This window comes from Schistocerca nitens, chromosome 2 (assembly GCF_023898315.1).
Source record: "Schistocerca nitens isolate TAMUIC-IGC-003100 chromosome 2, iqSchNite1.1, whole genome shotgun sequence".
Lineage (NCBI taxonomy): Eukaryota > Metazoa > Arthropoda > Insecta > Orthoptera > Acrididae > Schistocerca > Schistocerca nitens.
Genome location: NC_064615.1, coordinates 469,971,704 through 470,043,792, shown reverse-complemented (window position 1 = coordinate 470,043,792; position 72,089 = coordinate 469,971,704).

The window sequence follows — 72,089 nt, the reverse complement described above, 5'->3', positions numbered from 1 at the left end:
AACCCAACACTGGTATGACTCGATGTTGATGCAATCTTTGCCAGGTCACACTCTATGCTGTATCCCGGATCTCTATCAATACTGTTGCCCGGCCCACCCACAATAACCACGGAATCTTCCTTAGTAAAGCCTCTACATAGTGAACCTAAATACTCTGTAACCTGCCTCACTCCAGCACTAGGTTTGAAAAAACTTGTGACCTGGTATTCTGACCTTAATTCATCCTGCAGAAGTTGGCCCACACCCCTAGCATGCGAACTACCTAGCAACAAGACTTTCTTTCTCTTTGCAGACTTCCCTACATTCTTATTCAATTTGCTGCTGAAAGCTTGTTGAGCCCTGTTTACATCTACATATGTGAGAGGCTCATCAATGCATTCACATCAGTCTGTCGTACTGCGACGACACCACAGAACGGAGTTCGGCGAAGTTCCAGCAACTGTGATTCCCACTCGGCGATGGTATGCGCAGTTTAAAGCTTCAGGATGGGTCTGGAGGGGTAATTAATGGGTGTCGGCCTACAGCGAGCGGAGAAACGGATGAGCGCGTGCGGGCGAGTTTCGCACGTAGCCCACAGAAGTCAACGAAAAGAGCAAACAGAGTGCTGAACATACCACAACCGATCGTTTGGAAGATCTTAAGTAAACAATTGAACCTGAAGCCTTGCAGCCTGCAATTCCACAAATCCTGACTCCTCATGACAAAATCAGACGATTTGAATTTTCGGGAGAGGCAGAGGATGGGTTTTGCCACAAACTCATCTTCAGCGATCAAACTACATTTTTCGTGAATGGCATAGTCAGTAGACACAACTTGCGAATCAGAGGGACAGAAAATCCCAGTACTATAATGCAGCACATTCATGTTTCACCAAAAGTTAATGTGTTCTGCGCAGTCTTGCAGTTTAAGGAGACCGATAGTGTGAAATTCATCTACCAACAAGGTGGCGCACAACCGCACTTCAGCCATGATGTTTGTGAATTCTTAAACAGGAAATCGAGGACACAATCGATCGGTCTTGGTGGGGTTGATGGTCAGCAGTACATGTCCGGGCCTCCGCGCAATCTCGGCCTCACCCCAAGCGATTTTTTCTTCAGGTTATGTGTAATAGTCAGTGTTTACGCCCCTCTACCAAGAAACCTACCCGAACTGGGAGCTCGCATCGACAGTGCTTTTGAACAGACTGACAGGGACATGTTGCGCCGAACATGAGAAGAACTTAATCGTCGACTTCATATCTGCAAAATCAGTTGGGAGGGAGGGGCACATACTGAGAACTTGTAATATGCCAAAAAAGAAAGAAAACTTTTGAGTTTATCTGTGTATGTAAAAAGCCTTCTGACAATATGTAAAATACTATAGCTACAGCAAATCTGTGAATTCTCTTTAATCTTTCATAACAACGTTTCAGTTATAGTCCACGTTTATCGTTACAGACTGTCTAAAAACAGAGTTATTTAGATTTATAAACTTTTTAAGGCTTTGGCGGCCAATTGACGTATTGCCTGTTGGCTTTTGTGCAGGAGCTTCAGTCGACGTTTGTTTAATGATCGTTGTGACGTTTAGGGTTGTTCCATGAAACTGCGGGCGGACGGCTGAATGTCTGTAACTTGCTGCCATTATATTTTGTCACACTGTTCTGACCCTCTCGCAGTTTTTACGACCGAAAAAACACACATGTCCGTCGCCGACGCATGGGTTGTTGCATTTCACTTAGCACAGCAAGAAACCTTGCATATTTTGTGGGTGCTCGGTTTTCTGGCATCTCAGTTAGACGTTAATATGTTTTGCAGACCCGCATCTGTGATAAACAGTCTCTTCTTGGTTCTTTTAAGGTCCAATGTAAACCTAATTTAATAAAATCACGCGCTTCTTAGCCTCGTAGCTCAGAAATTGTTCAAAGTAAAATTGTCAAATAAAATTCAAAATGTATAGCTTGAGGTGGTATTTATGCGGTACTTTTATAACTTAAATTTAATGTAATTTCCGTCATGTTTCATATTTTTCTGGATAATGCAAGTTCAAATAGAATAATAATTATGCCATGTTGTTCAGCATATCATTTAAAAACAATCTTAGTAAACTTTTTATGACATATTCAATGGGCAGTTGTAGAAAAAAATAAAAAGTAAATAGAAACAGCGGCGACACTCATGAATCGTGACAAAGCCATTGTCGGTGGCCTCGTGCTTATGACTTACGGCTCCCTATCGCAATGTGAATACACTCTGAGCTTAAATTTTCATTATTTAATTTCTTTGCATCTTTCAGACAAGAGGCTATATTAAACCTAAAACTGCAATCAATTTGTAGCAAGAATAGGTTGAAGCCTATCTTTAATCTTAATGTGTCTTTATGAAAATTGTGTTTATGATTTACATGTACATTAAAGGTTAACTGCTTTGTTATTGTTATACACCTCCATCGACAACGGACATTCAGATTAAAAATGAATCGTAGTTTACCGAAATTCGATATAAGATTCTTGAGTTAGACGGCAGACAAATTGTTGCGTTCGGAAAGTAACGCAAACTTTATCGAAGTTTTAACTCGAAAACTAGCAAATTTTAAGAGATAACTTTTGAAACGTCCCCTTAGAAAAATTAATGAATTACTGTGCTGATAAACCTCTTACATTATTTGATTTTCAAACAGCTGAGCAGAACTGAACGTACTCAGACATTTCGCTCTTTACCTATTCTGATCAACACTAAACTGACAGTCAATATTTTTTGCGCAACGCAATCTGGCTTTCAATAATCCCTACAAGAGAATGGCCCTGACTAACATTAACCTATACGTTTCACAAATCACTTACCTCACAAAAATCTTAGTTACTCGAACTACTGCAATACAGCGAGCGCCACTACTGCTAGCTAAATAAAAGATTCAAACTACTGAAGGCACTAACTACTGATAGGCATAGTTAGCAAATGAAAGATTTTGATAGAGAACAAACAATGTATTTACTTTAATAGTGTTCAAAAGTCATTTTATATATATATATATATATATATATATATATATATATATATATATATCAGTCCATGACATCCAGTCTTACAAATTTATTGTCAGATGGACACACGTCCAGATCATCCGCTCTCAAAACTCCGCCATTTCTCTCCCCACATCCACCACTGCTGGCGGCTCACCTCCAACTGCGCAACGCTACGCGCTGTTAACAGCCAACTGCCCAACACTACAATAGCAAACAACAATGAAAACCAGCCACAGACTGCACACAGCACAGCCAGTGAGTTTCGTACAGAGCGCTACGTGGCGTTACCAACACAAAAACCTAAACAGCCTACTTTTTCATTTAGAGCGCTACATGGCGTTACCAACATAAGAACCTAAACAGTCTACTTCTTCATATAGAGCGCTACATGGCGTTAGCAACATAAAAACCTAAACAGCCTACTTACACTTTTTGTTTTAAAGTTATTGAGACTAGTAAAAGTTATTACTAATTTTAAAAAATACGAGGTCATTTTTCTCATTTTTCGTCAGACTTGAAATTAAATAGCCGGCATACATGATGCTGTATCCGGTTGTCACTGAGCACGCGTTGCTTACTAGTCAGTGCGCTACTCCCGAGTGCCTTCCATGGCGATAATTGGCTCCATCGATATCAGAACAATCGTCTTCACACTGTAAAATCGCACAAAATTTTCTTGTGAAAGATTCCATGCAGAATCTACTTGGTGTACGCCTGGTGTTGGCAGTAAGTTGCAAACATTCGTCGGTTCGCCCCAAAATGTGTGGAACAATCTATTGATCGAAAAGGCTTAAAATTTCACAAAGTTATTCAGTGACACATCGTCTGTAGGGCTGCCTTCACGAAGTACGGTGAAAACCCGTCAACCGCCAGACGTGGACCTCGCGAGCTAACGAGCTCGTTCATAATTAGGCCTTCTTCGCAGCTGTGCGTGACCGGGCCTTCGCCCACTTCTGCGGACAGCCTGCTGCCTGTTCATGCGGAAAATTCAAACCGGAGTGTCTGGCTGTCCCCAGTGCTGCTACACACTTGCAATTAGGCGCCCTGCAGGTCTCCGGCAATGTATTATTTTCCAAACTTTCGTCACAGTTGTATCAAGGAATTACTGTCTGCTACAATGCAACGAGACATTTATTAATCAGAAGCAAGAAATAAAAATATTGCGATAAGCAGTATTATGGACTCAGAATTCAGGACTTCCTATGAGGTAATCTTCAATGTGTTAATGTTAACGGTGTAAAAAGTAACTTCTGGATTTCCCAACGGAGAGGATTGAGGATAACGTGGGAAGCTATGTGAAGAACGCCGCAACGACGAGACATTATGGGGGGGAGGGGGGGAAGCAGCAGAGGTTTGATGGTTACGCTTGGTGCATAGACTGGGGGTTGGCCCACAACATGAAAGACTGTAGCTTACTGTAAATCAGTAGGCGGAAAACCCTATGTTAATTGATTATAATTTTGGTAATTATGTGATCAATCGCTGGAAACAGTAACCACTGTAATGGCTAAGAACCCGCATATACAGTGGTTTAAAGCGAAATGACCGTAAAAAGCTTCCTGCGAGCCTGAGAATCATCCCGAAAAGCCAGAAATGGAATCCACTGTTTAATGAAGTAGCTTACAAAACACGCGATCGACCACTAACGATAGCTTGTCAGGCTGGTACCCATACTGGGTATGCTCAGCAGAGGAAACAAAAGAGGCGCGGGACGTTCCGTCACGGTTTCGTCCAGCAAGCGCGAAAGTGCCGCACAGGAGCTCAAAAAGAAAATATATAAATAAATAAATAAAAATAGCTCTGAGCACTATGGGACTTAACATCTGAGGTCATCAGTCCCCTAAACTTAGAACTACTTAAACCTAACTAACCTAATGATATCACTCATATCCATGCTCGAGGCAGGATTCGAACCTGCGACTGTAGCGGTCGCGCGGTTCCAGACTGGAGCGCCTAGAACCGCTCGGCCACACCTGCTAGCTTTTAAAATCAACTAAGTTTTTATAATTAATTTTCACACAGATGAGAATGGTGACCTAACACAGTATATTCGATGATTCAAATAAAACGATTAAATAATTAGTACTTTCTGTAGTCACGTAGTGCAAGCAGGGTGTTTAATACGAAAACGCGTCCGAGCAAAGTTCGTTTAAACCGCACAGCGACTGACGAAGAATCAACAGAAACATTCAAAGTCTGAACGTTCAGTCTCCTCTTTCAGTCGTAACGAAAAACGTACTTCGTTATACTGAATATTAACACGAAAGTGCATTCTGCAATATAAAGACAAGACATTGTTTAACGTTGTTCCCAAAAATCTCGAAATGTTGTTGACCGATTTACTTCGAATTTTTTTGTGTTACTCTACTAAACATTAGGCCGTGCATGGCATATATGTGGTTCACACACACACACACACACACACACACACACACATATATATATATATATATATATATATATATATATATATATATATATATATATACTACTGGAAATGGTAAAAAGAACACATTGACACCGGTGTGTCAGACCCACCATACTTGCTCCGGACACTGCGAGAGGGCTGTACAAGCAATGATCACACGCACGGCACAGCGGACACACCAGGAACCGCGGTGTTGGCCGTCGAATGGCGCTAGCTGCGCAGCATTTGTGCACCGCCGCCGTCAGTGTCAGCCAGTTTGCCGTGGCATACGGAGCTCCATCGCAGTCTGTAACACTGGTAGCATGCCGCGACAGCGTGGACGTGAACCGTATGTGCAGTTGACGGACTTTGAGCGAGGGCGTATAGTGGGCATGCGGGAGGCCGGGTGGACGTACCGCCGAATTGCTCAACACGTGGGGCGTGAGGTCTCCACAGTACATCGATGTTGTCGCCAGTGGTCGGCGGAAGGTGCACGTGCCCGTCGACCTGGGACCGGACCGCAGCGACGCACGGATGCACGCCAAGACTGTAGGATCCTACGCAGTGCCGTAGGGGACCGCACCGCCACTTCCCAGCAAATTAGGGACACTGTTGCTCCTGGGGTATCGGCGAGGACCATTCGCAACCGTCTCCATGAAGCTGGGCTACGGTCCCGCACACCGTTAGGCCGTCTTCCGCTCACGCCCCAACATCGTGCAGCCCGCCTCCAGTGGTGTCGCGACAGGCGTGAATGGAGGGACGAATGGAGACGTGTCGTCTTCAGCGATGAGAGTCGCTTCTGCCTTGGTGCCAATGATGGTCGTATGCGTGTTTGGCGCCGTGCAGGTGAGTGCCACAATCAGGACTGCATACGACCGAGGCACACAGGGCCAACACCTGTCATCATGGTGTGGGGAGCGATCTCCTACACTGGCCGTACACCACTGGTGATCGTCGAGGGGACACTGAATAGTGCACAGTACATCCAAACCGTCATCGAACCCATCGTTCTACCATTCCTAGACCGGCAAGGGAACTTGCTGTTCCAACAGGACAATGCACGTCCGCATGTATCCCGTGCCACCCAACGTGCTCTAGAAGGTGTAAGTCAACTACCCTGGCCAGCAAGATCTCCGGATCTGTCCCCCATTGAGCATGTTTGGGACTGGATGAAGCGTCTGCACGTCCAGCACGAACGCTGGTCCAACTGAGGCGCCAGGTGGAAATGGCATGGCAAGCCGTTCCACAGGACTACATCCAGCATCTCTACGATCGTCTCCATGGGAGAATAGCAGCCTGCATTGCTGCGAAAGGTGGATGTACACTGTACTAGTGCCGACATTGTGCATGCTCTGTTGCCTGTGTCTATGTGCCTGTGGTTCTGTCAGTGTGATCATGTGATGTATCTGACCCCAGGAATGTGTCAATAAAGTTTCCCCTTCCTGGGACAATGAATTCACGGTGTTCTTATTTCAATTTCCAGGAGTATATATATATATATATATATATATATATATATATATATATATATATATATATATATATGTGTGTGTGTGTGTGTGTGTGTGTGTGTGTGTGTGTGTGTGAACCACAGCGTGATCCAGAAGGCCTCTATTGCAGCGTCTGGCACTTCAATTGGTTGATCATCTCCGTGATCCTTTCGTACTTATTAAATCATCTTTGGACCTTCTTTGATTCCTCTACCAATCCTCTCTGGTACTGAATCCAGGCTGAAGTGCAATTCTCAAGTACTGGTCGATCGAGGGTTTTGTAAGCTACCTCTTTTGTTAGCAGACTACATTTCCTGAGGGACCGTCCAATGAATCTCAATCTGGCATCTGTCTTTCCTGAAATTAGTTTTATGTGGTCGTTCCGCTTTAAATCTCTCCGTAAGTTTAGCCCGAGATATTTTATGGAAGTAGCTGCTTCCAGTGATTGCTCTGCAACCTGCGTAGTCTCCTCCGGCTATAACGTAAGTGAATTGAGAGAAACAACGGATAACCTCAATCAGGAGATCCACAAGAGTTCCACTTCTCTATAAAACGAATTCCTTGTCTCAAACGTGTTACCACCCAATTCGCTGTGAATGAAACTTGGCTAATCAACTTCACAATAAACCGGGAACGAATACTTTAAGAAGGTCCCGGCAGAAGAATGCCTGCTCTTGCCGTAGTGTGAGCTCAGTTCTCTGGACGAATATAGCACCACCGCAAAAATTCATTCCCACGAGAATTTCACATAAGAATATTCTGGTTATATCTCCTCGTCTGCGGATTATGCATGGCCTGTAGATGTTCTTTTCGAGCTGTATTAAATGAATTTTCGTACCAGAGACCATACTTTCATCGATGTCGCGAGTAATACCGTACATCGCTTGCTGGACCATTACCCTGACTACACTGTTCTTTATTACACTCCTCTGTACGAGTCTGAGAAAATAATGAAAACTTGCAGCCGTGTTTCGATCTCAGTACAACGAGAAAACCTATTACAGCGTCTCTCCAGTGACAATGGAAGCTACCAAGTTAACAACTAGGAAAAATGTGCAATTATAATTGATAGAAATTAACGTAGTGCTATATGACAGTCTTTGTGTTAGCTCGCTCAATGGTAAGGCACTGGCCTTGCATCCCGGAGTATTGTGATTCGGTACTCCTGCTGGGATGGTTCCTTTGAAAATGATACAGCGGACTTCTTTTCCCGGGTGAGTATTGGTTTCGCACGAAAAAGTTTACTGTTTGCCCAACTGCACAAGAGCAGTTTCAGCATTGCCTCAGCAAACAGGTCGACCGCGCGCGATGAGGTATGGTTTTACAAGTAGACTGCGCGCGAGTGTTTTATTTGCTACTTGGTAGTGTTTGCACCGAACTGTTGGTGGCACTGTTATCATTAATCACTTTCTCTGAGTGCTGTGCTGTGTGTGCCAGTTCCTACTCTTCGTATGTGACTAGTAAGTGAGAAACTTATTGTAACGGTCATGTGCAGCATATGACAAGTGAAAAGGCCATAGGGTGTTGATCGTTGTTGGAATAAATAAATAACATTGATATTGGTGTGACTGGTTTGGTTTTTCTGCCTCCCGATCAAGTTTGAAGTGGTTCTGTTGAAGATTTAATGAGCATTAAACTCGAAAGTGAAAATGTTATCCTACATGTTTTGCCGATTACTTGAGTCAGAACTTCTTAGACTTGAAATGTTCGCTTCCACCCGATATTTGGGCTTCCTGTACTATGAATTCTAAAAGAAGAATCAATGCTTGTAAGGCATTTCACAGTGATTTCGGCCCTAATTTTCAGAATGCACATCCACAAGTCATTTTCTAGACGCTATTGTTCAAACACAGATAACCATCTACATTAAAATGAATAATACAGATAGGCCTCACCGATCTAAAAGAAACGTGACAGATATGTGGAATATATACAGAAGTTTATTTTTAAATCCAGAAATATAACTACAACACATTTGAATTTTTTTAAAAATCGTGTGTTGTAAATACCTTTACGAGTGCCCACAATATTTTATCAACTATTTTATCAAGCGTTTTTAACCATACGTATGACTGATCTAGCTTAGAAGTCATGGAGAGTACTAGTTCTCTGAAGGGAAGGAAAGTGCTGTAGTGACAACTCAACTTGTATTTTCCTCCGCGCACCGTTGACTCGACTAAACGCGCGGTTCACTTATTTCGGAAAGTGACTGCACGTTCAGTAGACACTTCAAAAGCAGGCAGAAGTTTTCGGTCTGCGCGCAGTCGGGATCACCCACTTTCGCATCCTTCCTGCTATCCGAACTTGTGCTCCGTCTCTGATGACCATCGCCGATGGGACGTTAACCCATCAGTGCCCAGCGTTACATTAATAGCACACGTGACAGGACAGGACTTTTATTGGTTTTTTGGATAACAGTGAACTCTATAATCTTGTTATGCTTGTATCAGGATTGTTGAATATCTGTCATTATTGTGTTAGTAGATGCGAGAGTAAATCCACTACTGGGAGCAGCTGATAATAGGATTCAAACATTTTTTTTTTTTTTTTTTTTTTTTTTTTTGCTGGCTGAATCTTGTCGCACAATGGATTTCCACTAAGTATAACTATTAAAATAATTTTTATTCAGATTCAAAAACTGCAAACAGTTCATCAATAAACCAATAATCGCATGTCATGTATTTAAATATATTCAACATTATTGGTACAACAGAGACACATACTCATTTTTCAGCGTTACGTAAATGTAAAGCTAAGCACTTGTGAGAGCGCTTTAATAATTGTTATGCGTTATTGTATTATATCTAGTGATGTAATTTTTCCCAGATAAGAAATTTATAGAGGCATTGCGACTGTTAGACAAAATTGTGTCCGCCGAAAACTGCCGCCTTCCAAAGAAGAAAGAAATAGAGAAAGCTGAAAGAGGTCCTGTTCATTTTACCATACAATAAGAAAATGTTATGTTTCTGTGTAAATGGCGTAATAATAATTTAATGTGGCTCATGGGCCTGATGCAGGTGCTTCCATTGGCCGCCACTTCACTCCGGCAACTTGCGTGTCCCTGACCTACCCCAGTTATAACAGCGGAAACGGGATCTACTGTTAAACATAGAATCCGAACCACATGTCGTTTCTGATGACTCCTCAAGTCACTGGGAGATGAAGACTAGGTTAAAACGTAGACTGAAAATCCTAAGTCTGAATGGGATTCGATCCTGTGATCTCTTGGTTCCTAGTTAAGCACTTTTCTCTTACTTCCCCAACTTCAAATAAAACTGATGTGAATCGATAACCAAATGTTAAAAGCCATTCTCTGCGGTCAATGAAAGACACTGAAGTGCCCCGACCCTCCATCCTGATAGAATACAAGCACGTGGATGGAACTGATCGAATGGATCAAAATGTGAGTCAGTACAGAACAAATACCTATGGCAGAATACGGTACTGGGACCTTTTGCATTGGTTATCGGATATCACTGTCTACAGTGTCCGGACACACTACTGCAAAAAGGGAAATACAATCGTTAATGTAAATTTTCAAAGAGAAACTGTGCAGATATATTTGAGGAAGCATGCGACGTCACCGAAAGGACCTGGACGAACCCCCCCCCCCCCCCCCCCCATTCCAGTACTGTAGTACAGGAGTTCAGATTCCATGGGATGTACCAGTTGATTGTGAAAATACCGGAATTCTAAAGAAGACGGTGTGTTGGATAAACTGTAAGACACCAGCAAGTACCCAGCGGATGAAATTCAATGTAGGACTGTCTATTGAATGTTTTGCTGCTACCACACCGAGTAATTTGCGGTCTTTTTTTGTTTTTGATTTGCAATTTGTACTCATGATTAATTTGTTTCTTTCAGTACGAAAAGTTTCACTTTTTCATATAGACGTATTTTTGCTCTAAACAAATGGCTCTTAGCACTATAGGACTCAACTTCTGAGGACATTAGTCCCATAGAACTTAGAACTAGTTAAACCTAACTAACCTAAGGACATCACACACATCCATGCCCGAGGCAGGATTCGAACCTGCGACCGTAGCGGTCTCGCGGTTCCAGGCTGCAGCGCCTAGAACCGCACGGCCACTTCGGCCGGCTGCTCTAAACAGTGCGCAGGGTTACATACATGGTACAGTATGTAATATTAAAACCAGAAAGGTGAAAATTACTTTTTCCCTTTAAATGTTTCTTTTTCAATATAACAAACGTGGTAAAAACAAAAACCGTAAAAAAATTAATAAAAAATTAATTCTCGCGCTGATGTTCTTTTTGCTTCCTATTTTCTGTAATAAGCGTGATGTCACAGTCGAGAAGGGTACTAGGCTATCCAACAACCAATACTCGCTGCAAGATGCAATATTCCGCACAAGCTATGTGGGCCTACTGCAGGTTCAGTCGAAAGTCAACCGACATTCATAGGTACGTTATAAGTACGTATCAACGTCAATGCTTACCGGTATGTGAGCTAGTCATGGGAGGGCTTTGAAAGGCGCTATTGAGCAGCTAGATTTCTACGGTTAATAGAGAGCCGACCCAGTAACGTTGCTAGGCGCATTGCCAGAGTAATTAACTTATAGAAATTACGCTGCTCAGCCAGCGGCGGCTGGTAACATGATTTGAGGAAAGACCGGAGGACACCAGACGATTAGTAGTTAGACTCTTGTAATTTGTAACGATTGCATTGAAAATGGACGTCGAGGTCAACGAGGGAATTACTGATGGCCTGGATCTTAAAGAGGACTTAGTAGGACGACTGCATAGTCAACGCCTCTGCTTCTGATACTAGGCAATGTACCAGATAAGGCAGCGTTTAGGGTATAAAAGCCGATTATATTAATTCGTCGTGCGACATATCGATATGATAAATGTCTGGCAAAAATTATCCCAGTTCATACGAAGCTGGAGGCATCTGGTCGTTTATTCATACATCAAAAATAGTTTTGCATCACTCCGGTTCCCATAACCCCTAAAGATAGACGTTGACTGTGAATATTGTATCACAGACACAGTCCCTTTGACTGTTCAGAGACATCACTAAACCCGCCCGAAGATGTAAGCAACCATGCACGAGCAGCACCTATTAGACGGAAGTGGTTCGCCAGCCGATCATTTCCAGTCATTCCACCAGGAAGGAGATACACAGCTGGTGTTGTCTGTAGTTCAACCACGCCTAGACGGTCAATACCGCGGTTCGAACGCGTCCTCATTGTTACTTTGTGCCAGAAAGGGTTCTCAACAAGGGAAGTGTCCAAGCGTCTCGGAGTGAACCAAAGCGATGTTTCCAGAATGTAAAGTTTGGAAGGTAGGAGACGAGATACTGGTAGAAGTAAAGCTGTGAGGAGCGGGCGTGAGTCGTGCTTCGGTAGCTCAGATGGTAAAGCACTTGCCCGCAAAGGCAAAGGTCCCGAGTTCGAGTCTCGGTCGGGCACACAGTTTTAATCTGCCAGGAAGTTTCAAAGCGATGTTGTTCGGACATGGAGGAGATACCGAGAGACAGGAACTGTCGATGACATGCCTCGCTCAGGCCGCCCAAGGGCTGCTACTGCAGTGGGTGATCGCTACCTAGGGATTATGGCTCGGAGGAACACTGACAGCAACGCCACCATGTAGAATAATGCGTTTCGTGCAGCCACAGGACATCGTGTTACGACTCAAACTATGCGCAATAAGCTGCTTGATGCGCAACTTCACTCTCAACGTCCATGGCGAGGTCCATCTAAACAACCACGACTCCATGCAGTGCGGTACAGATGGGCCCAACAACACGCTGAATGGACCGCTGAGGATCAGCATCACGTTCTCTTCACCGATGAGTGTCGCATATGCCTTCAACCAGACAGTCGTCGGAGACGCGTTTGGAGACAACTCTGTCAAGCTGAACGCCTTAGACACACTGTCCAGCGAGTGCAACAAGGTGGAAGTTCCCTTCTGTTTTGGGGTGGCATTATGTGGGCCGACGTGCGCCGCTCGTGGTCATGGAAGGCGCCGTAACGGCTGTACGATACGTGAATGCCATCCTCCGACCGATAGTGCAACCGTATCGGCAGTATATTGGCGACGCATTCGTCTCCATGAACGACAATTCGCACCCCCATCGTGCACATCTTGTGAATGATTTCCTTCAGGATAACGACATCACCTGACTAGAGTGGCCAGCATGTTCTCCAGACATGACCCCTGTCGACCATTCCTGGGACACACTGAAAAGGGCTGTTTATGGACGACGTGACCCACCAACCACTCTGAGGGATCTATGCCAAATCGCCGTTGAGGAGTGGGACAATCTGGACCAATAATGCCTTGATGAACTTGTGGATAGCATGCCACGCCGAATGCAGGCATGCATCAATGCAAGAGGACGTGCTGCTGGGTATTAGAGGTACTGGTGTATACAGCAATCTGGACCACCACCTCTGAAGGTCTCGGTTTATGGTGGTACAGCATGCAATGTGTGGTTTTCATGAGCAATGAAAAGGGCGGAAATGATGTTTATGTTGGGTCCTATTCCAATTTTCAGTACAGGTTCAGGAACTCTCAGAACTGAGGTGATGCAAAACTTTTTTTGATGTGTGTATGTCAAGAGCAGATCGTCTAGAAGATAGTATGGACGCTCACTAGGCTGGAAGAAGCGACAAGCTTTTGAATACATGCAAAATCAGGCACGAAAATAAACTCACGTAGGTCAAAAGGAGGCTCAGCGGTTCCGGTTTCTCTTCGAGCATTATGAGTTCGTAATATGGCACTTCCGCACATCTTCTAGGACAAGAGGTCAAAAGTTCAATCTTCCTTATGACACTGCGACTGTAGGACGTGGGGACGAGGTTCAATCTTGCGCGAGCCCTCCCGTCGGAGGTTCGAGTCCTTCCTCGGGCGGACTGATGACCCTAGATGTTAAGTCCCATAGTGCTCAGAGCCTTCATCGGGCATAGGTGTGTGTGTGTTTTTCTTAGTCTAAGTTAGTTTAAGTAGTGTGTAAGTCTAGAGACCGATAACCTCAGTAGTTTGGTCCCTTAGGTATTCACACACATTTGAACAAAAAAATGGTTCAAATGGCTCTGAGCACTATGGGACTCAACTGCTGTGGTCATCAGTCCCCTAGAACTTAGAACTACTTAAACCTAACTAACCTAAGGACATCACACACATCCATGCCCGAGGCAGGATTCGAACCTTTTACCGTAGCAGTCGCACGATTCCGGACTGCGCGCCTAGAACCGCGAGACCACCGCGGCCGGCATACATTTGAACATTTGAACATTTTCGAGGTTCAATCTACAGACGAAGATCAGCAGACCAATGCAAATGAGTTTAGCAAAGAAGGAACTCTGATCCCTTTTGAGTGCAAAAGTGCTGAATCTAGCCGTTGATATTCCTTAACGTGGAAGTTTTGGGCTGTATTTTGAGGTTGCATTAAGAATCGTGCCATAAACAAAGCCTCTTTTAACGTTTCCAATATGTAAAAAACTGCATCATCATCATCAAATGAACTGGAAAAAATTTGCATCTACATCTACATGATTTCCGTGCAATTCACAGTTAAGTATCTGCCGGAGGATTCATCGAACCAACTTCAAGCTATTTCTCTACAGCTTCCTTCTCGAACAGCACGCGGGGAAAACGAACACTTCAATCTTTCCGTGCAAGCTCTGATTATCATTCCTCCCTATGTAGATGGGCACCAACAAAATATTTTTACATTCTGAGGAGAAACTAGGTGATTGAAGTTTTATGAGAAGATCCTGTCGCAACGAGAAAACGCCTTTGTTTTATTGGTTGCCATTCCAATTCGCGTGCCATATGCGAGGCACGCTCTCTCCTACTTCACGATCATACAAATCGAGCTGCCCTTCTTTGAATTTAGTCGATGTCTTCCGTCAATCATATCTGGTTAGGATTCCTTATTGTCCAGCAATAGTTCAGCAAGAGCAGACAAGCGTAGTGTGGGCTGTCTCTAATTTAGCAGACCTGTTGCATTTTCTAAGTTCTCTGCCACTAAATCGCAGTCTTTGGTTTGCCTTCGCTACAACATTCCCAATCAGATCGGTCCACTATAGTTAGTCGCATTTGTAGACCCTGAGTGTTTAGTTGAATTTACAGCCTTTAGATTTGTGCGCTTCATCGTGTAACCGAAATTTAGCGGATGAGGACGACAGATATCATGTTAAATCATTTTGCAATTGGTTTTGATCACCCGATGACTTTACAGGACGGTAAATGAGTGCATCATCTGCAAATAGTCGTAAGAGGGATGCTCGGATTGTCTCCTGTGTCGTTTATGTACATCAAAAATAACAGGGAGCTTATAACATTTCATTGGGGAACGCCAAACGTTACTTCTGTTTTGTACAATGGCTTTCCGTTAATTACTACGAACTGTGACCTACCTAACTGGAAATCAAGAATCGAGTCGCACAAAAAATATACTGCATTGGCATGCAATTTGATTAGATGTCGCCTATGAGAAACGGTGTCAAAAACCTTCTGAAAATCTAAAAATATAGAATCTATTTGACATTACCTGTCAGTAGCACTCATTACTTAGTGAGAATAAACAGCTAGTTGTGTTCCACAGAAACGATATTTTCCGAGTCCATGTTCGTTGTTTGTCAATACATCGTTTTCTTTGAGGTAATTCGTAATGTTAGAACACAGTACACGTTCCAAAATTTCCTCCTGTATCGCTATGAAAGGCTCTGTATTAACTGATAAATTTTCTCTAAAATTAATTCAACGGCAGATGCCCAGTGAATACCAGCAGATGCACAGAAAATCTCATTTATGTGTTATTTATATTACCGACTCACAATCATAGATTTTAATTACACGTGCTCGCCCTGAATAACATTCGTAGTACAGACACAGATATTTTTTACAACTCGTAGGAAAGTTTCCAAATACTTAGACATTTATGTACCTGAGAAATAGAGCATGCCGTTTACCCCATTACAGATTCGCGAACATATCTTCACATTACGCACACTGTTGTCTATGCAGGTGCTATTGACCACAGTTTACTGCTTCGCATCTCAGTGATCCCGTCACCGTATTTTCTGCCGTCGGCTGGACGTATTGCCTTTTAATGCTAAACCGCAAAACCAATAACCGTCATTAGACTCAAGTAATTGCACATATTACAGTGGTTCAAGGTATAGTTACGACACCATTGCTCGGGTTGCCTGAACTTTTGATAGTGCTGTGAAATCACTAATGGGGTCACATTAGCTGCAAAAGAAACACAAGAACCAGTTCGGTGCTAGCCTGCAACGTCTTGGTACAGGGTCACTGCATCAAAAAGCAGAGGTCGTGAGTTCAGGAACAACATCGTGCGTGGCTATGAGTATTAAGGAAGTTGTTGAGTGTCAGTTTATGTCCAGATAGTTCAAAGGCTTTACGGATCGATCATCAGACCAAGACAAGAAACTGAGACCGCCGGTGTCTATACAATGCGACAATAATCCTCGGCTCGAAAAGGTTCTGAGTTGGCTCCTCGTCGTCTATTCTCCTCCTAATATTGATCATTTTTTATGTAAAATAAAATAATAAACTTGTATCTGATGTATTAATGAGATAAATAAATTCTAGGTTGAACATAGGTGCATTCTTTACTTTACTTTACATGTGGCAAGGGCCTTGTCGACCATACGCCTGCTCTATGAGCCTCTTCCGCTTCTGCCTGTCCATTGCGTTGTTTGTCCAGTTGTTGTTGCTGTTCATCTTAGTTGTATCCTCCCGAATGTTATCCCGCCATCTGATTCTGGGTCTCCCTCTTCCTCTCGTTCCATCTATTGTTCTGCTGAATGCCATTCTAGGTAGTCTATTCTCTGTCATTCTTGCTATATGGCCTGCCCAATTCAACCTTTTCCTCTTGAGCACTTCGACGATGTTGCGGTGTTTGTACAGCCCTCTTAATTCTTCATTTTTTCTTATTCTCCATTCCATGTTATTTTCGTCGTATACAGGTCCAAAATTTTCCTTAGTACTTTTCTTTCGAATATTAAAAGTTTTTCTTCATCTTGCTTTCTGAATATTAATGTTTCACATCCATATAACATCACAGGTATAATGTCCGATTGATATAAGCGGATTTTGAAGTTACTGCTAAAGTGATCATTTTCTTAGAATTTTGATGATACTAAAAAGTGTCTTGTTTGCTGTTGTTAAACGGGCGTCTGTTTCTATTTCTGTTCTGTTGTTATTACTAAAAAGACTTCCTAGGTACTTGAAGTGGTCATCAGTCTTGAAATTGAATCCATCTACAGTCAGAGGTGCATCTTTTCTGGTTTTCTTACTTATGGGCAGGTATTCTGTCTTTTCAGGTGCATTCAGTGTTGAATAATGTAGCCTACCCCAACTACAACTGATTAAGTTTAACTGATAAAGTTTATTGTCCGTGCATTAACCCAGTAATTCTTAACACAGGCTGCGTTCGCGGTAAAATTAATTGTAGGAGTCTAATCGACACACAACGCGTTAAAATTAAGTGTCGATTAGTAACAGAAAATTTTGAAAGTCCCGCACTGGCAAACTGTGTTAAAGTTCAGGCACAGCGCAACTACACTACGCAACAGAATTAAAGGATCACTTTTTCGAAATCCGATAATTTCCTCCGATTGCGAAGCATAAGATTGAAATTTCGTTCAAGTGCGTACAAACTTCCTCTGTGACGGAACTCAAGCGTGACGACCTGCGACGCCATCCTCGGAGTCTGCGACGCTTCAAACAGCAAGATGTGGACACATGCAGAGATAGAGGCCAGAGCTCAGAACTTCACGTGAGTTGTAAGGTGGGCTAATGATGCCACATTGCCACCAAATTTCATTAAAACTCTGCCCAACACCACCGTGGACTTGCCTCACAGTAAGAAGGCCGCTAGAGCCCCTTACCCCCGTTTTATCCCTTCTTTTGACGTCTCTGCGATAGAGGCCAGACACGCGATAGCCACTGTTGGAACCACTCGGTTTTTTTTTTTTTTTTATGGGTTGCCGAGGAAAACGTTTCAGACACGGCGCCGCTAAGAATTGACACAAAAAGATTTCAGGGGATGGCACAAAGGAGGCAATGAAACCATACCGTTTGTCGGCTGCTGTGACCAACCGGTTCTAGGCGCTTCAGTCCGGAACCGCGCTGTTGCTACGGTCGCAAGTTCGAATCCTGCCTCGGGGATGGATATGTGTGATGTCCTTAGGTTAGTTAGGTTTAAGTAGTTCTAAGTGTAGGGGATTGATGACCTCAGATGTTTGAAAGCCATTTGAAAACATCCCCTTTCCTAGGGCCTTGGTTGACACACATTTCATAGTCGAAAACGAGAGTTCGTAGTGCGATGAGCAACAGGAAGGTATTCTGACATCTTTTGACACCGCTTGTAAGGTGTCAGGCAAATCCAACACCTTCCATGAAAACCCTGACATGATAAGCAAATCCAGTAGTATGTAACATAGCTCCGAATAAATCGTGAAATTAAATTAACCAAAGTAATACGAGTAACGAGTGAGCAAATGGAATACCACAGACTAACACAAGAATGCCTAAATGCATGTCATACCTTCACACCGTGAGACAGACGCAGTTCCGAGGGGAGAAACGAGAACAGAAGCCGAGAGCAGAACCGTGTTAAGCAAGAAGGCCCTACGATAAGGGACGGACACCCACTTCGCCAGCTAACCGCTAGGACCACCCCCCAGCCCATGTTAAAAGCTAGAGCCCTCCAGAAGAACAGTATAGATCTTACGATAACACTAAAAGGACCACACCAGCTGCAAGTTTTAGCGTGAGACTTTTTCGCGTCTCTGTTACGTTGCAAACTTTAAAAACATTGCCCCAACACGAAAAGTATGGATAGACAGAATTTTTGTAGGCGGAGCTTAAGTTTAACACTGAGACCCTGATTGGTCAGATGAAAACACAGCCAGATAGTTTTTTTAAAGCATCTTCGGTAAATTGTAGTAAGGAGAAGTTAGGAGAGAGTTGCTTCCGAGACGGCGAGGTGAGCGGAGCTGTGCTGCCCGCCGCCCCCTGACGAACACCGACAAGGTAATGAACGCACGCGATGCCGCATAACAACGCATAACGCTTCACTCAGAACTGCAGAAGTCTCATCTGTTACACCCCCTTTTTGCGTAATACTAGTGTCGAGCGTCAATTAAAGCTCATGGTGTTCACATTTGCCACTTGAAGTAAAAATCTGAAACGCGATGATTTTTCTGTTATATAGTTATTGAGAAGCCACATCAGCCACTGTAATTTACGACAAGTTAGATAAGTAATTAAAGATAATTGAGGGTCATTGTAGAACATTTTGATAGTTTTCTCTCTTGTGAAACTTAATTTAAACCTAGATTATAGCCGGCCGAAGTGGCCGTGCGGTTAAAGGCGCTGCAGTCTGGAACCACGAGACCGCTACGGTCGCAGGTTCGAATCCTGCCTCGGGCATGGATGTTTGTGATGTCCTTAGGTTAGTTAGGTTTAACTAGTTCTAAGTTCTATTGGACTACGCTATGAAGGAGCGCATGGTATCTGCATCTTATCTAATCCCGGTGAACTGGTGGAAAGACTTGCTTTTGCTGGTCAGTATCGAGCTTGACTGCTGCTGATTGTCAACAAGTGGGCTACTAGGTTGAATCACGTTTCTTACTCTTAGGACAGACGCATGTCTACTTGTCTGCCGAGGAACGCCAGAAACACTGCGCTGATATCTCTGGAACATCACAACGTAATGGGACCAGGTTTACAATATAAAGAATATTTCTGTGGTCGCGAACGAATTCTCAGACAACACGTTCGCCTGTACTGATGTCTGGCTTCTCTAGGGTAGATAAGAACATTCAACACGATAATGCGCCTTGCTATTCGGCAAGCAGCTGGAAGATGACGATCAACGCTGCAGAATATTTTTTTGTCCCCCAAATTTCCTGGTCACTGGCAGCTGGAAATGATTATGTTAATCGACAGTGATTCTTTCGGTTGACTACCGACGTACCTTGTTTTTTTTTTTTTTTTTAAGACAACTTCGAACTGCAACTACTGAGTTACATCTGCATTTAAACCTACAAACGTTCTCCGCAAGCCACCTTATGGTACGTGGCGCAAAGTACCTTGTTCCACTGCTAGTCACTTCCTTTCCTGTGTCATCTCGTAAATAGAGCGAGGGAAAAACGTGTGTCAATATACCTCCGTATGAGCCCTAATTTCTCTTACCTTATTTTTCTGGTCCTTACACGAAACTTATGTCGGCGGCAGCAGAATCGTTCTGCACTCAGCTTCAAAAGTCGATTTCCTATATTTTCTTAACAGTGTTGCTCTGAAAGAACGACACCTTCACTTCAGGGATTCCCATTTGAGTTCCCGAATCATCTCCGTAATACTTGAATATTGTTCGAATCTATTGATAACAAATCTAGCAGCGTGCCTCTGAATAGCTTCGATGTCTTCCTTGAATGCGATCTGGGGGAATCCCAAACATTCGAATGAGTCTCACTAGTGTCCTATCGTCGCCTCCTTTACGTTATCTTCCTAAAATTCTCCCATTACACTGAAGTCGATCATTCGCCTTTCCTAGTACTGTCTTTACGCACTCGTTCCATTTCATGTCGCTTTGCAACGTTACGTCTAGATATTTAATCGATGTGAGTGTGTCAAGCAGCCCGCTAATAAAGCTGTATTCGAACATTAAAGGTTTGTTTTTGTCACGCTCGCACCTGCATTAATTTACATTTTTCTGCGTTTAGATCTAGCTGCCATTCATCAGACTAACTAGAAACTTTGTCTAAATCATCTTGTGTCCTCCTGCAGTCACTCAACGACGACACCTCCCCGTAAACCATAGCGTCATCAGTTAACAGCCGCTTCTTGCTGCTCATCTTGTCTGTCAGATCATTTATTTGTGAAGAGGATAACAGCGGTCCTATCACACTTCCATGGGACGCTGCTGACGACACATTCGTCTCTGATGAACAGTCGCCGTCGGGAATAACGTACTGGGTTCTGTTACTTAAGCATTCTTCGAGCCACTCACAAACCTGTACTTCATTAACAGTGTCCAGCGAGGACTGCGTCAAATACTTTTGGGAAATCTAGAAACATGGAATCTGCCTGTTGCCATTCATACATAGTTCGCAGGATATCATGTGAGGAAAGGGCAAGCCGAGTTTAGTATGAGGGACGCTTTCTAAAATGGCTCTGAGCACTATGGGACTTAACATCAATGGTCATCAGTCCCCTAGAACTTAGAACTACTTAAACCTAACTAACCTAAGGACATCACACAACACCCAGTCATCACGAGGCAGAGAAAATCCCTGACCCCGCCGGGAATCGAACCCGGGAACCCGGGCGTGGGAAGCGAGAACGCTACCGCACGACAACGAGCTGCGGACGACGCTTTCTAAATCCGTGCTGATTTGCGGACAGAAGCTTTTCCGTCTCAAAGAACTTTATTGTAGTCAAACTGAGAATATGTTCAAGATTTCTGCGTGAAACGTATGTTGAGCACATTGGTCTGTAATTTGCAGTTCCGTTCTTTTACCCTTCTTACGTACAGTAGATACCTGAGCTCTTTTCCAGTCGCTTAGGACTCTGCGCAGGGCGATAGATACGCGATAAATGCAAGCTTAGTAAAGAGCCAGTGCCGTAGAGTACGTTTTGTAAAACCAAATTGGGATGCCATCCAGACATAGCGACTTATTTGTTTTCAACTATATCAGTTGTTTCTCTACGCCAGGAATGCCCGTTACCATGTCCACCATATGGGAATCTGTGCGATGGTCAAACGACGGTACGTTTGTACGATTCTCCTGCTTGAATAATTTCTTGAATATCAAATTTAAAACTTCGGCTTTCATTTTGCAGTGCTCTACTTCCGCATCACACTGGTCAGCGAGCGACTTCAGAATCTTCTCGTGTTCTTGGCAAGATCTTTTGCTAAGGTAAGAAGGCGGTAGTTGTATGCTTGTGCACAAATCTTTTCATACTCGCACGAATATCTACTATCCTTTGCTTGTCGTCATTTGATCGTTCTCTTTTTAACCGAGAGTGTGACAGCGTCTTGCTTCCTCAGCATTTTCCGAATCCCTTTATTAAACCGTAGTGGGTCTTCTCCGTCCTTAATCCACTTACTCAGTACATACTTCTCCACAGCACGATTTACTATCTGTTTAAATTTGCCAGTAATTCTCCTGTATACATCACACTGGAACAAAGTCATGTCTGTTCATTGTATAAGTGGGATGCTAAACAACTGCTTATCTGATATTTCTACCAAAAACAGTCTCTTAGCGTTCTTGATATGTTTATTAACTTTAGAAACTATAATCCCTGTGATGACACCATGATCGCTAATCCCTTTCACTGTAATGACAATGTCAGTAAAATCAGGCCTGTTCACAGCTACTACGTCTTGAATATTTTCATTGCTTGCGGGCTGCCAGACCAGTTGTTCAAGACAGTTTTCGGAAAACATGCTCATAAGTACTTCGCAAGACTGACTGTGTCTCAACCTATACTCGGTAGGTTAAAATTGGCTCCAAGTAATATTGCATGAGCTGGATATCTCCGCGCTAATATTTGTGCGCTACTGACCATAGACTTTCTTTTAATGACTCTAAAACTGTTACAGCGGAATCGGTAGAAACATCCAACAGTTAACTTGGTTTCACCCACACCTGTTAAACGTAACCATACAACTTCACTGTCACTCTCAACTTCGACGTAAATATTTTTGTCAACTTCAATAAACACTCCCCCTTCTAAGGCGTCTAATCGGTCTTTCCGATATACATTCTATGACCCTCTAAATATCTCAGAGCTTTCAACTTCAGGTTTCAAGGTTTCAGCCAGCTCCCGGTCCCGACAATAAATTGAACGCGAGAAATTTCATGGAGTTATGGTTCGTTACAATTACATTATTACATTATCAACAGTCATCCTTTTCAGAATAAAAATACACATGAAGTATTATTTACAGACCGTTTCGATTTACAGAGATGCTTTTCTCTGGAAGCAAGCGTATCTGAAGAAAAACGTTATTATGCTTTCAGATAGACGAAGGCATCTTGGAAACTTTTTATTTTAGAACGTGTAGACTGAAAATACATTGGAACACAACCACGCATTTCGGGCCACTTCAATAATTGACCAGAAAAGTACTAACTAAATACCATAAACCATACTTCCATTGATCGCTGGTGCCTAGTCAAAAATCTTTTGAAAATCACAGACTATACATTACTCTGTCCTCTATGTCGTTGAAGTATACTGACAGCAGCCGTATTTTCGTAACAATGTTTGTGAAAATGTTCCCTTTGGTTGTCAACATTAAAATTACGCACAACAAAAAAAATTGTTCAAATGGTTCTGAGCACTATGGGACTCAACTGCTGAGGTCATAAGTCCCCTAGAACTTAGAACTACTTAAACCTAACTAACCTAAGGACAACACAAACATCCATGCCCGAGGCAGGATTCGAACCTGCGACCGTAGCGGTCGCGCAGTTCCAGACTGTAGCGCCAGAACCGCTCGGCCACCAGCGGCCGGCTGCGCACAATATTGTTGCCTGTTATAATATTGTGCCATCCGCGTCGCCAGACATTGGTAATAAACATAATACAATTATAAATTAAAACACAACGTAAGAAACGATAATGCTGAATACAGGTTAAGACCAAACAGAGAGCTATATCTGAAAACGGAGAAACTAACTGATGTAATGAGGAAGAGGAGACTACAGTTTTTTGGACATATATTCAGAATGGATAACAACAGACTAACCAAGCGGATATTCACATTACTCAATAGCTACAAATCCAAGCCAGCATGGTTCATAGAGACTGAAAAGGACATTGAAAATGCTGGAGTTACAATAGACACAATAGAAAACAGAACACATTTCAGAAAGGCAGTTCAAAAGGCAGAATTTCAGGAGAGAAAGAAAATAACTAGACGAAAGTGGACTCAAGAAGAAAGGGAACAACACTCTAAAAGGATGAAGGAAATTTGGAAACTGAAGAAATCTAATACAATGAAGAGTAGCCAAAGTTGATTCATCGTACCCTCCAAATGGGTTATTCGAGAAAAAAAAAAAAAAAACACAACGTAACCGGCAACCAAATTTTAAGCATTTTTTTTTCTTCTTTTGTTAACGTGTTGTGTCGGAGACTTTGCTCTATTATGAGAAGGCAGTTCCGGTGTTTAGCTCAGATGCAGATATTTCGACATCGTTGGTTTCCTGGGAGCTAAACATCTGAACAGCCACCTGATGACAGAGTGAAGTCTCCGAAACACCACGTAAATGAAAAAAGCGAATAATTTTGTGAGTGGATACGTTTTGTTTTATTTGTGTTTTAAATAGTTACAGAAAAGCCTTATGAAAAATGCATATGTGTAAAAGGAATAGTGCAATTCATGAAACAACAAAACAGCATTACGACCAGAGAAAACGGTACAGAGGCGAGTGCAGAGTGTCCCATTAACCTTGATCACCACAGATATCGTTTTGTGTAGGAGTAAAACCAAAAAAGTCTCAAGCAAATGAAACTTCCTGGCAGATTAAAACTGTGTGCCCGACCGAGACTCGAACTCGGGACCTTTGCCTTTCGCGGGCAAGTGCTCTACCATCTGAGCTACCGAAGCACGACTCACGCCTGGTCTCACAGCTTTACTTCTGCCAGTACCTCGTCTCCTACCTTCCAAACCCTCAAGCAAATGTTCATTAGCTGTTAAAGGGGAATTAACCAGGATGACTGCCTTTGCTGTTACTTCGTTTGTTACGTGGATATGAACTGAATGCGTATTTTTTGAATAGCACCCTATAGTTTTTATTCGGTAATCCACTTCCTCTCTTCATAGTGTACCATTCATGTAAACATGACGTTGTTAACCCTAGAACACTAATAGATCCAAAACGTTACATTTTAACTACGCCATCGTAAAGTTTACTACTCCATATTTTATTCAAAAGAAGTAATAATTTATAGATTACGCATTAGTTAATTACCATTATTAGATCTCCAATGGTATGTCACATACCTAATTAAGTACAAAATGTCATGGTTTATACCCTACCACAATCGTAAATTTTACAAGGGTTTAGTAACGTAGGGTTAAAAAAGTAACACTAATGTTTCTTTGGCTCTCACGTACTACCACACAGTGCATGTATCCGTTTCAACATTACAGAACCACATGCTGGAGCTGACACTTAACTGTTATTTTGCTTCTGCACAAAATGTAATTTGAGTTAGTCAAGAGAGGCTCAAATGGCTCTGAGCACTATGGGACTTAACATCTGAGGTCATCATTCCCCTAGAACTTAGTACTACTTAAACCTAACTAACCTAAGGACATCACACACATCCATGCCCGAGGCAGGATTCGAACCTGCGACCGTAGCAGTCGCGCGGTTCCGGACTGAGCGCCTGAACCGCTAGACCACCGCGGCCGGCTAGTCAAGAGAAATGGGACACCCTGTGTATGTAATAGTACTATCAGCAAGTACATCGGCTTTTTACATATGCGTCAAAACAGTATACAACGTGTGTATGTGACATATAGTAGCGAGAAGACGTCAGTGCGTATAATTGAAATATCACTTTTCATTATACAACTAAATGGAAATAGTACAGCAGAAGAGGTGCATTTACACTCGATATACAATGACGATGGGCACGTATTCGACAAGACATGCGCCTAATGACTTGGGCGTTGTTACAGCAGTAATAACGTTTACTTTCAGTACACACGTTATAAAACGTGAGGCTCCCAAGGTGGTAGTGTGTATCTGAAAATAAGTTCCAAGCCAAAAAAAAAAGGAATAAGAAAGAAAATACGCACCTCGGAGGAGCTATATAAAGCGTCACAAACTGTTATTCATACAGGTGTCGATGGAAAATGCAAAACTGTAAACTTTGCTGGCCGATGTGTGAATATGTGACGCCGTAGCGCAATTTCACCGCGTACCTGACAAGGATATTCAACAGGGGACATGTCGATGCCAAGGCATAAGTTCTTTGCTAATTTCATTCCGTGTATTCAGTTGGACAATAACTATGGCTCGTAGACAGGTGCCTGAACAATATATGCACATATCAACATTTGAGACAGGGCGTGTATTTGGACTCAAAGGAGCCGTTTTGAGTGATCGGCGAATCGCTCGATATTTGAACAGGAGCGGTGCCACTACTCGACGATGATGCCAGGAACGGGTGAACCATGGACGAACACAGCGTCAAGAAGGAAGGGATCGACCTAGAGAGGCGATGGAGCGTGAGGACTGAGCAGTCGTCAGAGAGGCGGTCAGCGCCCCGGATTCATCATCGGCATCATCATCGATCCGACGTGCAACTGGCGCTTCAGCGGCCACAAGCACGCTTAATAGGCAGCTCACTGACAGGGGGCTGAGCTCAAGGGGTTCCTTGTGCGCTGACTACCATTAGTAGCTGTACATCAACAAGCCCGTTTGCAGTGGTGTCGGGCACATTCGTCCTGAAAAGTCATTGCCTGGAGTAGGTCTTCAATGATGAGTCCCGCTTCGAACTAAGCCCCGATTACCAACGAAGACGTGTCTTGGGACGCTCCAGAGAGAGGTGTACCACCCTGACTGTCGCCCACCATAGGAGCCAACAAGCAGGAGCGATGGTCTGAGACGTCATTTCTTTTCGTGCCAGGATTCTTTTGGTTGTCATCTGCGATATCCTTACAGCACATCGGTACTTCAACGATCTTGTAAGTTCCGTTTTGTTGCCCATAATGGCAAGACAATTTTGACTTACATTTCAGCGTGATATTGCCCGCCTGTACGCGGCGAGAGTTTCTGCTGCTTGTTTCGTGCTTGCCAGACTCTACGTGGGCCAGCAAGGTCGCCGGATCTCTGCCGAACTGAAAATTTGGAGCATTGTGGGCAAGTCCCTCCAACCATCTCGGGATTTGGACTTTCTAACGAGACAATTGGACAGAATTTGGCACGCCATCCCTCAAGAGGAAATCTAACAACTCTATCAATCATTGTCAAGCGGAGTACCTGCCTGCATAGGGGCCATAGGTGGACCAACGCGTTGTTCACTTGCTCGATTTGTGAATTCATCATCTTGATTAAATCATCCAATTTGTATACAATTTTAATAATTTCTTTGTTTATATATGTTGCATGGGGGCTTAATTAAATGAAAATGCAAATAATTTTAATTTTTTGCTTTAGTAGCTGTCTGTCCGATTACGAAGTCTCGTAAACGGTTTGCCCTGACTAGTATTATTACGCTATCTGACTGCATAGAACAACAACAAAGAATGAAATGGAAATTTTCATTAACACAATTAATTAATTAAGTCCCCAGCAACTATAAAACCTACGAAACCAAAGCACAAGTATAACTGTTCTGTGTGTGGAAGTATGACTCAACGTACGCATCTGGCACGGTTCTTCTTCAACAACACAAGAAATTTTAAATATCATTTATACTGAATTAATTAAAGGAAATAGAAATACCATAATTACTCAAGAAAACCAGAATTATACTCTAATCCAAGAACACAAGCCAGATGCTTTGTTGACTGAACCTGTAATGACACATTATTTAAGACACTGAAATAATGAAAAAAAACACAGAATATTTTACCTTCATATATATTGACGAAAAGCACTCTGATCATTACAGTATTTCCATTCGAACCATCTGCTGTCTAGCCCATCAAACAACTGCATAAAACATGGAACAACATCTCGACAAACACTGCCCACTAGCACATCTCAACACACACTGACTACTACGAGTCCTCGACAGGCACTGCCCACTACGACATCTCAATAATCACTGCCAGTGGAGGCGGCGGAACAATACTCTCTAGCGCGATCTCTGGCGCTGTGGCTCAGTGTAGCCACCTTTCATATGCCCTTCCTCCACAGGCTAGAATTTGATGGTATTTTTGCCAGCATTGGTGGTGAAAATACCACCAAATTCGTCAAAAAAATAGACAAAAATAAAAGATAATATTAATACGTAAATATCACATACTAGATAAAATTTTGGCTTTGCACTGACCTTTCAATAACCTAATATATAAAATACAGTAAGCAATACAAATTCTTTCATACATGTGACTTTACATAACAGTTTACACAAGTATTATGTAGTTAAACAGTTCAATCAATAGTGTCAGCAATGACGAATATGTGCAGGTAAGAGTCTCATAACTTTTCACAAACAGTAATACACAAAAAATCAGTTTATACAAATATTCACATAAACGCTTTCCATAGCTCAAGAATAAGCAGTTGACAGTTCCAGCAGTAGCACCCAGCAATGGTCAACAGGTGCAAAAACCAACAAGTGACAATTTTTCAGTAGAAACAGTCCATCAGTGTCACCCAGTAATGTTGAATAGGTGCAGACACCAACAAGTAACACCATTTCAGTATAAGCAGTTCCATTAGTGGCACCAGCAATGTTGAACAGGTGCAGACACCAACAAGTAACACCATTTCAGTAGAAGCAGTCCATCAGTGGCACCCAGCAATGTTGAGCAGGTGCAGACATCAACAGGTGACATCTTTTCAGTATAAGTAGTCCATCAGTGGCACCCAGTAATGTTGAATAGGTGCTGACTGCAGTCCATAATATTCACTTTCACTAATCACACTGTTCATCAGCAGAAATTAAACATGTTCTAGTGGCACCAATCATGTAGAAAAAGTACAAATAACAGTTCATAATATTCACCATCACTAATCAGACAGTCCAGGCATGAACAATAGTTTGAATCCACATACAAATGCTTTTACACTAAACATATAAATTCTAATAAACACACAAATGATATCAGATAATTGTCATATTAACTATTACAATACACAAATAACAGTAAACCTATAATATTTATGGGTGTCAGTGCAAGCCACAACAAACAAGTAAAATAATATTTAGGAGATAGGTAGGTAGGATTAGGAAAGGAAAACACACAAAACACACTCACTCATCTTTCATCCACATTAAGTACTACTGTGTAATTGAATAGTGTTAACTGTGTAAATGCAATTCTGTCAAAATTTTATGTTCATCATGTGTATCAAGTAGTAGTGGCAGCAACGTATAACAGTCAATAATAGTTAGTCAACGTCATAGTCATCATGTCAAGACCAATGTTTGCCAGATCAAAATGTACAGTTTCTGAACAACTGTCAGTGTGCCAAGATATGCAAATGCTTCCTCTCTCAAAAAAAAAAGTATGTACTGCTTATTGATTTAACAAAGTGTGTGTAGACAATCTTCCTTCTACTTAAGTGTTCTAGTCTGCCATCTTCATCCTCCTTGTTCCATATAGACCAACAAAATAAAATATGCTCCTCACTTACTTTACCTCTTATCCACCAAAACTCCAATAATCATCAGCATCGCATAATCTCAATACTTCAATAATACCTTTTACGTCTACATATAAACCTTACCATCAATATCATCGATAATACATCTTCAATACGTCGATACATATAAACCTCATTTACCTTACCTCTTGTCCACGAAAACTCCAATAATCATCAACTTCACACAATCTCAACTTCACACAATCTCAATACCTCAATAATACCACTTCAGTACGTCGACACATATAAACCTTATCGCCAATATCATTTCACTTTCATAACAACTCTTTCCTCTAGTCAGTCTCCTCGAACAAGTACAGACAAAATCCTAGTGCAAACTTCAGTTCAGCATCCCATACAATCCGAAGACACAGTGTCCACACACACCTCTGTGTAATCCATCTGACCCAAATTTTCTACTCATTATAAATTATAAGATACATTTTGGTTCCTTGTCCATCCTTAAATAAAAGAAATGCATACATGACCTCTAACAGCCTTTAGTTCGAAGAACTTTCAGTAATTAAGTACGATTACGGAGTGTTAATGATCATAATATTTCACAGTGTGTACACCACTTCAAGAATCATGGCAGAAACAAACATGTGGAGTATTTTTTGTGTCGAGTGTCACTTCCTATTTCAATTACTCACGAAAAATGCAGTGTAATAACTGTCAATGGTCTAACCTAGTGTTGGTATGTCATGTCGTTAGCTTCCTTCCTATTAGCATAAATTTATACAGCTTCCATAAAACCTCCAGCTCATGTGACTTCTATGAAGTTTCTCGTACTAATGTCGTTCGTCGAATTATAGCAGTTCATTTTCTTATCTTAAAAATATCAGGCACTGAGCGTAAGCAAAACATGCAATAGCGAATAAATATAGCAGTAGAGAACAGAATGTCAACAAGTGGATGCAGCACAATCCCTACAACAAGGCTCTGCCAAGCGAACAATCTATAATTAATACCACAGTGTAACCTAAACTCTATGTTTGCACACCTCATATCAGCATTTCTATATATAGCAAATTAAAGAATAGTTATGTCAACAAACAGAAATGTGTAAATATGCAATCCATACGCAAAGCAGCAAATATGTATCTTACATAATAAACAGGCCATTATCATCATATCAGCATAAGCAAATAAATGTTCATACGTAATCTTAATAAGTAAACATGAAGGCGCAAGCAGATAAATCACAAAGTATAACTTACATACATAACCACAGTCGGCACAATTAATCAGGTGACAATTATAACTTAAATAAATAAGCACAGCAGGCACATAATAGAAAAATATAACATCAGTGAAAAAGCATAGCAGCCAAGCGATGCATAATATACACAAGTAACAACCCTATTCATTAATCAATCATTGTCAAAATCAGTAAATGTACGCAAGCACGTCGCTTCACAAGTAAATTCATAGAACATGAAATTTAGCACAAAGTATGAGTCACGTAATCGCAAGCAGCAAATTACGTCTAAAGTACGTACCTAAGTGGAATTATGTTACCTGAAAAATAAACTCAATTAATAGTTACCCTTTTTTTAGTTTATTACTTTTTTCTTCGAAATTACATTCTTCCTGAAATTTTCTCCATAGCAAGTCGTCTTAACGTCGGACACGCACAGAATTTACCTGAAGGTCTTAAATATTTTACACAACCGTATCCTGAAAAATACTGAACGTTAATAACATAATTCGTCAAGTCACTATAGCTTTCTACTGAATTTAATCCGAGAAATTAGACTGTGTATTTGTTTACTTCTGTCAGTGCATTCGCGCTGAGCGCTCGAACAGCTGTAGGCGCGTGACGTGGGAAGTGATTGTTTGCGGTCAACGACTGCCTTGTGCGGCGCGCAGACTGACTGTTGCTTTGAGTATGTGCCGCCGCCAAAACACAGCGCGGTATCCTTGCATTCTCCGCATGTTTACTTATAACTGTTGGTTTCTCAAAAGTATGTCATTCCACAAAAATTTTAACGTTAGATATGTGATGTATTCCCTTAGAGCGCCGAGATTTAAGAGTTTCTACTTCGTCAGTGTTATCATGAATAATTTTGCGAATCCTAATGGACCGTTACAAAGCAAAAAAAATTTGCGACATAAGCCTTTTCCTTTATGAGACAAACGATGAGACTTAATTAACACCTTTTGACCAACTGACAAAATTTTTAAACGACCAGGACGTTTAGCTGATTTCTCTCTTTTTGCAGCCGCAGACGCAATATTTCGTACAGCCAGGTTCACAACTTCAGAATGCCGCAGTTTCCGTGAAGGCGGAAAAGGAACGATTTCAGAAATGCGATTTGTTGGTACTTTATTTTTTAATATCAATAGAGGCGGTAAAGAAGTTGAGTCATTAGGAAGTTCATTCAGAATGTTTTGAAAAATATGAAGATACTGATCCCACGTTCTGTGATTCTGATGACAATAAAGACGACACAATTTATTGATTTCCTTCATCCATCTCTCTGAAGCATTAGATTGAGGGTGAAAAAGTGAAATAAAAATTGGTTTAATCTTACGACGCCGTAGAGTACGAAGCCAAATTTTAGAGCGAAACTGTGATCCATTATCTGATATAACCTTATCAACATGACCAACTTCTTTAAGAAATGTTTGATGAAAGCATTAGATACTGAACGAGCTGTTGCTTTGCGTAAAGGTGTAAAACACACATATTTTGATGTTAATTCCACTGCTACCAAAATGTACGCAAAACCATTAGTAGAACGAACCACTGGACCGAACAAATCGACTGCAGCCATGTCCTTTAATTTCGCTGGAATGATAGGAAACAACGGTGCTCTGTGAGAAACAGTTGGCGGCTTAGCCTGTTGACATAATTTGCATTTGGCAAGAACAGATCGAATACGTTTTTCCATATTACTGAAGTAGCAATTTTCTCGTAATTTATGAAAGCATTTTCTGGGACCAAAATGTGCATAACTGAAATGTGTAAACGAGGTGTGGCCAAATCATTCAATCTAACAAAGCGTCTAAGAAAATTACAGACACCAAGGAAACTACGAACAGCACGTTTTGTGGAAGGAACAGCATAATTACGAATAGCGTCTAGTTTCTCTGGATCAGGAAGAATACCGTCTGTAGAAATAATGTGACCGAGAAACTTCACCTGAGAACGACCAAATTCAGATTTTTCAAAGTTCACTGTAATGCCAACTCTTGCAAAAATACGTAACAATGAATCCAAAATTTTCTTGTGCTCACTCCAAGAACGTTTAGCAATAAGAATATCGTCAACATATGAAGTAATATTGTCACGAAGATAAACAGGTAAAATTTCATTTAAACTACGAATGAATGCTGCAGAAAATATGGTAAGTCCAAACGGTAATTTCCAAAGTCACTTTTGGGTAAAACAGTCAAATCCGGTTAATCTTTACCTACTGTCTAGATAGATGGATAGTAGAAGAATTGTTTTTTATAGATGCAAAGAATAGTGAAAGAGTAGGTAGCGGTGCAGAAAACTAAAAGGGAAATAGCACCACTACAGCTCGGGGCCCTGTGAACGCTACGGCACATATTCACTTAGTGTAGTGAATCCCCTGAGGACCTTAATAGCTGCACATAAATTTCAGTTTGTGACTTAGTGGCACATCTGGCGGAAGTACGTACGTAAATTGATCTAACCATGCACATGGATGTATGTCATTCTTAGAATTGCGGAAGATCTTAAATTTCCGAACAGTCAAAAAGTGTTTATAGTCAAAGTTTTCGCCTCGTGGCGACAAAGACCTACCGCGTCTGTCCCAGTTTGAATGTCGATTATTGTCAAGTTCGCGCGCCTGGCGCTCTCTTGTTGCATCCCGTAAATGAAACAAATTATTTTCTTCAAACCCCTCTGCTATCTGTGATTCCGAATTTCTTTTGCTGTCTTTTCCTACAATTTCCCCTTCAATTTGTTTGACTTGCTTTCGTAATGCCTCAACTTCCCTTTTAACACGTTCATTAAATTTTCCCTGATTTTCAACATGCTTACTTATGTTCTGGTACTCTTCGGTTTCTGAAAATGGTAATAGAGCTGTATCATCTGAATCTCTATCCCCATTGAAACTAAGACTTGTCAATTTATCAGAAATCTCCTCAACTCTTTCCGATAAGTCACCTATTTTTTCTTTCTGTTTACCTACGTCTTCCGTAAGTGTCGCGACTCGGGTTTCAGTGTTGACACATTTGGTAGTTAACTGTTCATATTGTTGTGTTAGGTTATTTATTCTGTCATTTGGTACTGATTCCTCGATTCTCTCAAATATTTCTTTCTTATCGTGTGCACGTTGTAAATTTAACTCTGAAAATTTCTGTACTATCACGCGATCTCTTTCTTCCTGTTCTCTATCCTGTTCCCTTTGTCTAATCTCTACTGCAATTAATCTATTATTGTGAGAATTCAAAATCGGTTGTACTTCTTCTCTGATTTCTTTCTTTAACTCATCTTTCATATTTTTGAAACATGTCCCTATTCGTGAGTCTAACCGTGTTTCCATTGTTTCCATCTCTGTTTCTAGCCGTGTTGCCACCGTTTTCAACTCAGATCCTAACTGTGATCCCAATGAGTCTAACCGTGTTTCCATTGTTTCCCTATTAGTTTCTAATCGTGTTGCCAAAGTTCCCATCTGTGATCCCAGTGATTCCATTGTTCCCTTTTGTGAGTCTAACCGTGTTACCACTGTTTTTAATTCAGATCCCAAATTTAATATTACACCCATCAACTGCTCCATATTAACTGTTTCAAAATTCTTTTCACCCCTAACATTTCCCGCGAAACCAGTTTCCTTCGTCATAGCTGTAAAGTTATCTGAGTTCGATACTATTCCAGAATCTTCTGTCGTTAATCTCGGATTCTGTGAATTTTCTGATTGAGAAAAATTTTGAAATGGTTCCGGACTATTTTCCCGACTTATTAAATTGTTTTCCACTTCATTATACATGATACTGTTTTCCTCTGTTGGCGAGTTCGCCATGTTAACAATTTCGTCATTCTCACTATCCATCATTTTTGCCTTTTTCATCGATTGCGTAATCATTTACAAAACATACAAAACTCGTCACTATATGAAAATTACAGAGAATATAACACGTTATCACCAACAATACCATTCACACGATATGTTTCCCTCAAACACGATTAATCGAACAATTGAAATAATTGCACCAAATTGTCAAACGCGTATACAAGACAACAAAATTAAATTCTGAAAAAAAACATTAGAAGAATGCCAATTACCAAATCTCCACATACAATATAGACTACAATTACTAGACTACAAATTACTACAGCAATACTACTGTCTACTATTTTTACAATCAGAAGAATTCCAAGGGACGATCCGAAGCAGCGGTCGCCACGTGCATGGGGGCTTAATTAAATGAAAATGCAAATAATTTTAATTTTTTGCTTTAGTAGCTGTCTGTCCGATTACGGTCTCGTAAACGGTTTGCCCTGACTAGTATTATTACGCTATCTGACTGCATATAACAACAACAAAGAATGAAATGGAAATTTTCATTAACACAATTAATTAATTAAGTCCCCAGCAACTATAAAACCTACGAAACCAAAGCACAAATATAACTGTTCTGTGTGTGGAAGTATGACTCAACGTACGCATCTGGCACGGTTCTTCTTCAACAACACAAGAAATTTTAAATATCATTTATACTGAATTAATTAAAGGAAATAGAAATACCATAATTACTCAAGAAAACCAGAATTATACTCTAATCCAAGAACACAAGCCAGATGCTTTGTTGACTGAACCTGTAATGACACATTATTTAAGACACTGAAATAATGAAAAAAAACACAGAATATTTTACCTTCATATATATTGACGAAAAGCACTCTGATCATTACAGTATTTCCATTCGAACCATCTGCTGTCTAGCCCATCAAACAACTGCATAAAACATGGAACAACATCTCGACAAACACTGCCCACTAGCACATCTCAACACACACTGACTACTACGAGTCCTCGACAGGCACTGCCCACTACGACATCTCAATAATCACTGCCGGTGGAGGCGGCGGAACAATACTCTCTAGCGCGATCTCTGGCGCTGTGGCTCAGTGTAGCCACCTTTCAATGTACATGACATCTACCGATTTCTGTCCCATTCGGATAATTCCTTCATGGCGCGTCGTACTATTTGTCTTAAAATGTATCTTAGATGACTTCATGATGTTCGAAATGTCTAACTGTATTTTTATACATCTCTACGAACCCCTTTCGTGATGAGGCAGATACATATATTCACGCGATCATACAAAGTGAGTCGGGATGTTTATTTCAGTATTCTTGGTGATCAAGTGTTGACCTGTCTTCGGTATCGTCATGGACGAGTGTGCTGTGGACTCTCACGGCTTCCAAGGCGGCTACAGCTTTGTCCATAGGGCTGCACTTACGAGTCAAAAAAATGGTTCAAATGGCTCTGAGCATTATGGGACTAACAAATGGCTCTGAGCACTATGCGACTTAACTTCTGAGGTCATTAGTCGCCTAGAACTTAGAACTAATTAAACCTAACTAACCTAAGGACATCACACACATCCATGCCCGAGGCAGGATTCGAACCTGCGACCGTAGCGGTCACGCGGTTCCAGACTGAAGCGCCTTTAACCGCACGGCCACACCGGCCGGCTTATGGGACTAACATCTCAGGTCATCAGTCCCCTAGACTTAGAACTACTTAAACCTAATTAACCCAAGGGCATCACACACTTCCATGTCCGAGGCAGGATTCGAACCTGCGATCGTAGCGGTCGCGCAGTTACAGACTGAATCGCCTAGAACCGCTCGGCCACCCCGGCCGCCACTAACGAGTCCCTGGTTTGACGAACACGATGGGAAACTGTCGTACCTCGTATGGCCCGCTAAATCACCCGACCTTAATCCCGTAGAAACGGTCTGCTACTATTTGGTCCAGAGTTTGAAACATAGCAGTCAGAATCCCGGTCCTGAAGTTTTGTAGCTCTACGGAGTGCAATTACGAACTATTTGCTTCTGATGGACATTGCACACCTGAAGAAACTTGTCGACTCACGTTCACTTGAATGTCGTTTGGTGTGCCTGAGTAGAAACACAAACGTTCTTAATAGCTAAGAAACACGGTATCCGCAAATGTTTCCATTTGTTGTTCAAGGGTGTTAATGACGTTAGCCGCGTCTGGGCATTGAAATGAATTAGTGGTAAAGAGTAAAACTTTGTGGCGGACCGGTACTCGAACCCGCTTCTCCAGCTTAAGGCGATTGCTCTCCGTGGAAGCTTCCCATCCGATCCAAATTCCCAGCCCGTTACACATTACTGACGTAGCGACACCCATCCACGAACTCCTCACTCGCATTTCCCGATTCCCGTAAGAGATCGGGACTGTAAGACAGTGCACGTACTTTGTGTCTGAAACGTGCAAAATGCACCATTGTTTGGATCCCACTTTAAAGTGTGTGGCTGGATGGTCTGTCGGACGAACATAAGATCGTTGCAGCACAAAAATGCGTGCAGCAAAGCGCTGTGGTGTATGGCTGGGCTACTGTGCTCGTAGCTGCGTGGCGCCGCCAGTAAGTTGCAGTCGTCACAAATGGGAATCGTGCTGCGTGCAGGGCCTGCGGTGGCAGCGAGCAGACCGCAGCTGGGGTTGAGTTTCTGCGGTGGCGGCCGGAGGCGGCACCAGCCTACTGAGGAGCCCGGGCCAGAGCGCCGAGGACCGCCCGCTGCGGACACAGAGCACTGGAGCGCGCTCGCCGATACAAGCGTCTCATTTCTCGGTGTCTCTCTCTCTCTCTTTCTCCCTCTCTCTCTCTCTCTCTCTCCAGTACACGACACACTTATTTAGATGTTGCAGCCGCAACATGTGTATAGCCCCGTCAGCGGACACAATCAATTATTACTGATGGCGTGGCGTGCCGTGTGAAGCTGGACTAGCTACCAGGAGAGGCAGGTTCAGATGGTAGCCTCGACTGGCAAAAGAACATGCGCCGCTGCATAGAGAATACGCGTAGCTCGTCGAAACTCACGTCCGGAAACATAAACTGCCCGAAAACATGGCAAACGCAGGCATCACCTGCAGGAAGCACAACGACAGCGCCGATACTGTTTGGTTTATTGACTAGTTTGGTTCGTCTGTTGCGAGAAATCGTTCAAATGGCTCTGAGCACTATGCGACTTAACTTCTGAGGTCATCAGTCCCCTAGACTTAGAACTACTTAAAGCTAACTAACCTAAGGACATCACACACATCCATGCCCGAGGCAGGATTCGAACCTGCGACCGTAGCGGTCGCTCGGCTCCAGACTGTAGCGCCTAGAACCGCACGGCCACTCCGGCCGGCTGTTGCGAGAATCCTCAGACCTGTGGAAATTACCAGTCAGTCATTAAAACTTGACTTGCGACATAATAACTTACATTCACTGCGCCAGTGACAATGTGCTACAGGTTAAAAGTACCTCCTGGCCCGGCCGGTGTGGCCGAGCGGTTCTAGGCGCTTCAGTCTGGAACCGCGCGATCGCTACGGTCACTGGTTCGAATCCTGCCTCGGGCGTGGATGTGTGTCATGTCCTTAGGTTAGTTAGGGTTAAGTAGTTCTAAGTTCTACGGCACTGATGACCTCAGATGTTAAGTCCCATAGTGCTCAGAGCCACTTCAACCCACCTCCTGGCACCATCGTCAACACAGAGTGGTGAGAGCTGGATCCGCGATGTTTATTGTAATCTTATTGGACAGATGTTCGCAATCAGATCGAAAGTATCCAGACACCAGCATGTAATGCGGAATGGGCCTCTAGATGTCACGAGAAGCGAACCCGCCAGTATAAAAGGAAGCGGAGAGTACTGTGCTCACAGCACGGGAGCACTAACCGCAGAATGAGCTGCTCAGCGACTTCGAAAGTCAACTAGTCATTGGATGTCACCAGAGTAACAGATTCATCAGGCTGCCCAAGTCTAGTGTTGGCGATGTGATTCTGAAGAGGAAGCTTCTGATCTGTTTGAGAAGTAGAAACGCGAAGGAACAACTGCAGCTAAACCGAGGCCACGCAGACCTCAAGTACTCACATACACTGACTGTCGAGTATTGCGGAGCGTCGCTGTAAATAATCGCATGAGATCAGCGGAGGGAATCGCCCGTGTGTTCCAGACTGTTTCCAGAAGTCTGCGTTGCACAAAAATTATGCTTAGAGAGATAAAAATAGTGGGAAGTAATGGTCTAGCAGCTCGTACACCAGACATTTATGTAGTCAATACTAAGCAACGCTTGAGGTGGTGTTAAAAGCAACGCCACTGGACAGTCGATGACTCGAAACGAATGATTTGAAGCAATGAATCGCGACATACCCCTCTAGCAATCCGACGGAAGGGTTTAGATTTGGTGATCGCCTGGAGAAAGTTACTCTCCATCATATGTAGCACCAACAGAGATGTACGGAGGAGCTGGTGTTATGTTTTGGGGTTGTTTTTCGTAGTTATTTCGAGGTTAGGCTGTGATTCTCTCCTTGCGCTTTTTCTTACAGCAAAGGAATACTTTGGAGACCTTGATGGCAATGCACACTGTCATAAAGCAGCGTCTATGGGGCAATGATTTGTGGGCCGTTAACGTTACTAATCTGGACTGGCCTGCCCAGAGTCCCTACCTGAACCTAGTGGTACACACGTGGCATGAGTTGCAAAGTCGTCTTCACTCCAGGCCCTAGCGTCCAGCATCGCTACCTTCTCTGTTGTGGCTTGTTACATCTACTACATCCACATCTACATCTACGTCATTACTCTGCAATTCACAATAAAGTGCTTGGCAGAGGGTTCAATGAACCACCTTCGAGCTGTCCCTCTACCGTTCCACTCTCAAACGGCACGCGGGAAAATAGAGCACTTAAATTTTCCTGTGCGAGCCCTGATTTCCTTTATTTTATCGTGATGATCCTTTATCTCTATGTAGGTAGGTGCCAACAGAATGTTTTCGCAATCGGAGCAGAAAATTGGTGATTGAAATTTCATGAGAAGATCCCGTCGCAACGATAAACGCCTTTGTTTTAATGATTGCCACTCCAATTCAGGTATCATGTCTGTGACACTGTCTCCCCTATTTCGCGATAATACAAAACGAACTGCCCTTCTAAGTGTTCTGCCAATGAATCGCAGTCATTGGTTTGCTCTACCGGCAACATTATCCATGTGATCGTTCCAATTTACCTTATTTGTAACTGTAATCGCTAAGTATTTAGTTGAATTTACAGCCTTCAGATTTGTGTGACTTGTCGCGTAATCGAAATTTAGCGGATTTCTTTTAGTACTCATGTGAATAGCATCACAATTTTCTTTATTCATGGTCAATTGCCACTTTTCGCAGCATACAGATATCTTATATAAATCATTTTGCAATTCGTTTTGGTCATCTAATGACTTTACAAGACGGTAAATGACAGCATAACCTGCAAACAATCTAAGACGGCTCTCAAATTCTCTCCAATGTCGTTAATATAGATCAAAAACAATATAGGACCTATAACAGTTCCCTGGGAACGCCGGATATTACTTCTGTTTTACTCGATGACTTTCCATCTACACTCCTGGAAATGGAAAAAAGAACACATTGACACCGGTGTGTCAGACCCACCATACTTGCTCCGGACACTGCGAGAGGGCTGTACAAGCAATGATCACACGCACGGCACAGCGGACACACCAGGAACCGCGGTGTTGGCCGTCGAATGGCGCTAGCTGCGCAGCATTTGTGCACCGCCGCCGTCAGTGTCAGCCAGTTTGCCGCGGCATACGGAGCTCCATCGCAGTCCTTAACACTGGTAGCATGCCGCGACAGCGTGGACGTGAACCGTACGTGCAGTTGACGGACTTTGAGCGAGGGCGTATAGTGGGCATGCGGGAGGCCGGGTGGGCGTACCGCCGAATTGCTCAACACGTGGGGCGTGAGGTCTCCACAGTACATCGATGTTGTCGCCAGTGGTCGGCGGAAGGTGCACGTGCCCGTCGACCTGGGACCGGACCGCAGCGACGCACGGATGCACGCCAAGACCGTAGGATCCTACGCAGTGCCGTAGGGGACCGCACCGCCACTTCCCAGCAAATTAGGGACACTGTTGCTCCTGGGGTATCGGCGAGGACCATTCGCAACCGTCTCCATGAAGCTGGGCTACGGTCCCGCACACCGTTACGCCGTCTTCCGCTCACGCCCCAACATCGTGCAGCCCGCCTCCAGTGGTGTCGCGACAGGCGTGAATGGAGGGACGAATGGAGACGTGTCGTCTTCAGCGATGAGAGTCGCTTCTGCCTTGGTGCCAATGATGGTCGTATGCGTGTTTGGCGCCGTGCAGGTGAGCGCCACAATCAGGACTGCATACGACCGAGGCACACAGGGCCAACACCCGGCATCATGGTGTGGGGAGCGATCTTCTACACTGGCCGTACACCGCTGGTGATCGTCGAGGGGACACTGAATAGTGCACGGTACATCCAAACCGTCATCGAACCCATCGTTCTACCATTCCTAGACCGGCAAGGGAACTTGCTGTTCCAACAGGACAATGCACGTCCGCATGTATCCCGTGCCACCCAACGTGCTCTAGAAGGTGTAAGTCAACTACCGTGGCCAGCAAGATCTCCGGATCTGTCCCCCATTGAGCATGTTTGGGACTGGATGAAGCGTCGTCTCACGCGGTCTGCACGTCCAGCACGAACGCTGGTCCAACTGAGGCGCCAGGTGGAAATGGCATGGCAAGCCGTTCCACAGGACTACATCCAGGATCTCTACGATCGTCTCCATGGGAGAATAGCAGCCTGCATTGCTGCGAAAGGTGGATATACACTGTACTAGTGCCGACATTGTGCATGCTCTGTTGCCTGTGTCTATGTGCCTGTGGTTCTGTCAGTGTGATCATGTGATGTATCTGACCCCAGGAATGTGTCAATAAAGTTTCCCCTTCCTGGGACAATGAATTCACGGTGTTCTTATTTCAATTTCCAGGAGTGTATTATTACGAGCTGTGACCTTTCTCACAGGAAATCACGAATCCAGTCGCACAACTGAGGCGATATTCCATAGGCATGCAATTTGGTTCGATGACGCTTGTGAGGAACGGTGTCGAAAGCCTTCTGGAAATAATGCCGGGATGGTTCCTTTCAAAGGTCACGGCCGACTTCCTTCCCCGTCCTTCCCTAATTCGATGAGACCAATGACCTCGTTGTCTGTTCTCCTTCCCCAAAACCAACCAACCCTCTGGAAATCTAAAAATATGGAATCAATTTGACATCCCCTGTCGATAGCACTTATTACTTCATGAGTATAGAGAGCTAGTTGTGTTTCGCATGAACGATATTTTCTCAATCCGTGCTGACTATGAGTCAATAAATCGTTTTCTTCGAGGTACATCATTATGTTCGAATACAGTACATGTTCCAAAACTCTACTGCAAATCGACCTTAGTGATATGGGCCTGTAATTCAGTGGATTACTCCGACTTCCCCTTCTGAGTAATGGTGTGACTTGAGCAATTTTCCACTCTTTAGGTACGGATCTTTCTGTGAGCGAGCGGTTGAATATAATTGCTAAATATGGAGCTATTGTATCAGCATACTCTAAGAGAAACCTGACGGGTATACAATCTGGACCGGGGACCTTGGCTTTATTAAGTGATTTAAGCTGCTTTGTTACACCGAGGATATCAACTTCTATGTTTCTCAACTTGGCAGTTGTTCTTGATTGGAATTCAGAAATATTTACTTCGCCTTCTTCGGTGAAGGAGTTTCGGAAAACCGTGCTTAATAACTCTGCTTTAGTGTCACTGTCATCAGTGACTTCGCCGTTGTTGTCGCGCAATGAAGGTATTGACTGCGTCTTGCCATTGATGCGCTTTTTGTGTGACCAGAATCTCTTTCGGTTTTCTGCCAGATTTCGAGGCAGAATTTCGTTGTGTAAATTATTAAAAGCATCTCGCATTGAAGTACGCGCTATATTCCGAACTTCTGCAAAACTTTCCCAGTCTCGGGGATTTTGCGTTCTTTTAAATTTGGCATGTTTTTATCGCTGCTTCTGCAACAGCGATCTGACCCGTTTTATGTATCGTGGTGGATCAGTAGCATCACTTATTAATTTATGTGGTATATATCTCTCAAGTGCCGTCGATACCATCTCTTTGAAATCATTCCACAACTTTTGTACGCTTACATGATCAGATCGGAAGGAGTGGAGACTGTCTCTTCAAAAGGCGTTAAGACCATTTTATCAGTTTTTTTTAAATATATATACTTTGCGTTTCTTTTTAGTGGTAGTAGATGTTACGGTATTCAGCGTAGCAGCAACTGCCTTGTGGCCGCTAATCCCCGTATTCGTCACGATACTCACTATTTGTCCAGGTTTATTTGTTGCTAAGAGGCCAAGTATGCTTTCGCAATCATTTACACTTCGATTGGGCTCATGAACTAATTGTTCAAAATAATTTTCTGAGAAAGCATTCAGTACAATTCCTGATGACGTTTTATGTCTGCCGCCAGCTTTAAACGTATAATTTTTCCAGGATATCGAGGGTAGACTGAAGTCGCCACCGACTATAATTGTATGAGCGGGGTACCTATTTGAAATGAGACTCAAGTTTTCTTTGAACTGTTCAGCAACTACATCTTCTGAGTCGGGAGGTCGGTAAAACGATCCATTTAATAGTTTAGTCGGATTGTCAGGTATAACCTCTACCCATACTATTTCGCAGGAACTACCTACTTCAATTTCACTACAAGGCAAACTACTTATGACACCAACTGTATTTAATCTATCCTTTCTGAACACTGTTAGATCGTTTGAAAATATTTGAGCTGAACTTATTTCCGGCTTTAGCCAGCTTTCTGTACCTAGAACTATCTGAGCTTCAGTACTTTCTATTAGGGCTTGGAGCTCTGGTTCTTTCCCAATACAGCTACAACAATTTACAATACCGATCGTTTCTACAACTACCTAACTCTGTTTTACCTGCCCCCTTATAGACGGTCGCCCTTTCTGTGGTTCCCTGAGACCCTCTAACCTAAAAAACCGCCCAGCCCCTTACACACAGCCCCGCTACCCGTGTAGCCGCCTCCTGTGTGTAGTTGACTCCTGACCTATTAAACGGAACATGGAAACCCATCACCCGATGGCGCAAGTTAAGGAATCTGCAACCTACACGGTCACAGAACCGCCTGAGCCTCTGATTCAGACCCTCCACTCCGCTCTGCATCAAAGGACCACAGTCGGTTCTATCGACGATGCTGGAGATGGTGAGCTTCACCTTAATCTCGGAAGCAAGACTGGCAGTCTTTACCATTTCCGCTAGCCGCCCGAAACCAGACAGAATCTGCTCCGATCCAAAGCGACACACGTCATTGGTACCGACATGAGTCACCACCTGCAGCTGGCTGCACCCTGTACTCTTCATGGCATCCGGAAGCACCCGTTCCACATCCGGAATGACTCCCCCCGCTATGCACACGGAGTGCACATTGGCTTCCTTCACCTGCTTGGCAGCCATATTCGTAAGGGGCCCCATTACGCGCCTAACGTTGGAGCTCCCGACTACCAGCAAACCCACCCTCTGTCAATGCCCAGACCTTGTGGGGCGAGAAGCTTTCTCTGGAACAAGGTATACACCTTGTAACCTCCCCACAAAAATATAAAAATGAAAATGAACCTAGCGTAAACTCCCCACGGAAATAATAATAATTAAATGAATTTTAAATATTGTAACCTCTGAACAAAATTGGTTCCCATTTATAATCTCTGTGCAGAAATGCATTCACATTTAATGTTCCCACAAAATTCTTTTCTCATTTGATGTTAAGTTCGAAACAGAAAAATTCCTAAACACCAAAATAATAAAAAAATTCAGTAACCTGGTAAATTTTATGACGACAGCAGCGCTGCGCCTCGGCCCTGTATTCTGAATAAAAAAAGCAAAAAAATTCTTACCTCAGTAAAAACTGCGAATATATCTGCTCTTACCTAAAAAATTTTCGGCACAGCTCCGTGCAATGCTGGCCTATGCTTTGTGATTCACGAAAGGAATAATCATCCGTAGGATAAAATCTTTAAATTGAAATGAATGCTTTTTTAAAAAAATTACTTTATATTATAAAAATTATTATTGGGGCATTTTTTTAAAAATAAATTGGATGACAATTAATATACATTACTAGATATGCGCAAGGTTGCTTCTTTACCTTCTACAATAATACTCATCCTCCATAGTCCCACCAGAGCAGACTGCCGAAACACGCCGACTACCGCCGACTACTGCCGACTCACGCAGACTACTGTCGACTATTGCAGACTGATGCCGACTAGCGACAAGCAACAACTAACTACATACTGCTCTCTGGTCAGAGACTCTCCTAAGTCTTGCCTGTTGCAGGCAGCGCATACATCGCATACCTCTTACAAAACCCTCCACTGGGGGGGGGGGGGGGGGGGGGCAAAAATTTGGCAGCGATGGTGAGTCAATTGGACTTGCCATGAGCAACAAATTTTTTCTAATTAACTAAGTTTACAATCACAGAATATATACATATATATAAGTGCAGAACATGAAATAAAATATAGTGTACTTGCACTGAGTACAGAACATATCAACCAATAACAAAATGTATTCACAATGAGTACAAAACATATTAACAAATGGCAAAAGTGCACAAGCACTATAGTACAGAACATATCAGGAAATCACAAAATGTATAGGCAATGAGTACAAATCATATTAACAAATGACATAAACTGCACACGCACTGTAGTTCAGAATATATCAGCAAATCACAAAATGTATAAGCAATGGATACAAATCATATTAACAAATGACATAAAGTGCACACGCACTGTAGTTCTTTTTTTTACTATTTTACAAGAACTAGGATAGGAAAGGGAAGGATTGCATCATGGTTGTAGCACATTAGGTTGCACGCAGCTGCACTGAAAGTCCATATCTTTCTGCAGAAGCACAACACCAAGTGAGACAATCAGAAGTTCATTTCCCTGAAGTATTAATCAGTGTAGCCACGACACTGAAATGTCGTAGTAATATTCCATGTTATCATTTTGGTAGTACATTAGGTACACCAAACAGTGGGACCATAATAATATCTCCATCGCTCAAGGTGGTGGACAGCATCTCGTGTCAACACCACGTTCTTGTAAGGTACACCAACGTAGAATTAGTGCAAAAACCAAATATAGTGCTCCATGAGCATGCGGATAGACAGGACAAACGGATATTGCAGTAATTTCTGGTAATTAGGTCAGAAGGTGAAGGACATTAAGTCTTATGCCAGTCATCATTGATAATTAGTCTAACAACTGATTTGATTAATTGGAGGCACTCATCGCCTAGTTACTGAACATTTCTGTACCATGTATGAAGTATTACAGAATAATGTTCATAAGTTATCTGTTTACAGAGAACATTGGCACTCATTGACCAGTTACAAACCAACAGAAGTCATCAATCAAAACAGGAGCTAATGAGTGTAGCATCAAGCTACTGGTATTCATATATATATATATATATATATATATATATATATATATATATATATATATATATATAGCATAAAAGTGACATAGTATAAATTTAAAATATAAGAAACAGTGGCTTTCGTTGGTCACCAAGTATTGAATATTACAAAACATTTTTCATCATTCAAGTGACATATGACATATTTAACAATAATTATTGGCACTCATTGGCCAGTTACAAATCATCAGAAGTCATCATTCAAAACAGGAGTTAAAGAGTTAGCATCAAGCTACTGGTATTCATAGCATGAGAGTGACATAATATAAATTTAAAATATAAGAAACAGTGGCATTCGTTGGTCAGCAAGTATTGAATATTACAAAACATTTTTCATCATTCAAGTGACATATGACATATAGAAAATAATTATTGGCACTCATTGGCCAGTTACAAATCATCAGAAGTCATCATTCAAAACAGGAGTTAAAGAGTGTAGCATCAAGCTACTGGTATTCACATATATAGCATAAAAGTGACATAATACAAATTTAAAGTATAAGAAACAGTGGCATTCATTGGTCAGCAAGTATTGAATATTACAAAACATTTTTCATCATTCAAGTGACATATGACATATTTAAAAATAATTATTGGCACTCAGTGGCCAGTTACAAAACATCAGAAGTCATCAGTCAAAACAGGAGCTAATGAGTGTAGAGCATGCATGCATTATTACAAAATATCATTCATATTACTCAGAACTCATCATTTAAGTGACATAAGACATAATTAAAATGTAACACTCTGTAACTATTACTCGAAGTCTGTGATTAGAAAACATCATTCAGTATTACTCATAAATCTTTTAAAGTGGTAGTATTATTTGGGACTGGTAATATATTTTTTTGTACGAGCAATGCATTGCGTTGGGATCGATAATTAATTGCTGGGGCATAATAACATTTGCATTTGACTTATTGCTGCAAATGAAGATGTGTAACGTCATTCGTCATGAGTCAGCTGTAGCAAGGTTATGAAACAAATAGAGTATATGTGATCACATTCATGAAAGACACAGGTTTAATGACCAATTGCTTACAGCACATTAATTTCATGAATAATTTCTCCTGCAAAAAATACAAAATTTATTATTAAGCTGAAAGAAGAAACGCATATTATGCTGAAAAGTAGTGAACTTCGAATTAACAGGTAATGAAATGTGTAAAAAATATATATGTTCTGTAGCTGTCCTTTCCAAAACCTTCAGTCATCATACCATGCGACATAAGACATACTGTCAAGACGAACTGCAACAAATACTTAAATAACTACATAGCATAAATACATAAACTTCAACATTATCCTCATCTGTAAAGAAAAACTTCATTATCATCACTATCATCACCTGTAAAGAAAAACTTCATTATCCATATTAGCATATTCTGCATCATTATTCATCACCATTCATTATCATCTGCAAAAAAGTCACTTCATTATTCATTATACAACTATTCATAGTATAGAGTTCCTTATTTCTAGCATATTTCATCACTAAAACTAAGATGTGTAGTTCTGTCTCACAGTCTGCATCAATCGCCTCGTATTCTGAAAGAAAAAAATAGTTAAGACTGCTATCATACGATGTGTATAGTGTATTCTTGTTAATGCTTGTTAATTCTGATCCATTTACTCTTCGTGACGAGGTATTGCATCTTCTTTCGGTCATTGCGAAGGTGAAATTCCCATAATTTATTTCTTTTACACGTTATTTCTTTCTGAAAATGATGAACAATGATTAATGTCTTGCATTTAAATCATATACCCATTAAATAAAAACTGATTTATAGTGATATAATTAAGCATACAGCACAGCATGACAGAAAATGTAATATGTCAAAAACATGGACAGTGTTCACATGCTAAAATGTACACAGAGTATCACAATGTAGCAGCAAAAAAAATGTAAAATAGTCACGATGTTGAGATATCATAAGGCAAAATGTCAAAGTCAACTGGTGTTTGTTATATCTTAAATATTTCATAGTGAATACAAACAAAACAGTAAAACAATCATACATACATAAAAAATGGAAAATGTGCACGGTCTGATGTGTAACAACAAGAAAAGCGACCTGCTAACCTTACCTTGCCGGGCACTTGCCAAGAAAAATACGATAATCATCAGTAAGTAGTCACATATGTATAATTGCATAAGTGGTCATAAAAAGTGTAAGTTCATCTCGAAAAATGTGCACGGTCTGATGTGTAATGATAAGAAAAGCGATCTGCTAACCTTACCTTGCCGGGCACTTGCCAAGAAAAAATATGATAATCATCAGTAAGTGTTCATGTGAATATAATTGCATAAGTGGTCATAAAAAAAATCAGGAAATGGCATTACAGTGTGATAAATCATAAAGTATGTTCATTCAATAAAGGGTTTGATGTTGGAGACGTGGTAATTCCCTTTGGTTTTTCTGGTTTTCAAAGTTTCGACGTGTACTACATTGGGGTGAGGAATGCTGCGAATTCGATATGGACCTGCATATAGAAGCTCAAATTTACTACATCTACTTTTTCCTCTGTTAGATAAATAATGTGTGCGTACTAATATCTCCTGTACAATGTGAAAGTCACGGCGTGTACAAACCTGTTTTTGCTGTCTTCTCCGGCGCTCTGCGGCACGTTTGATGTTGTTCAGCGCAATGTCAATTATTTCATGGTGTCGTAGTCGACGAGATGTAGGAAAGGTTACTAATTCTTTAATTTTGTTAGGTGGTTCAACATTTTTCAGTATAACAGACGGAGATAACACAGTAGATTCATTTGGCATGGAATTAATTACATCCTGGAATGAGAGTATGTGTGTATCCCAATCAATATGTTTTTTATGGCAGTATATTCTACACAGTTTACCAATTTCTTTCATTAATCATTCACAAGGGTTCGAAGGAGCATGGTACCTGGATATATAGATCGGAGAAATGTTTCTAGCTCGTAACATACGTGTCCATATAGCAGATAGAAACTGTGATCCATTGTCGGAAATTAGTTTCAATACATGCCCTACATGAAATAGAAAATGTTTTACAAATGCTTTCGAAACAGTTTTAGCAGTAGCTTTGCGTAACGGAGTGAAGGTAACAAATTTCGAAGTGAGTTCAACAGCGACAAAGATGTAGCAAAAACCTCTATTAGTTCTGGGAATCGGACCAAAAATGTCTACAGCGGACATGTGTCTCAATTTAACAGGTACAATGGGATGTAATGGAGGAATATTTTGACGTCGTATCTGACTTAGCCTTCTGGCAGATTTTACATGACGCTAAAACTCGTCGAATACGTTTCTCCATGTTGGTAAAATAACAGTTCTGTCTCAGTATAAGAAAACATTTTCTGGCTCCGTAATGTGCGTAACTTAAATGAGTATACCAGATTAATTTGTTAATAAGTTCGTCAGGAATGCATAATAACCAATTCTTGCTGTCAGGGTGAGAGCGGCGAAACAGAATGTCATTGCGTACAGTGTAATGGTTTCTAATGGTAACATTATTCCTATCTTGTCAAAGGTGTTTAATTTCTTTCCATACGTTGTCTTTACTTTGCTCTTGTGCTATGTCTGGTAATGACGACGAAATGAAATTTTCAAATGCAACTTGTTGAATGTACATGACGCTGAAATTTGCTTGGCAGAAGTTGGTTGCGATGTCTTGCCGATTGTTGCTGAGAGAACGTGATAGTGCGTCTGCTACAATATTTTGTGTACCGGGAACGTGAACAATTGTAAAATTAAATTCTTGTAAATAAAGTTTCCATCTGCTTAATCTGTCGTGTGTAAATTTAGCGGAAAGTAAAAACTGTATCGCTCTATGATCTGTATAAACGGTCGTATGTCTTCCATAAAGAAAATGCCGAAATCTCGTAAATGCCCAAACAGCACATAGTGTTTCAAGTTCTGTAACAGAATAATTGCGTTCAGCAGGTGACAGAATGCGACTCGCAAAGGCGATGTTTTTAATTACTGTAGTCCCATCTTCTTCAATTACCTGAAAAATGTGCACGCCTAAAGCGGTGTTAGAACTTTCGGTGGCAATGGAAAATTTTCTAGTAAGATCTGGTTGCGATAAAAGTGGTGCATTCAAGAAAGCATGTTTCAGGTTCATAAATTCAGAATGTGCTTGCTTATCCCAGGACCAAATAGTGTTTTTACCTGTCAATTGACATAATCTAGAAGAGTAATGAATAAATTTACGAAAAAAGTTAATTAAACCCAAAAAGCTGCGTAGTTGTTTCTTCGTCGTAGGAACAGTAATGTCACGTAAAGCTTGAAGTTTTTCCGGGTCAGGCGCAATGCCTTCTGCTGAAATTACATGTCCAAGAAATTTTATAGAAGTTTTGCCAAAGTGCGATTTACTGAGATTAATTGTGAGTCCTTGAGCGCGAAAAGTTCGTAACAGTTGTTCAAGAATCAGATTGTGTTCAGACCAGTTAGCTTCTGCAATAAGAATGTCGTCTACATACGTTGTGATTCTGTCTTTAAGTTCTGTCGGAAGTATTGTATTCAAACCGCGAATAAATGCTGCTGAAGAAATAGTTAAACCGAACGGTAATTTACAAAATTGATAACAATCACCAAAACAGAGAAAAGCCGTGTACTTTCAGCAGTCCGGATGGAGTTGAATTTGCCAAAATCCCGATTTCAGATCTAATGTGGAATAAATAGCAGTACCATGAAATTTCTGTAGAAGTTCTTCTAGTGTCTGTGGGCGATCTGTTTCAATAATAATAATGTCGTTGATGTGACGCGAATCAAGTACGAGGCGAAGTGAACCATCCTTTTTGTTAACAATATGGAGCAGGTTTATGTACGGACTAACTGCCGGTTCAATAATTCCTTGGTCAAGCATAGCTTGTAATTCTTTCTTAACTTTCTCTCTGTGAATATATGGAATGGGATAATGTTTGGCTTTAAATGTGTCGTGCTGTTTAACTTGAAATTCATACATAAAACCGGACATAGTACCAGGAACGTTGTCAAAAACTGGAGCATGCTGTAAAAGAATTTTGCGTAGCTGTGTGCGTTCGTTGTCTGTATTTTCACTGCTCTGTTTAACTTTATCAGAAATCATCTGTATAACGTCATAGTCAGCTTCGTCTGGAGTACTGTAAGTGTGTACGTACGTATCTGTTAACAATGTGGAATGACAGTCTATGTTACGTGATGCGGAAATGACCTCTGTACGATTAATTGTTTGTTCTTCTGCAGATAAAGAGTGCTGAAATTCTAAAGCCAGTTGTACATTTTCATCCTTTAACATTAAATAGGAGTTTTGAAAGTCAATAATTGCGTCGTGTTGTACCAGAAAATTCGTACCTAAAATAACGTCTATCGTCAATAAGGGGACAATCCAAAAATTAGAGTGAAATGTATGACCTGCAATACAAAATGATAAATGTGTCTGTAATTTAACATCTACTCCTTTACTAGATACTGTGCATGGGGGCTTAATTAAAATAAAATGCAAATAATTTTAATTTTCTTTTTTTTTTTTTTTTTTTTTTTTGCTGTTTGTCCGATTACGAAGTCTCGTAAACGGTTGGCCCTGACTAGTATTATTACGCTATCTGACTGCATAGAACAACAACAAAGAATGAAATGGAAATTTTCATTAACACAATTAATTAATTAAGTCCCCAGCAACTATAAAACCTACGAAACCAAGGCACAAGTGTAACTGTTCTGTGTGTGGAAGTATGACTCAACGTACGCATCTGGCACGGTTCTTCTTCAACAACACAAGAAATTTTAAATATCATTATACTGAATTAATTAAAGGAAATAGAAATACCATAATTACTCAAGAAAACCAGAATTGCACTCTAATCCAAGAACACAAGCCAGATGCTTTGTTGACTGAACCTGTAATGACGCATTATTTAAGACACTGAAATAATGAAAAAAAAAACACATAATATTTTACCCTCATATATATTGACGAAAAGCACTCTGATCATTACAGTATTTCCATTTGAACCATCTGCTGTCTAGCCCATCAAACAACTGCATAAAACATGGAACAACATCTCGACAAACACTGCCCACTAGCACATCTCAACACACACTCTCTGCTACGAGTTCTTAACAAGCACTGACTACTACGAGTTCTCAACAACCACTGCCCACTACGAGTTCTCAATAATCACTGCCAGTGGAGGCGGCGGAACAATACTCTCTAGCGCGATCTCTGGCGCTGTGGCTCAGTGTAGCCACCTTTCATATGCCCTTCCTCCACGGGCTAGAATTTGATGGTATTTTTGCCAGCATTGGTGGTGAAAATACCACCAAATTCGTCAAAAAATACAGACAAAAATAAAAGATAATATTAATGCGTAAATATCATATAACTAGATAAAATTTTGGCTTTACACTGACCTTTCAATAACCTAATATATAAAATACAGTAAGCAATACAAATTCTTTCATACATGTGACTTTACATAACAGTTTACACAAGTATTATGTGGTTAAACAGTTCAATCAATAGCGTCAGCAATGACGAAGGTAAGAGTCTCATAACTTTTCACAAACAGTAATACACAAAAAATCAGTTTATACAAATATTTACATAAACGCTTTCCATAGCTCAAGAATAAGCAGTTGACAGTTCCAGCAGTAGCATCCAGCAATGGTCAACAGGTGCAAAAACCAACAAGTGACATTTTTTCAGTAGAAACAGTCTATCAGTGGCACCCAGTAATGTTGAATAGGTGCAGACACCAACAAGTAACACCATTTCAGTATAAGCAGTTCCATTAGTGGCACCAGCAATGTTGAACAGGTGCAGACACCAACAAGTAAACCATTTCAGTATAAGCAGTTCCATTAGTGGCACCAGCAATGTTGAACAGGTGCAGGCACCCACAAGTAACATCTTTTCAGTAGAAGCAGTCCACCAGTGGCACCCAGCAATGTTGAGCAGGTGCAGACATCAACAAGTAACACCATTTCAGTATAAGCAGTTCCATTAGTGGCACCCAGCAATGTTGAGCAGGTGCCGACACCAACAAGTGACATCATTTCGGTAGAAGCAGTCCATCAGTGGCACCCAGCAATGTTGAACAGGTGCTGACCGCAGTCCATAATATTCACTTTCACTAATCACACTGTTCATCAGCAGAAATTAAACATGACTAAATGTCACACATCATGTTGAAAAGTGCAGCACCATCACTAATCAGACAGTTCAGGCATGAACAATAGTTTGAATACACATACAATGCTTTTACACTAAACATACAAATCATAATAAACACACAAATGATATCAGATAATTGTCATATTAAATATTACAATACACAAATAACAGTAAACCTATAATATTTATGGTTGTCAGTGCAAGCCACAACAAACAAGTAAAATAATATTTAGGAGATAGGTTGGGATCACTTCTCTGGGATTATAAAAGGGAAACACACAAAACACACTCACTCATCTTTCATCCACATCTAGTGCTACTGTGTAGTTGAATAGTGTTAACTGTGTAAATGCAATTCTGTCAAAATTTTATGTTCATCATGTGTATCAAGTAGTAGTGGCAGCAATGTATAACCGTCAATAATAGTTAGTCAACGTCATAGTCATCATGTCAAGACCAATGTTTGCCAAGCCAGATCAAAATGTACGGTTGCTGAACAACTGTCAGTGAGCCAAGATATGCAATTACTTCCTCTCTCCAAAAAAAAGTATATACTGCTTAGTGATTTAACAAAGTGTGTGTGTAGACAATCTTCTTTCTACTAGAGTGTTCTAGTTTGCCATCTTCATCCTCCTTGTTCCATATAGACCAACCAAAAAAAAATATGCTCCTCACTTACTTCACCTCTTATCCACCAAAACTCCAATAATCATCAGCATCACATAATCTCAATACTTCACTAATACCTCTTCAATACGTCGATACATATAAACCTCAGCACCAATATCATTTCACTTTCATAACAACTCTTTCCTCTAGTCAGTCTCCTCGAATAAGTACAGACAAAATCTTAGTGCAAACTTCAATTCAGCATCCCATACAATCCAAAGACACAGTGTCCACACACAACCTCTGTGTAATCCATCTGACCCAAATCTTCTACTCATTATGAATCATAAAATATATTTTGGTTACCTTGTCCATCATTAAATAAAAGAAATGCATACATGACTTCTAACAGCCTTTAGTTCGAAGAACTTTCAGTAATTAAGTACGATTACGGAGTGTTAATGATCACAATATTGCACAGTGTGTACACCACTTCAAGAATTATGGCAAAATAACAGAAGCAAACATGTGGAGTATTTCTTGTGTCAAGTGTCACTTCCTATTTCAATTGCTCACGAAGAATGCAGTGTAATAACTGTTAATAGTCTAAACCTAGTGTTGGTATGTCATGTCGTTAGCTTCCTTCCTATTAGGATAAATTTATACAGCTTCTATAAAACCTCCAGCTCATGTGACTTCTATGAAGTTTCTTGTACTAATGTCGTTCGTCGAATTATAGCAGTTCATTTTCTTATCTTAAAAATATAAGGCACTGAGCGTAGGCAAAACATGCAATAGCGAGTAAATATACCAGTAGAGAACAGAATGTCAACAAGTGGATGCAGCACAATTCCTACAACGAGGCTCTGCCAAGCGAACAATCTATAATTAATACCACAGTGTAACCTAAACTCTATGTTCGTACACTGTACATCAGCTTTGCTATATTCTAAATTGAAGAGTAATTATGACAACAAAACAGAAATGTGTAAATATGCAATCCATACGCAAGGCAACAAATATGTTATCTAACATAATAAACAGGTCATTAGCATTATGTCAGCATAAGCAAATAAATGTTCATATGTAATCTTAATAAGTAAACATGAAGGCGCAAGCAGATAAATCACAAAGTATAACCTACATACATAACCACAGTCAGCACAATTAATCAGGTGACAATTATAACTTAAATAAATAAGCACAGCAGGCACATAATAGAAAAATATGACATCAGTGAAAAAGCAGTGCAGCCAAGCGATGCATAATATACATAAGTAATAACACTGTTCATTAATCAATAATTGTCAAAATCAGCAAATGTACACAAGCACGTCGCTTCACAAGTAAATTCATAGAACATGAAATTAGCACAAAGTATGAATCACGTAATCGCGAGCAGCAAATTACGTCTAAAGTACGTACCTAGGTGGAATTATGTTACCTGAAAAATAAACTCAGTTAACAGTTACCTTTTTCAGTTTATTACTTTTTTCTTCGAAATTACATTCTTCCTGAAATTTTCTCCATAGTAAGTCGTCTTAACGTCGGACATGCACAGAATTTACCTGAAGGTCTTAAATATTTTATACAACCGTATCCTGAAAAATACTGAACGTTAATAACATAATTCATCAAATCACTAAAGCTTTATACTGAATTTAATCGGAGAAATTAGACTGTGTATTTGTTTACGGCTGTCAGTGCATTCGCACTGAGCGCTCGATCAGCTGTAGGCGCGTGACGTGGGAAGTGATTGTTTGCGGTCAACGACTGCCTTGTGCGGCGCGCAGACTGACTGTTGCTTTGAGTATGTGCCGCCGCCAAAACACAGCGCGGTATCCTTGCATTCTCCGCATGTTTACGTATAACTGTTGGTTTCTCAAAAGTATGTCATTCCACAATAATTTTAACGTTAGATATGTGATGTATTCCCTTAGAGCGCCGAGATTTAAGAGTTTCTACTTCAACAGTGTTATCATGAATAATTTTGCGAATTCTATATGGACCGTTACAAAGCAGAAAAAATTTGCGACATAAGCCTTTTCCTTTATGAGACAAACGATGAGACTTAATTAACACCTTTTGACCGACTGACAAAATTTTTAAACGACCAGGACGTTTCGCTGATTTCTCTCTTCTAGCAGCCGCAGACGCAATATTTTGTAGAGCCAGGTTCACAACTTCAGAATGCCGCAGTTTCCGTGAAGGCGGAAAAGGAACTATTTCAGAAATGCGATTTGTTGGTACTTTATTTTTTAATATCAATAGAGGCGGTAAAGAAGTTGAGTCATTAGGAAGTTCATTCAGAATGTTTTGAAAAATATGAAGATACTGATCCCACGTTCTGTGATTCTGATGCCAATAAAGACGACACAATTTATTAATTTCTTTCATCCATCTTTCTGAAGCGTTAGACTGAGGGTGAAAAAGTGAAATGAAAATTGGTTTAATCTTACGACGCCGTAGAGTACGAAGCCAAATTTTAGAACGAAACTGTGATCCATTATCTGATATGACCTTATCAACATGACCAACTTCTTTAAGAAAATGTTTGATGAAAGCGTTAGATACTGAACGAGCTGTTGCTTTGCGTAAAGGTGTAAAACACACATATTTTGATGTCAATTCCACTGCTACGAAAATGTACGCAAAACCATTAGTAGAACGAACCACTGGACCGAACAAATCCACTGCAGCCATGTGCTTTAATTTCGCTGGAATGATAGGAAACAACGGTGCTCTGTGAGAAACAGTTGGCGGCTTAGCCTTTTGACATAATTTGCATTTGGCAAGAACAGATCGAATACGTTTTTCCATATTACTGAAGTAGCAATTTTTTCGTAATTTATGAAAGCATTTTCTGGGACCAAAGTGCGCATAACTGAAATGTGTGTACCAAATCAATTTATTGACCCACTCATCAGGAATACAAACTAACCAAACAGAGTTGTCGACCGATTTTCGTTTGAAAAGAATATCATTGCGAACTAAATAAAACTGTCTGATCGCTACGCTTTCCTTTCTCCTCCACTTCTCCTTAATGTCCTTCCAGATTGGATCCTTGTTTTGCTCCTTAGCGATGTCCTGGAGCGAAGACGAAATAAAATTCTCAAACGCAACACCTTGAATGTACATCAAACAATAATGGTTTTCTTTGCAGTCCTCTTCAGCACTTTGTTTCAAACCCATAGGTGCACGTGATAAAGCATCAGCAACAATATTTGAAGATCCCTGTATATAAACAATACTAAAATCAAATTCCTGTAGGTACAACGCCCATCGTGACAATCTGCCATGAGTTAATTTTGTCGACATAAGAAATTCCAAAGCTCGATGATCAGTGTAAACCTTAGTATGTCTACCGAACAAAAATGCGCGAAATTTTGTGAAAGCCCAAACAACAGCCAAAGCTTCAAGTTCCGTAATCGAATAATTCTTTTCGGATTTAGAGAGAACACGACTTCCAAATGCAATAGTCTTCTGTACTACAACGCCGTTTTCTTCTATCTCTTGAAATAAATGTGCACCTAGGCCTTTGTATGATGAGTCCGTCGCCAAACAAAAGTCTTTAGATAAATCCGGATGTGAAAGAAGTGGAGCAGCAACTAAAGCATCACGAAGTTGTTCAAATTCTGACTGAGCTTCCTCATCCCAACACCAATTAGATTTCTTTCCAGATAGTTCACATAAACGAGGTGTTGCCAAATTGTCAAATTTAACAAAGCGTCTAAGAAAATTACAGACACCAAGGAAACTACGAACATCACGTTTTGTGGTAGTAACAGCATAATTACGAATTGCGTCTAGCTTCTCTGGATCGGGAAGAATACCTTCTGTAGAAATAATGTGACCGAGAAATTTCACCTGAGAACGACCAAATTCAGATTTTTCCAAGTTCACTGTAATGCCAACTCGTGCAAAAATACGCAATAATGAATCCAAAATTTTGTTGTGTTCACTCCAAGAACGTTTAGCAATAAGAATGTCGTCAACATATGAAGTAATATTGTCACGAAGATAAACAGGTAAAATTTCGTTTAAACTACGAATAAATGCTGCTGAAGATACAGTAAGTCCAAATGGTAATTTCCGAAACTGGTAACAGTTACCAAAGGCTAAAAAGGCAGTATATTTTCTACAATCAGGGTGGAGTTCTATTTGCAAAAAACTTGCGCGCATATCAATCGTGGATAAAACTTTAATTCCATGGAAATGTTGAAGAAGTTCATCTAAATTTTGTGGACGGTCAGTTTCAGGAATATTAATATTATTTATCTGTCTGGAATCCAGAACCAAACGAATTGACCCATCCTTTTTAAGAACAACGTGTAATGGGCTGGTATAAGGGCTGACTGCTGGCTCAATAATGCCCTGATCTAACATGTATTGAAGTTCATTCTTAACCTTGTCTCTGTAAGCCAAAGGAATAGCGTACGTTTTTCCGCGAAATGGTGTGTGTTCTTTTACTTTAAATAAATATTGTAAGCCTTGTATAGTTCCTGTGTGATGACTAAACACTGTAGCATGTGAAGTCAAAATATGGTGCAGCTCTTCTCTTGCAACGTCATCTGACACTTCAGCTTTTTTAACCTTTTCATTAATTAATTCTTCGCTACTAATTATATCCTCCATCGCGTCTCTGTATCTATTGTCATTGTCATGAATAAACACACTGTCGTCATAATGCTCAACGAAAACATCAGAAGTAAGAAACCTTAAACATTTTGTATCTGATTCAGATCTTGCTAAACACTCGAAAAATTTCAAACATTTCGGCATTCCGGCAACAGTCAAATTCACACTTCCTTCTTTAAAGTTCAAAATTGCCTTATGTGTGTTAAGAAACTCCATACCTAATATAATCTGTGTACTGAGTAATGGAACAATAATAAAATTAGCAGACAATTCGTATCCTTGACAAATGAAATTTAGGTTGGTCTGTTGTTTGACTTCCACACCTTTTCCAGAAATCGCTCCTCGAATTGTAGTTTTAGAAATAGGTAACACAGGACAGGCAATAGTTCTTTCACATATACGAAAAACTGATTCACTAATGACGTTCAATGGGCTCTCAGAATCTAAAACTGCAGTGAACTTATTCTTACCCACACATACTTCAATAACAGGATGTAAAAATGCGTCTACATTGTTTTCCTTTTCGCCTAGCAAAATGTCTCTCATATCTTCCAGGCGTACGTAGTGTAAAGTTGTAGTGTCATTACTTTCTGAACCGTCTATATTGCTGCCAGAAGCCGAAGCTGCAAGTCATGGTCGATTGTTTGCGTCACGTCTTTGATTATTCCCGTCATTTCGCGGATCAATTTCTACTATTTCCACTTGTCTCTCTGAATTTCTGTCACGCGGAGGATGCCAATTAGGTCCTTCCTGCCTGTTAGATGCAAATTCTTGGTTGTGTCTGTTATTAAAATTTCTGTTTTCCTGTCTGTCTGCATAACTACTTCTTGTATAATTTCGACTGTCACTTCTGAAATTACTGTTAGACCTACTACCCTGGTTATTTCTGTAATAAGAATTTCTATTACTGTATGGATAATTTCTGTCTTGATGATACCGATTACTGTTTCCGTATGATTGATCATTCCGGTACGAATTACCGTTATTATAATTGTCTGTGTAATTTCTGTTAGGACGTCTGTTATTGTCATAAGGCTGGTATCTATTGTCCTGTCTGTTACGTCTGTCATTCTCAAAGTTACCCATATAACGCCCGTTCCGATCACTATCCCTTTTCTCTGAAAATCTATTATAATTACTGTTACTGAAAAAGTTACAAGAAGTCCCGTCGTCGTTGTCATACTCAAGTTCTTGTAACAAAGTCTTAAAAGTCTCAATGTCGTCTTTACATCTTCCAGCTAAAGCAATTTGTCTTATGGATTGTGGCAGCTTAGTTAAACAAATGCGAATTAATTCAGTCGGGCTATAAGGGTTGGACAGGAACTGATTCTTTCGAATCATGTCTTCAAAGTATTCTGCCGGCGTGCGGAACTCAGACTGTTTAAAATTACGCTGCATAATCAGACTATGTTTGACTCTCTCTTGTGTGTTTTCGGACCAATATGCCGATAGAAATGCACGATAAAAATCATTCAGATTATTACAATCTCTAATGAGTGCGCGCATCCGCGTCGCCGGTTCGTTTTCTAAATATCCACACATAAATTCCAGTTTGTGACTTAGTGGCCAATTTGGTGGGAGTGCATACATAAATTGATCTAACCATGCACATGGATGTATGTCATTCTTAGAATTGCGGAAGATCTTAAATTTCCGAACAGTCAAAAAGTGTTTATAGTCAAAGTTTTCGCCTCGTGGCGACAAAGACCTACCGCGTCTGTCCCAGTTTGAATGTCGATTATTGTCAAGTTCGCGCGCCTGGCGCTCTCTTGTTGCATCCCGTAAATGAAACAAATTATTTTCTTCAAACCCCTCTGCTATCTGTGATTCCAAATTTCTTTTGCTGTCTTTTCCTACAATTTCCCCTTCAATTTGTTTGACTTGCTTTCGTAATGCCTCAACTTCCCTTTTAACACGTTCATTAAATTTTCCCTGATTTTCAACATGCTTATTTATGTTCTGGTACTCTTCGGTTTCTGCAAATGGTAATGGAGCTGTATCATGCGACTCTCTGTCCCCATGTAAACTAAGATTTGTCAATTTATCTGAAATCTCCTCAACTGTTTCCGATAAGTCACCTATTTTTTCTTTCTGTTTATTTACGTCTTCCGTAAGTGTCGCGACTCGGGTTTCAGTATTAACACATTTGGTAGTTAACTGTTCATATTGTTGTGTTAGGTTATTTATTCTGTCATTTGGTACGGATTCCTCGATTCTCTCAAATATTTCTTCCTTATCGTGTGCACATTGTAAATTTAACTCTGAAAATTTCTGTACTATCACGCGATCTCTTTCTTCCTGTTCTCTATCCTGTTCCCTTTGTCTAATCTCTACTGCAATTAATCTATTATTGTGAGAATTCAAAATCGGTTGTACTTCTTCTCTAATTTCTTTCTTTAATTCATCCTTCATATTTTTGAAACATGTCCCTATTCGTGAGTCTAACCGTGTTTCCATTGTTTCCATCTCTGTTTCTAGCCGTGTTGCCACTGTTTTCAATTCAGATCCTAACTGTGATCCCAATGAGTCTAACCGTGTTTCCATTGTTTCCCTATTTGTTTTTAATTCAGATCTAAACTGTGTTTCCATTGTTCCCATCTGTGTTTTAAATTCAGATCGCAAAGTTCCCATCTGTGATCCCAGTGATTCCATTGTTCCCATCTGTGTTTTAAATTCAGATCCTAACCGTGTTTCCATTGTTCCCATCCGTGTTTCCATTGCTCCCATTTGTGATCCCAGATTTAATATTGCACCCATCAACTGCTCCATAATAGCCGGTTCGAAATTCTTTTCGCCCCTAACATTTCCCGCGAAACCAACTTCTTTCGTCATAGCTGTAAAGCTATCTGTGTTCGATACTATTCCAGAATCTTCTGTCGTTAATCTCGAATTCTGAAAATTTTCTGATTGAGAAAAATTTTGAAATGGTTCCGGACTGTGTTCCCGACTTATTAAATTGTTTTCAACTCCATTATTCATCATACTGTTGTCCTGTGTTGGCGAGTTCGCCATGTCGACAATTTCGTCATTCTCACTATTCATCATTTTCGCCTTTTTCATTGATCGCGTAATCATTTACAAAACATACAAAACTCGTCACAATACGAAAATTACAGAGAATATAACACGTTATCACCAACAATACCATTCACACGAAATGTTTCCCTCAAACACGATTAATCGAACAATTGAAATAATTGCACCAAATTGTCAAACGCGTATACAAGACAACAAAATTAAATTCTGAAAAAAAAAACATTAGAAGAATGCCAATTACCAAATCTACACATACAATATAGACTACAATTACTAGACCACAAATTACTACAACAATACTACTGTCTACTATGTTTACAATCACAAGAATTCCAAGGGACGATCCGAAGCAGCGGTCGCCACGTGCATGGGGGCTTAATTAAAATAAAATGCAAATAATTTTATTTTATTTTTTGCTGTTTGTCCGATTACGAAGTCTCGTAAACGGTTGGCCCTGACTAGTATTATTACGCTATCTGACTGCATAGAACAACAACAAAGAATGAAATGGAAATTTTCATTAACACAATTAATTAATTAAGTCCCCAGCAACTATAAAACCTACGAAACCAAGGCACAAGTGTAACTGTTCTGTGTGTGGAAGTATGACTCAACGTACGCATCTGGCACGGTTCTTCTTCAACAACACAAGAAATTTTAAATATCATTATACTGAATTAATTAAAGGAAATAGAAATACCATAATTACTCAAGAAAACCAGAATTGCACTCTAATCCAAGAACACAAGCCAGATGCTTTGTTGACTGAACCTGTAATGACGCATTATTTAAGACACTGAAATAATGAAAAAAAAAAACACATAATATTTTACCCTCATATATATTGACGAAAAGCACTCTGATCATTACAGTATTTCCATTTGAACCATCTGCTGTCTAGCCCATCAAACAACTGCATAAAACATGGAACAACATCTCGACAAACACTGCCCACTAGCACATCTCAACACACACTCTCTGCTACGAGTTCTTAACAAGCACTGACTACTACGAGTTCTCAACAACCACTGCCCACTACGAGTTCTCAATAATCACTGCCAGTGGAGGCGGCGGAACAATACTCTCTAGCGCGATCTCTGGCGCTGTGGCTCAGTGTAGCCACCTTTCAACTGCTCCTTTTACTTTAGTTTTGCCTAATGGTAACGTAGGATAGCTATTCTCTTTGTTACATTCGTTGAAAGTTTCCTCATTTATAACGGACATAGGAGATCCAGAATCAATTACTGCTGAAAATTTGTATGATCCAATTTTTACTTCGATGACAGGGTGTGAAATGGTTTTTTGAATAACTGGTCTTTCCTGCAAAAGAGTGTCTCGGATGTCGTCAAAAGTAATAACATTTTCGTGAACAAGATTCTCTGTGTCAAAAGTATTGCTTGCGTTACTGGAAGATGCAACCTGTACTGTATTTAGTCAAATTCTATCTGACGTGCTATTATTTTCGGGAGGATGCTGTGGCATTTCAACTATTTGTACTGTTCTGTTATTTCTTCCTGACGTATTACGTTCGGGATGATATCTACTGTCTGGTTCATTCATGATAATATGTTGTTGCGGATGATTTTGCTGCTGATAACACCGAATGTTATTAAATGTACGCTGAAAATTGTGCTCATTACTTTTACGTCTGTCATGATAGTCATTTCTATACGGTGCATTGCGATAGGAATTGAAATGGTGTGTTTTCTGTACATAGTGATTTCCTTGTTGCTGTGCGTTACTATTTGTTGGAGCTGACGCTATACGTGCAGGCGGCGAAACATTAAAGCTTGATTGACCTTGCAGACTGCATTGTTGGTTATGTATGCTAACCGGCTGGCTTTCATGCTGTTGCGGTGAAATACGTCTATTGTTACCAAAATGTGGTTCCTGTTGCTGATAATTTTGACGATACTGATAATTAAAATTTTGTTTGTTATTAAAATTATGCTCGTAGTTCTTGCCATTTCGGGAGTGTCTAAAAAAAATTGTCACTTTCGGTAAAACTTGTCATATCAGGTTTTCTTTACACGTTCTTAATCATAGATAGATCGATAGTTGAAGAGCTGTATTAATAGATATAAAGGATAGTAGAAGAGAAGGCAGCAGTGCAGAAAACTAAAGATGAAATAGCACTACTACGGCTCGGGGCCCTGTGCACGCTACCGCACATATTCATTAAAGCGTAATGAATCCCCTGAGGTCTATTACGCGCTGCAAATAAATTTTAGCTTCTGCGTTACAGGCAATGCCGGTGAAAATTCAAAAACAAATTGCTGTATCCAAGCTAATTCTAATTTCTGCATTACACGAAATGCCGGTAAAAATTCAAGAGCAAATTGTCGTATCCAGTTCAAAGTGTGTACCTGTGCTCTGTCATTTTTAAATACCTTAGATTTTCTTACGGATAAAAATTGCTCGTAATCAACGTTATCCTCTCTGAATGTGTGAACAGGTTCAGGATTGCGTAGGAATCTGTTTGTCTGTGTCACTTCGTATTCTAAGTCACGTAGTCTCTGTAAATTACCTAAGTTACACTTGCTGTGTGAGTGTGTCAAATGTTCGGAATGTGGCGTATGCTGTGCCATGTTATTGACTGAAACATTTTTCATTTCTGTTACTTTAATACGTTCCTCAATTTGGCTGTTCTGTTGTTCACATTTCTTACCGACTTCCGTATCCAGAGTGTGTGAAACTTCTGCTGACACTAATTTAAACTCGTCGGGTATCTGTGTTGCGTTTTCTGAACATTGTTCAGTGACTGCATTAATTTCATCTCTAAGTGATTCTGTTGTGCCTGCACGTCTATTACCTAATTCTTGTGCAACAGATCTATTTTCTTCACTACTGTTACTAGCACAAGCCTTAATTTCGTCACGTAATTGTTCTTTAGTATCATGACATTGCGCGGTAACGGCTGTAATCTGTTCACTAAGTTGTTCGTTCTGTTCATTAAGGTTGTCGTGTTTTTCATTCGACTGTTTGAAATGGTTATCTAGTATTTCATTCCGCTGTTTGAAACTTTCATTTAATTGTTTGCACGATTCATTAAGTTTGTCGTATTTTTCATTAACTTGTTTGAAAAGGTTGTCGAAACTTTCATTACGTTGTTTGTACGATTCCTTAAGTTGTTTGAAATATTCATTCCGTTGTAGCAATACTGCCATAATTTGATCCAAGCCAATATTACCTACTTTATTCTCTGTGCTGTTTGATGGCATACCTGCAATTGTCACATTTTGTGTAACTATTTAGTTATTCTGTAATTCTTGAAAAGGTTTGCCAATCGGATGTGCACTGTGCGTCACTACCTCGGAATCAAATAAATCTGTCGTATTTTGAGTACACTGTTCATTTTCGTTAGAAAAGTTCATCTGTTCACAATTCAAATTTTGCAAATCGGGTGTGTTAAACTGGGAAGCGTTCATTGTAACAGAACGCCCCGCGTCATCAATTGTCGTTAAATTAACAGAGGACACAATTGAATTTATTTGTTCATCATTAGGATCAAAATCATTACTAGTGGTCAGTACGCACTGATTGTCTGTAAATGGAGGACTATCATTAAGACACTGAGTGTCGCAAGTATTATCGGTCAAATTATTTGAGTCGGCTATTTCACTCATTACACATCGCGATGCACTGTTAACAGTTTTTCGCGGCATCTTTCACAAATCAAAATTAAGCACAAATGAAACAAGGACAATGCAAAAATGCAACAAACACAATTACAACAAAGAGCAACCAATTGCCGATGATCTGTGAAGGAAAGAGTGACAAATTAGTAAATGCGTTGCGCCAGATGCAAACTACAATTAAGTAAATAAGAGCAGATATATGACTACTTATCAGAAGATTCACAAAGAAATACGATCCTGGCCGGATGTCGCCAAGTGTAACCTCCCCACAAAATTATTAATTATGAAAATGAACCAAGTGTAAACTCCCCATGGAAATAATAATAATTAAATGAGTTTTAAATATTTTAACCTCTGAACAAAATTGGTTCCCATTTATAATCTTTGTGCAGAAATGCATTCACATTTAATGTTCCCACAAAATTCTTTTCTCATTTAATGTGAAGTTCGAAACAGAAAAATTCCTAAACACCAAAATAATTAAAAAATTCAGTAACCTGGTAAATTTTATGACGACAGCAGCGCTGCGCCTCGGCCCTGTATTCTGAATAAAAAAAGCAAAAAAATTCTTACCTCAGTAAAAACTGCGAATATATCTGCTCTTACCTAAAAAATTTTCGGCACAGCTCCGTGCAATGCTGGCCTATGCTTTGTGATTCATGAAAGGAATAATCATCTGTAGGATAAAATCTTTAAATTGAAATGAATGCTTTTTTTAAAAAATTACTTTATATTATAAAAATTATTATTGGGGCATTTTTTTAAAAATAAATTGGATGACAATTAATATACATTACTAGATATGCGCAAGGTTGCTTCTTTACCTTCTACAATAATACTCATCCTCCAGAGTCCCGACCAGAGCAGACTGCCGACACACGCCGACTACCGCCGACTACTGCCGACTCACGCAGACTACTGTCGACTACTGCAGACTGATGCCGACTAGCGACAAGCAACAACTAACTACATACTGCTCTCTGGTCAGAGACTCTCCTAAGTCTTGCCTGTTGCAGGCAGCGCATACATTACATACCTCTTACAACCTGCATCCAGCTTAGAGACAGCCACAGATAACACTAGAAACCTGTTCGTAAAACGAACTGGGGAGGCCCTGTGATCGGCACCTCGGTAAATTTCTTGCTGCCTGTCTGACTTTGGAATGATCTCCCACTTGATCACAGGTGAGGGGTCAACCTTAGTGCAGGCGGTACCAGGGGTGGCCACAGCAGTGGACCGATTGGGGGACACGTGGAACATGCTCGACGTCCCTCACATCCCTGCTTCCGACCCCCCACAGTGATGCCCCTTTGCAGCAGCGTCAAGCTGTGTGATGGAAGACAAAGCAGCCTGGAGCTGTGAGAGAACGGTCGCCAACTCAGCTCTAATCTGCACACAGCAATCGCAGTTCCTATCCATTACTGTTGTCGCTCCTGTTTGAAGCTCGTAAAATATGCTGTCGCAGAAGAAGCTGAGTATCACTGTGGTGTAGTGGTTATGATACTAAACTATTGCATGGAGGGTTGTGAGTTCAATACTTACCTAGACTGTACAATTTTAATTCCTATATTCGGCTCGAGTACATTCTAGAATTGTCCACAAATGTAAAGAATCATTGTACTAGAATGTTCTGTAGCTGTATATATACTGTATGTAATCTGGCCAGAGGCAGTTCGTTCCGCGCTCTTGTATGTGCAAGTGCTGAATAAACCTTCGTTAAGTGAAGTTAGAGTTCGTCATTCATCTAATTACACCTTCTTCTACGTGACATTATTCTGGTGGAGACGCTGGGTACTGGAACTTGTGATAACGCACATTATCGACGACACAGTGGCTCCCATCAGGCCACGACAGAGCCGCAGTTTACGTGGCATGAAACCCGAGTTCGATCCATTTTCAACAGATCGCAATCTACTGGAGATAGAAGAAGAGGACGTTACGATGACAGCAACTGTGTGCCACCACATGAGACATCCTTCCGGATTCTCTCGTGACGATGGCCAAGATCCAAACAAGTGGCTGAAGGTATATGAGCGTAAAGCCAAATTTAACAAATGGGATGACACCGTGTATTCGGCTAACGTATTTTTCTACTTGGAGGGACTGCCAAGCAATGGTATGAGAACAACGAGGAGAAGTTCACAAGCTGGGAAGTATTCCAGGCGGAACTGCGCAAGTATTTCGGCGACACACAACGACAGAAGTGCAAGGCTGAAGATAAATTAAAGTGCAGGGCACAGCGTCCTGGAGGAACTACAGCATCCTACATTCAAGGCGTCTTGGAGCTGTGTAAAATAGTGGATCCTCGAATGAAGGAGGAAGATAAGGTTGCACAACTCATGAAGGGTCTTGCTGAGGACATGTATCAAGCCCTACTCCTAAAGGAGGTTTCGACAGCAAACAACTTCATAAAATGGTGCCAGTATATCGAGACAATGCATCAAAAAAGAATTACACGCAAGAAGTTTGAACGGCTTCCAAACGTCGTATCGATGTCTGTGATGGAGAAAGCAATTGATTTCACAAGTTTTCTTCGTCAGATAGTGAGAGAGGAAGTTCAGAAGGCACTTGGACTGCACGGCGAGAAAAATACCGAGACGCTTCAAGAGGCCATAATGGAGGAAATGGAACAGACATTGAACCCAATTTCTCGTTCTTCATTTCCCTTTAGAACGGTGGTAAAGTCGAGACCCGGGCGGAGTTACGTTCCTACAATGCCGCATGAGCAACCTGTCTAGGCACCAAGGAAGATTGATGTCTGGAGGACCCAGGATAACCAATCAGTATGTTTCCACTGCGGACGACCAGGACATGTGGTGCGCTATTGTCGAGAAAGGCGGCAGATATTTGATGACGCCCGCACCAGAAGACAGCAGACCGATCTTAGCCAACGCCAACTCCGGGACGACGAAGATGAACAAGAAGACGTGGGTGCAGGACGACGTAGGTCACTATCGCCGCCAGCTAGCCGCTCGAGAGGACACTCCCTAACACGCCGATCAAGGTCTCCATCGCCGTTTAGAAGCTCCAGCCGATCACCTAGCCGCCGCAACCTGGAAAACTAAAGGGTGCGACCTTCCTTGGAGGTGAGGCCGTCGAAGAGAAAAATCCTCGGCCGTCGATCACCACAAAAATGATAGGAAACTACGTCGATATCCTCATGGATGGCCGCCCAGCCCAAGCTCTTGTGGACTCTAGAGCATCATATTCAGTCATTTTGGAGAAGTACCGTCGCCAGTTACAGAAAACTATATTCGTCGACAGCAAAACATACCTGCAGAAGGTGGCTAATGGGAAATATGTAAAACCTACAGGAAGATGTACCATTCTTGTGGGTATATGTGGCCATACACAGCCCTTAGAATTAATCGTCTTACAAGAGTGTAGCTATGACGTCATTCTCGGATGGGACGTTTTGAAAGCTTCTCAGGCAATTATAGATTGTGGTCACTCGAAGATTATGCTAGGCGAGATGAGATACTGTGCACAGGAAGATGCGCATCCGAGTGTGTGGAGACTATGTGTGTTGGATGAAGTGATCATTCCTGCAGTCAACGCTAGAAAGGTAACTGTCATGTGTCATGCCATGCATCAACCCATGGATCTTGTAGTATAATGTAAGAGAAACATACCACTGAAGAATAACTTGGTCATCCCAGCCTCTGTCGTCTCGTTTAAAAACGGATTCGGTGAATTGTGGATAGTTGACTGTCGCTGAGAATCGCAGATCCTTCCAAAACGCATGTGCGTAGCAAATACTGAGCCGTTAACTGAAGAACAGCTGAGCATCATGGAAACCTCCCATGCCGAGTCTGTGGACGAAATTAGCGCTACCACTACGAGACAAGATATTCTAGCTCGACTATCAAACGGTTAAAATGGCTCAGAGCACTATAGGACTTAACATCTGAGGTCATCAGTCCCCTAGAACTTAGAACTACTTAAACCTAACTAACCTAAGGACATCACACACATCTATGCCCGAGGCAGGATTCGAACCTGCGACCGTAGCGGTCACGCGGTTCCAGACTGAAGTGCCTAGAACCGCCTGGCCACATCGTCCGGCAGCTCGACTATCACCAGATCTCACTAAGGAAGAACAGAAGAAGATATTTGCCATTCTTCAAGACTTCTCTGAATGCTTCAATCCACAGGAGAAGAGTAAATTAGACAAATCGACGGTGAAGCACCGGATTAGCACTGGAGACCATCAACCAGAGAGTATCAACCAGAGAGCATACCATGTGTCAGCAACATAACGTCGAATAATTAGCGACAAGGTGTTTTACGAGTAGTTTGCAGGTCTGTATGCCGTGCACTTCATTATTTCGGCAATTTACAAGTTGTTTTCATGTCTGCACATCAGTGTACTGCATTATTTCGGTAATTTACGATTCGTTTGCTGGTCTGTACATCTGTGTACTGCATTATTTAGATAGTTTATAAGTAATCTGCAGGCTGTGTATTGTGACCCCAAGCACGTCAGAGTGAGTGTTTTGTATCAATGTAATAAATAAGCTACGTGAAATCAGTCCATAAATTAATTGTTCCGAAATATATGTAGTACACTCCTTCCTCTCTCCAGTAGCCCAGAACAGGCTGAGTCCTTTTATCGCTATTTTTCCCCAGACAGCCATCTTGGGTTACATCATGGATGGGATGACAGCACTCTCTGGTAGCAGTACTGTGTTCTAGGTCAGTGGGCCTCTGGACCTAGTGGTGAACACACTGGATGGAGCTACTGCCTCAAATTGTTTAAATAAAAACTGTCTGCGATATAAATATTTATGTCCATCATTTCCAGCACAGACTGAGTACTTTTCCCGCCAATTCCAGGAAGAGGTGGCGGTCGGACGACTTAGGTTAGTGGAGGCAGCCCAAGTGACCTATCTTCTCACCATTTTCTTAGGTTAGTGGAGGAAGCCCAATTAACCTTTTTTCCACTAAAATTTGAACTTCCCGTCATTTTCGGGGGGGGGGGGGGGGGGGGGAGGGGCAGGGGAAGGGGAGGGGAGGAGGTTAGGTTAGTAGAGGTAGCTCAATTGACCTATTTTCCCGCCAAAATTTGAACCTCCTGCCATGACGTCATTGTACATTGCCATATCTATCGCTGCCATCTTCGATCCGCCATCATGAATAAATTTGGCAACAACGAAGAGTGGGGTGGCGCCCCTGTTGCCCTACTAGTGATGTCCAGTCATGAGGTAAACTGATCAACCAGAAAGTTATGACCACCTAACAAACAGCCAGCGTGCCCACCTTTGGCACGAATAACAACAGTGATGCATCATTACATTGGAGCAATGAGGCCTTGGTAGGTCCGTGGATGGAGTTAGCACCACATCTGCACACACATGTCACCTAATTCCCGTAAATTCCCCTAAATCCCAGACGTGTTTGATCAAGTTCAGATCTGGCGAGTTAGGGGGCCATTACCTCAATTGGAGCTCGCCACTGTTAACCTCCAACCACTCCATCATACTCCTGGTCTAGTGACACAGCGCATTATCTTGTTGAAAAATGCATCTGCTGTCATAAAACATGATGAACATGATCTGGTCTGCAACCAGTGTGCGATACTCCTTGGCCATTATGTTGTCTTGCGCGAGCTCCACTGGACCCATGGATGTGTGCATGAATGTTCCCAGAGCATAATGGAGCCGCCACCAGCTAGTCTCCATCCCGCAGTACAGGTGTCAAGGAGCTGTTCCTCTGGAAGTAGACGGATTCGCAGCCTTTCATTGGCGTGATGAAAAAGATAGTGGGATTCATCAGACCATGCAACGCTCTGCTACTGCGCCAACCTCCAGTGCCGATCGTCACGTGGCAATTTCAGTCGTAGCTGCCGATGTCGTGGTGTTAACGTTGGCACACGCATAGGTCACCGTTTGCGGAGGCCCATCGTTAGGAGTCCACAGTCCACTGTGTGTTCAGACACACTTGTGCTCTGCCCAGCGTTAAACTCAGATGTTAATTCCGCCACTGTTCATCGCCTGTCCTGTTTTACCACTCTGCCCAGCCTACGATGTCCACCATTTGTAATAGAGAGGTGGACGCCCAATTCCACGATGTCTGGACGTGGTTTCACCTTGTTTTCGCTTCATGTTGAAGACACTCACCACAGCACTCCTCGAACACCCGACAAGTCGTGCAGTTTCCGAAATGTTCTTGCCGAACCTCCGGGCCATCACAATCTGCCCTCGGTCAAACGCAGATACATCGTGCACCTTCCCTATTCTACAGATGGACAGCACGATCACTGATACTACATGCAGCGTTCTTGTGTCTGACTAGCAGTCATTTCTCGCCAGCTGACGATGCTATCGCCTGGACGGGCTTATATCGACAGTAGGTTCGTGGTCATAATGTTGTGGCTGATCATTCTATATGGACTATTCTTCTGGTCTCATCCCAAGAGTTCAGTTAGCCAGGTTCCAGGCCACACATGTATAGATTAATTGACTGGAGAATCGTAAAAACGAAATGCCTATTTTATGGAATGGTAGAGTACTTGCAACAGTGGAAACATTTCACTGTTTAGTTTGTCACCATTGCGTCAATTTACGCTTACAAAACTGCTTTAAAGCAACAGTGGTCAGTTGTATGTAAATGCAAAACTAAAGTCGTTTCGTCGTAATTTCAATACTTGTGAATATTTCAGATATCTGTTCTCTTGTACTGTTTAGCTGTTTTCAGAAGGCTACTGAAGGTGCATTCGGAACTGGATCGCACAGTTGTGCAATTTATCAAAATCTGTCTACGAGCTGCAAAGGCGCACAAGACCCATGTAACATTTCAAAATCAAATTACTCAGTCATGAAAACGCATGCGTAGACTGCATAGAAACACCACTTGGAAGTTTGTTCGGCCTCATTCTCTTTATACACTCCTGGAAATTGAAATAAGAACACCGTGAATTCATTGTCCCAGGAAGGGGAAACTTTATTGACACATTCCTGGGGTCAGATACATCACATGATCACACTGACAGAACCACAGGCACATAGACACAGGCAACAGAGCATGCACAATGTCGGCACTAGTACAGTGTATATCCACCTTTCGCAGCAATGCAGGCTGCTATTCTCCCATGGAGACGATCGTAGAGATGCTGGATGTAGTCCTGTGGAACGGCTTGCCATGCCATTTCCACCTGGCGCCTCAGTTGGACCAGCGTTCGTGCTGGACGTGCAGACCGCGTGAGACGACGCTTCAT